The following is a 65,849-nucleotide window of genomic DNA, read 5'->3' as shown; positions in this document are numbered from 1 at the left end:
TGTAATACGCAATAAATTTGTGTTTAACAATCGCTAATAGATTCTGTTTTTGTGTGTATCTCTTGTTTTGAACAACTATGGCAACTGGGAATTCATGTGGTTAAGCGAATTCTGTTGTTGTAGGACTGCTTGGCATAGCCTAGGGGACATTAGCAGGGAGGAAGCCATGAAACAGTATGTAAAAGCTCCTCCAAGTTTCTCAATGGTTTCTGGCTTTAATTTGCTTAATTGCTTCCTGTGTGTTTTAAATTAAAGCTTACATAATTATATTATATACTCCGTATGTTTTATATATATATGCTTATTATAATAATATAATATAATTGCAATGGTCGATCAGGAAGCCTTTGGGGCAAGGTTTGGAATCGTGTTCAATGGGGGAGCTGAATGAAATTGACTGTCAGCTGGAGAAAAGCTTGAAAAATATCCGGACCAGATTATCTAACATCATATCATATCAATTTAATTTGAAAGAAAATAAAACCTTAATAATATCATTGATATGATGCTAAGCTTTACCTGGGGAATCCCTAGGCTCAAGTTTACAAGGAACAAATTGAAAGCCTGAAAGTCAATGTACGATAGATAAGAGAAAATTTTAATTTTGATCCACTGACTATTGGGTTGTGTTAATTGCAACACTTGATTTTCAAAAATGTTTATTTAGTACCTTGACTATGCAATTTCTATCAATTTTGGTCACGCCGGCCAAATTGCCGGTCAAATCTCACCGGAAAATTTTAATAGGTCAATTTATGAGTATTTTAGTAATTTTACTCCTCTTTTTTCTTCTCCGATGAGCTTCTCCATTTCCGGCGACTTTCTTCTCCATTTCCGGCGATGTTCTTCAGCAACTCGACGGTTTGCACTTTCTTCAAAACCCCGAAGTGATCACCGACTCCTCCGACCAAACCAAATCACCGGCGAGTGGTAATAAAAACAGGGTGATCGTCTATTTCACCAGCCTACGAGGAGTGAGGAGGACGTACGAGGATTGTTGCTACGTAAGAACAATTCTGCAGAGACTAGGAGTCAAAGTTGACGACAGGGACGTGTCAATGCATTCCGGCTTCAAGGACGAGCTGAAAGAGCTTTTAGGCGAAAGCTACGGCGGCGGCGGCTTGCCCAGAGTGTTCGTCGGAAAAAATTACATCGGCGGAGCGGACGAAATCTAGCAAATGCACGAGGACGGGCAGCTGGAGAAGCTAGTCGAATTCTGCGAAACGGTGGACGAAAGCGGCGGCGGCCATGGCGGCGGAAAGAGGCGATTGTGGGGCGTGTGGCGATATCAGGTTTGTGCCATGTGAGACATGTTCAGGAAGCTGTAAAATCTACTCGAGTTGCTGAAGAACATCGCCGGAAATGGAGAAGAAAGTCGCCGGAAATGGAGAAGCTCATCGGAGAAGAAAAAAGAGGAGTAAAATTACTAAAATACCCTCATAAATTGACCTATTAAAATTTTCCGGTGAGATTTGGCCGGCGTGACCAAAATTGATAAAAATTGCATAGTCAAGGTACTAAATAAAACATTTTGAAAGTCAAGTGTCGCAATTAACACAACCCCAATAGTCAATGGACCAAAATTGAAATTTTCTCGATAGATAATAATGAAACATCATTAATGCATTAAGGAAACTAGGTTTCGGTGTTTCAAGTAACTGACACCCTGCTATTTTCTATTTTTATTTTAGGGTTTAAAGCTCAGACATGACAGCCATGTCTAATGTATATATGACAGTATATTATGTTATCTATGAATAATCATATATCAACTTAAAGTTGGTGAGCTATTTGTTTGCTAAGAGCATGAATTATATCAATGAAGCTCCTGATGAAGGATTATTATTTTTTAAAGGCACAAACTTTGTTGTTTACTCAAACTTCTGCAAGAACCGAAACCCTCTCTTTGCTATGATTTTATAATGTTTTCCCTTCCAACTCGGCCTAATCTTCCTCCTAAAGTTCCACAATCCTATTCCTCATGTGAATCAGGTATGTGTATATAGTTAAATTATCATGTTTTTATGTTTTAATAAGCCTTAATCGAATTAAGACTAAAATTACCTCTCCTTTTTTTTTGATAAATATTTGGCAGGACTAGGGAAATGCAAACTGTGGACATCATCAAACTGTGGAATACTCAGGTCAGTTAAGATGCCTGATGGTTTTTGGGTTTTCGGGCCCAAGGAGGTCCAACACAACCTTAAGCTGGAGGATACACCTTTCACAAAAGGGTTTGAATCTTAGTAAAATATGATGCTTAATAGTATTTGTCTATTCCCTCTCCGGGTTCTGGAATCTGCCCTATACAATGGTGGAGGAGCCCCCTTTATAGTGGCTCCTCCTCTACTGTCTTAAAGGCTCATGATGGCCGACTTAAAGGGTACATTCAATGCGCCGAGCCGTTGGGCAACGTTACAGACTCTGCCAACGGCTCTCTTTGGCTAGTAACTGGCGGACCGAGCCCGGCCTTTAATGCCTCAACGGCTCCTTGTCTTAACTGTGTTGAAGGCTCCCTCAACGGCTCTCTGGACCGAGTCCTCTCCTAGGTCGGGCCTGGGCCGACTCCTCGTCCCCGTTTGGTATTGGGCCGTCCTTCTCTTGGACTTGGGCCGAGTCCTGGACTCGGCCCATGCATTCTTTCTGGGCCTCTTTTCTTGGGCCGGGGTTCTCACCCCATCAACTAGTCCCTCACTTTTCCATACCCGGTCCACCAACCTGGGTTGGAAAAGTAGTAACCCTCTCCAGCTCACCGAATCCGTGCCTTGAATGACTCAGGATTGGCCCAGATTATTCGCTATCTCCCGGATCTCGCGGGACCGTTCTGATCTCCTCGGCCTGGCCTGACACCTATAAATGACCTCGGCCGCTCTTTTCTTAACTTACTAATTCCTCATGGGTCGCTCACCACTGAAAGGGAAGCAGATTGATTTTGGGTCGCCCCGGCGCCTTTGCCTTTGAAACGGACTCGGCCTGAGAGGGAGCCTAAAAGGAAGGCTCCCCATCCGACTTCACAGAGATCACCTGCTGGCGCCGCCTCTATGGCTCTTCCTCCGCCGACTCCTGCTCGTCGTGAAGTCGCTCCGACTTCTCGCCCTTCTCCTCCTCCGGGGTCTGCTCGAGTAACTTCCCCAGGCGGGACCGTTGTTACCGTGCCTGTCCCAGAGCAGTTGACCTTTCGTATGACCTTTTCTATTCCTCTGGATGACCTGGACGGTCCGGTTACCGGGTTAATGAACGAGGAAGACTTCGCTCGTTATCAAGAGATGTACCCGGACGATGAAGAGCTGGTTGTGCCGCCACTCATGCCGCGTTCTGGGATTCGCTTTGCCCCCCCCTCTCCTGGCCATCGGAAGGGTTCTTTGGAAGCGGCTCCTCCTCGCCGAGTGAGTGATTGTGAACTGGGGGTCGGGGTTCTCTAGAGGGGTAGTTCTGTTAGGAGCACTTGCTTACTCCTGTAATAAGCTCCTTGTAACCTGCACCTTCTTTTTATAATAAAATATTTCCGGCCTTCAGTTTTTCTCTTTTTCAGTATATTTAGTGCACTCGTCCGCCTCAATTGTCGAGGAGTCGACTGCGATGTCGAGTCCTCCTTCCGCTTGACACCTGTAAATCTCGCTTCCCGGCGAGCCAGGCTTTTTCCAGTTTAGCGTGCGAATCTCACCCTTCCCGAGCTAATTGGATGGGATTAATCTCTGACAGAGATTCACGCTGCCCGTCTAATCCGGCTCAGTTATGTCAGTTATGATTCCCTCCGTGATTTGCGCCTCGGTCGCTGCTCTCTCGAGGCTCTATATAAGGGCTTTGGTAGCTCTGTGCTTTCTCACCATTTCATACCTCAAAAACCTCAAGCTATGAGCTTCAGGGACGGTGATCGTCGTTGGTCCCTCCGTAATAAGGAGCATGCCCGGCAGGAGGAGCTCCGGCGGAAGAGGGCGGCTAGCGGAGGTTACCTGGTAGGCGACTCCGCTTCTGATCCCATCGTGGTGCCTCCTGACATACTTGATCCGATGGTCGTGGACCCGGAGGAGGACGAGATGGTGCCCATGGTAGAGGATCCAGAGCCAGAGGGGGACCTAAACTGGGAGGCTCCTCCGCTTTTTGGCGTGGCCATGTCGCCGAGTGCTCTGGAGAAGCCTCTGCAGATGGTCGTAGATGGGAAGCCTGCCGTGTATCTGGATGAACTGCCGAGCCCGAGCCTGAGCCGAGTCCATTGCCTTTCCGCCCTCATCACTATTTGGAGGGTCCGGAGCCGGTGCGTCATGCGGAGGAGGAGGAAGTTAAGCCCTAGGCCTGTCTTTTCTGTGTAATGTCTATAGCGAGTCCTCGGCTTTGTACCCCTGTCTTTATGGAATAAAATCTCGTTTTTACTTTTCGGACCCTGGTTTTTGTGTGTTCCTTTGGCCGACTCCTGGTCGTTATGACCGACTCAAACTTTGTCCGACTAAGTCCCGTGGGTGGGGGACTCGGCAAATTTAGTCGGCCGATCTTGCAACCTGAAGCTTGTCCGGGCCTCTTTATTTGGCCGGACCGGCCGGGTCACTTCTAGAAACTTCTAGCGTGATCTGGATGGGCCCCCATACCTTTTGCCCTGATGGGCCTTTGGTCTGGCAGGCCGGGTCATCGTCACTCAGCCTTGGCCTAGGGTAGACGCGCCGCTTGCAGGCTAGCCCTAGGCCTGAACCGTCGTTCCGCCCATCGAGGCATTAAATGCGGCATCCCTTCGACGTCTTGTCGCCTCGATTCCTCCACTACGGAGGCGCCGCGTGGCAGCCTCTTGGACTTCTTTCTCCCTTTAAAAGGCTTTTTCCTTCCATTTTCCTTTTTAATTCTCCTACCAAGCTTCTGCTTCTTTCATCGCCTTCCCAGCCTCAGCTTCAATCTGTAAGTAATGTCTTCCTCTTCTCATTCTTCTTCTTCCTCCGCCGGCCGTCCTTTGACAACCCGGCGGGGACTTCTCCGTCGTCCTCTTCTTCTTCTTCCGTCGCCGCCGCCTGGAAATGCCGGCGGACTTCCAGGCGGTGTCTTCTTCTTCCCTCTTAGCCCCTTCTTCTTCTGGGGCGGCCACTCCGATGAGCCCAGCCCCGTTAACTACGGTGGCGGCTTTGCCGGGGCGTTATACGGCCGCGAGGCAAGTTTGACTCGGTTGTCCGGCCGTCCGGTCTTCCATCGTCGGCCACAGCGGCGGACCTAGATATGGCCCGCTTTCTGCTTGGCCCTTCGGCCATGGTCGTCGCGGCGGAGGGCCGGCCTATCCACGACCCGCCGGAGGGTTTTGTGGGTATCCATTTGCACTCGGTTGCATTCGGCTTCCGAGTGCCCCCACACCCATTTCTTTCGCTTCTCTTCCGGCATTATAACTTGGTCCCGGGCCAGTTAGTGCCTAACTCCCACCGACTCCTGACCAGCTTCATCAATCTCTGCCATTGGTGGAAGTGCGAGCCAGATTTGGACCTATTCCGGTACCTCTTTACCGTGAACAAGGTCGGCTCTCACTCGCCCGGCTTTATCCAAGTCGCCGCCCGTCCGGGACGTCAACTTTTTGAGGGGTTGTCCGACTCGATAAAGGAGTGGAAGCCCCTTTATTTCTTCGTTCGACCTCGCTCCTCTTCCTTCACCTTTCCGACCCTTTGGCCGGCGACTTTTTCAAGCCCTGCTCTCGGCGCGCCGTCTTTACGGAGGATGCTGTCATGGGCGGCGACTTCTTGAAAGGCTTCGGGCCGTACTCCGTTAAGTACTGGTCTCGAGTCCGGGCCATGGCCAAGCATGGCCTTCTGCCGGAGGCGCCGCCACCATAGGTAGCGTCTCTTTCCTTTCCTTCTCGTCTTGCTTTTGTTTTCCCCGGGAACACTCACAAGTGAGTGTATTTCTTTTACAGGTCCGTACGACTCCGATACCTCCAGCTCCGGCGAAGCAATCGAACCGACTCCTGAGATGGCAAACAGGGCGGAAAAGATGAGGCGTCGCCTGACGCAACGTTCCACGGGTCCGGCCGCTGCGTCCTCATCTCAGCCATCGCCGGCGGTCCGGCCGACTCCTGCATCTTCCCACAACGTGGTCGACCTCACACCTTCGCCCGTGGTGTCGCCCAGTCGGCAGCCGCCTCCTCCCTCTACTGAGAGCCGAGTTCTAAGCGGCCTGCTGAGCCTACGGAGGGGCCGGCTTCAAAGAGGATCAGGCTGTGCCACGAGGTGGACGAGGACGCCCAAATCTGGATGGGCAACACCTCCGTTCGCAAGTGGTGCAAGGATGTCCTTTTGCCAAAGGATGTGGAGTCGACCCGTGCTCTTGGCGACGGGTTCATCATCGAGGCTTTGCTCCGGCAGTCGTATCACTCATTCGGCCTTTCCCTCTGTTTACTCTCTTTTCTTTTCTTTTCTGTTCGACTGACGGCTGGGTGTGCAGGACCTCGCCCTCCAGATGGAACTGGGCAATCGGTTCCAGGGCTATAGGAACGATATGCGGGCATGACCGCCAAGCAGCGCCAGACAGAGGAATCTCTTCTGGAAGAGCAGGCGAAGCAACTCAAGATGGTGGAGGTGCACAACGCCGAGCTGCTGAGGGTCACCCGTCAATGGGAGGAGGAGAAGGGCAAAGTGGCCACGATCGCCGCGACTTCCGTCGCAGATTATAAGAAGTCGGCGGCCTTCGAGGCGGATGTGCAGGCGGCGGTGGCAGCTCGAAGGAGAGAGGTGGCCAAGGAGTGGCTGGCGACCCCGGAGGGCGATGACTTCCTCCTCGACCTGGGCGAGCGAGATTACCGCCTCGGCTTCCGCGAGGCGCAGATGGAGATTCACGCCACCTTGTTGGCCCGCGATCCTTCGTTCACTCCCGAGAGCTGGGGCCTCAAGCCGGTGCTGGACGCTGATGGGCGACTGCGCCTACTGACCCGGCGACTCTTCCTGCGGCGACGCCTCCAGAGCTTCCCGAGTCCCTTCCTCAGGCGGAGGATCCTTCCTCTGCTCCCCTTGCTGGACCATCGGCGGGGGCGCAAGTTGAAGGGGTCGCCGTCGATACCCCTCCACTGTAGTCTAGGGTCTTTTTAGAATAGACCTTCTTTTGTAAGGGCTGGCCTCCTTATCGGCCGTATTTTAATAAAGAAACAGTTTTTTCATCTCCTTTCGGGCTCTTTTAATATTTCTTTTAAGGCTTCGAACTATGCTTTTCCCTCGCCGAGCTCCTCAGTCAAGGCGGCTCTTTCGCGCTTCCTCCGAGAAACGGCTAAGGGCTTGGGCTCTTGTCTCCCAGCTCTTTCTCGCCGAGTCCCTTAGTCGAGGCGACTCCTTTCAACTTTTCTTTCGGAAACGACTAAGGGTCTGGCCCTTGTTTCCTATCTTTCTCTCGCCGAGTCCCTCAGTCCGACCTCAGTCGAGGCGACTCCTTTAGGCTTTTTCTGTTCTCAGAAACGGTTTAGGGTCAGTGCCCCGTCGTTTCTATATATACTTGCCGAGTCTCTCAGTCGAGGCGACTCCTTTTGGCTTTTTCACGGAAACGTCTAAGGGTCTGGGCCCTTGTTTCCTATCTTTCTCTCGGTATCACGGAAACGTCTAAGGGTCTGGGCCCTTGTTTCCTATCTTTCTCTCGCCGAGTCCCTCAGTCGAGGCGACTCCTTTAGGCTTTTTCTGTTCTCAGAAACGGTTTAGGGTCAGTGCCCCGTCGTTTCTATATATACTTGCCGAGTCTCTCAGTCGAGGCGACTCCTTTTGGCTTTTTCACGGAAACGTCTAAGGGTCTGGGCCCTTGTTTCCTATCTTCTCTCGCCGAGTCCCTCAGTCGAGGCGACTCCTTTAGGCTTTTTCTGTTCTCAGAAACGGTTTAGGGTCAGTGCCCCGTCGTTTCTATATATACGAGTCTCTCAGTCGAGGCGACTCCTTTGGCTTTTTCCTCGTCAGGCCGAGCTCAGTTCCTTTATCAGAAACGGTTTAGGGTCAGTGCCCCGTCGTTTCTATATATACTTGCCGAGTCTCTCAGTCGAGGCGACTCCTTTTGGCTTTTTCACGGAAACGTCTAAGGGTCTGGGCCCTTGTTTCCTATCTTTCTCTCGCCGAGTCCCTCAGTCGAGGCGACTCCTTTAGCTTTTTCTGTTCTCAGAAACGGTTTAGGGTCAGTGCCCCGTCGTTTCTATATATACGAGGTTCCTTTAGGCTTTTTCTGTTCTCAGAAACGGTTTAGGGTCAGTGCCCCGTCGTTTCTATATATACTTGCCGAGTCTCTGGGACGATTGACTGCAACCCACGCACTTTTATTCAGATTTCTTGAAGTCTTTGAGTTCATACATGGCCTATCATGGGCTACTGATAAAACCTCTTCAAATGTGCTGCATTCCATATACGGTCTATAAGCTTGCCTTCCATGGTCTCTAACTTGTAAGTTCCGGCCCGAACTACGGTCGCGATGCGGTACGGTCCTTCCCACTTGACCGCGAGCTTGCCTCCTTCGGTGGGCTGGCTGGCTTGTCGATCCCGCCAGCACTAGATCGCAACCTGGAAGGTTCGCCGGGCGAGTTCTGCGGTCGCGGTATCTTTTCACTGCCTGCTGGTACTCAACCATTCGCGCACTCGCGGCTTCCCTTCTTTCTTCTAGAAAATTTTTCTCAATCTGCAGGTTCTCCTCATTTGCTGCGTCCGAGTAGGTGCGAACCGATGGGTGGTTTCGACCACTTCGACGGGAATCTTGGCCTCAAAGCCGTATGCGAGCGAGAACGGACTCTCTCCCGTCGCTCGCCGCTGGGTAGTGCGATAGGCCCAAAGGACTCGATCAAGCTCGTCCGCCAGTTTCCTTCGGACGTTCTTCGGTTTCTTCCGGACCCCATCGACCAGGGTTCGGTTCACATTCTCCACCTGTCCATTTGCCTGGGGGGTAGGCCACCGATACCTTGGTATGCTTGATACCGTGTCGGCGGCAGAATTCGGCGAACGCCTGGCAATCAAACTGTCTGCCCGTTATCGCTGACGATGTGCTCGGGCAAACCGTAGCGACAGATCACCTTTTTCCACAGAAAACGTCGACACTGTACTCGGTGATGGTAGCCAGGGGTTCCGCCTCGACCCACTTGGTGAAGTAATCGATGGCCACGACACAAAACTTCAATCCTCCGGGGCGACGGGTAATGGTCCCAACAGGTCTATTCCCATTTGGCGAAGGGAATGGCCGTGGTGACCGGTGTATAGAAGGTGGCTGGCCGAGTGTCTTTCCTGGCGAATGCCTGACAAACGCCACATTTGGACATCCGTTCAACGCAATCTCGCATCATGGTCCGGCCAGTAATACCCTTGAAACGACCAATTTTCGGGCCGAGCGTGTGAGCACCCTGGTGCGCAGCGCAAATGCCTCTGTGGGTTTCATCCATTACCTTCTCGGCCTCAGGCTTAAGTAGGCATTTCAACAAGGGCCCTCCGAACGACTGTTTATATAGGTCTCCGTCTACGATCCGAAAAGAGGGAGCTTTCCGCCGAACCCTTGCGGCGACTGATGGGTCAGCTGGCAACTCGCCTGTTTTCCTTGAATCGCCGGATGTCATCTATCCAGAACATCTCCGGGTTTTTCTCTCGATTCCACCCTTCGATGCTTACTTGCTGGACATCTAGCGGCGCCTCTTCGACGCTCGGCCGACTTAGCTCCTCCTTCTGGCAAATCTTTATTAAGCGGTCCGGCACCCCTTCCAGGGCGATTTTTGACAAGATGTCGGCCTCTACGTTGTCCGCCCGGGATATGTATTCTATTTCATAAGCTTCGAATCCCTTCACATCTTGTTGGCACATTCTTTGTACAACGCCATCCTCGCGTTCTTAGCTTCGCACGTACCCGAGATTTGCCGACTACTAGCCGGGAGTCGGTTTTGACTCGTAGCCGTTCGATTCCTAGACCCTTGGCGAGTCGGAGGCCATTCAATACTGCTTCGTACTCGCCTCGTTATTTGATGCAGGGAACAGGTATCTTAGGGCGTAATACAGCCGAAATCCCTCCGGAGTGATGAGCACAACGCCGCCTCCGCAGTGCTGTCGACTTGATGCTCCGTCCGCATGCATCTCCCACCACTCGCCCGGGGTGCCCTCCGAGGCACGTTCCTTCTCCTCCTCGCTCGCCGTACACTCGACCAGGAAGTCGGCCAAAGCTTGGCCTTTTACGGAGGGCCTGGGTTGGTACTCGATCCCGTATTGAGTTAGCTCGACGGCCCACTTCACTAGCCGGCCGGAAGACAAGGGGTTCCGTAATACATTCCCGAGTGGTTGATCCGTCAGGACCCGGACGATATGGGCTTGGAAATAGGGCGCCAACTTGCGAACGGTGACCACCAGGGCATATACGATCTTTTCCAGGGCAGTGTACCGTGTCTCGGCAGCTTTCAGTGAGCGGCTTACATAGTAAACCGGGTGCTGGACTCGGTCCTCCTCTCGAACCAACACCGAACTTACCGCTTTGGCCGAGGCGGCGAGGTACAACAGTAAGGGCTCGCCCTCCTGGGGGGTAGACAGTACTGGGGGAGTCGACAGATATCGTTTTAATTCCTCGAACGACTGTTGGCATTCGGCGGTCCAAGCGAATCCCTCTTTCTTCTTCATGGCTTCGAAGAAAGGCACAGTCTTATCCGCCGATTTGCTCAGAAAACGGCTGAGGGCGGCCAGTCGTCCGGTCAAGCGTTGTAGGTCCTTGATAGTGGTAGGAGGCTGCATGTCGAGGATGGCTCGTACTTTCTCTGGGTTAGGCTCAATGCCTCGTTTGGTGACCATGTAGCCCAAGAATTTACCGCCTGGACGGCGAACGCACACTTCTTGGGGTTCAGTCGGAGGTTATATTTTATCATTACTTTAAAGCAGTCGGCTAAATCCTCCGCGTGCTTGTCCTCCTCTTGACTCTTGACGAGCATGTCGTCGACGTACGCGGCCATTGACTTTCCTAGCAGGTGGTGGAATAGCCGGGCGACCATTCGGGTGTACGTAGCCCCGGCATTTTTGAGTCCGAATGGCATGACCCGATAGCAATACACTCCGTCCGGAGTTAGGAAGGCGGTTTTCTCCTCGTCTGCCGGGTGCATGAATATCTGATGGTACCCTCTGAAGGCATCCATAAAACTGAGCAACGCTGACCCGGCCGTCTCGTCGACTAGCTGGTCGATTCGGGCAGAGGGAACGGATCCTTTGGGCACGCCTTGTTAAGATCTGTGTAGTCCACACACATTCGCCACGTCGGGGGCTTGGGCACAAGGACCACGTTAGCCAACCATTCCGGGTACTTGACCTCACGGACGTGTCCGGCTGCTAACAGCGTGCTGACTTCTTTCTTCACAAACTCCCGCCGATCGTTTGCCAAATATCGCTTCTTTTGCACGACCGGCCGGTGCTCCGGGTCTACGGCGAGTCGATGCGATATGACCGATCGATCTACGCCGGGCATATCTTCTGGGCCCCAGGCGAAGACCAGCCGGTGCTCTTGGAGTACTCTCGTGATTTCCCCCTTTAACTTCTCCGAAAGGCCGACTCCGATTCTCACTCGCCTGCTTGGCTGCGCTGGGTCCACTTCAACTTCCTCTAGCTCGACGGCCGGCTCCGGGCGTGGTATCACTGCTTTCTTAGGGGGCCTCTCGGTGATCTCATGGACCTGCATCCCACGCTTGCCTATACCTCTACACGCCTGCAGATAACAGTCGCGGGCGACCTTGCGGTCACAACGCGCCGTTCCTATTCCGTTCGGCGTGCGGAATTTCAGGCACAAATGTTCGATCGAGATCAGAGCCCAAGATCTTCCAAACCCGGGCGGCCGAGTATGGCGTTGTGTGAGCAGGCTAGATCGACCACGATGAACTTCATGCTCAACTGTTGCACGTTCGGATAACTGCCGATTTCCACAGGAAGAGTGATGGACCCTTCCGCCTCCACCGAGTCCCCGGTGAAACCGGCGAGAGGGGTATTCACGGGCCTGAGCTGTTCTCGGGTCAACCCCATCTTGGTAAAGGTCTCCAGGTACAGTACGTTGACGCTGCTCCCGGTGTCGACCAGGATTCGGCGGACGACCACACCGTTGATGTCCATGGCGATGACCAACGCGTCTCGATGCGGGGTTTCCCCGGCAGGCAGGTCTTTATCGGTGAACGTGATGGGCTCCCGACATGTCTTTTTGGAGCTCTCTTCTCGACCATAGACTGTTCCGACGTATAGCTGCCGAGCCCAGGCTTTTCGGGTGTTCGCGGAATCGCCGCCTTCCGGCCCGCCGACTATCATGTTAATGACCGGTTTCTGGCGCCATTGGGCTTCGTCTTCTTCGGAAGCCGGCTGCTTGCCTTGACTGTTTTCCGAGCTGGCGACGGGTCCTCACCCCCTCGACCGGTCGACCTTCGCTTCCATTGGTTAGGGGGCGGTGTCCCTTGCTGGATGATCCCCTCCATAATCTTCTTTAGATAGTAACATTCTTCTGTGCTGTGAGTATAAGATTTGTGATAGCGACAATATTTAGAAGTCTTACCCGTATCCTCGTCCGCTGCTCGGTCGTCCATCGGCGGAGGCGGAGGCGGGGCGACCGCCTGTACTTCGCGGACTGGTTGCTCTGGAACCGGCCGATAGGTGCGAACGACGGGTCGGTCATACGGTCGCCTGACCTCGGGTCGCCGAGCGGCATCCGAACGCCTTTCTCTCGTTTCCACCCGCGTCCTTTTTCCGTTGGCGGACCCACCGACCTCACGCTGCCGTTTATGCTTCATGGCCTGCTCTGTGTTGGCCCTCTTATTGGCCATCTGGACAGCCTCCGCGTATGTCGCCGGGCGATTGTCCCTTAGATCTCGATACAGCTGTCCGGATCGCAAAGATTCAATGAAGAAGGTGAGCGCCGTTTGGTCCTCCACCTCTTCTATCGACTGGATCTCCTTCTGCCAGCGAGCAAGATAGGCTTTCAAGGATTCGCCTTCATCCTGATGGATGTCGCCTAAGTGCGTCAGATCCTTCTGTGGCTTGATGTTAGCGGCATAGTGGCTCATGAAGCGGTCTGCCAGTTCTTCAAAGCTGTGGATCGACCCTGGGGGCTGACTTACAAGCCATCTTTGGGCGGGCCCCTTCAGCGTAGGTAAGAAGGCACGGCACATGACCGGATCTCGCACTCCTAGGACTTGCATCTTAGCTTGGTAACTTAATAGATGTTCTCGCGGGTCGCCTGATCCGTCGAATGTGGCTTGCTCCGGGAACTTAAAGTCGCCCGGTATCTTGAAGGCCATGACCTCGTCCGAGAAGGGCAGGGCGGTTAGCAACGTATGCCCCGGGGATTTGGCTTTTCCCTCCATCCGTTCTCTTAGATTTCGTACCTCTTGTACTAGGTTGGCCACTTCGGCCCTTTCCCGGGTGCGATTTCCCGTGGATTCCGTGCTTTCGCCGACTTCAGACTCAGCCGGTTGGGCAGGGTTGCGAGGGGGTTGCTCCACGCGGCGAGTCTCGGTCCTGGCCCTTTTTGTTCGGCTCTTATCTCGTGCAGCTTGTCGGTCGCGGACGACTAATGGGGCACGACTGGGCTCCCTCCAGCCTAATCGCTCTCTTGCCGACCGACGCCCGACGCTGGGTCCTAGCCGGGAATGAACGGATTGCACCGGCTGGCTTTCAGCCCGTCGGCTCAATTGCCGGTTGTCTGGCCTCTGAGGCGGTCGCAGCTCGCGTTGCTGCTGGCGGGTGATGGGCTGCTCTCTCACTCCTAGACTTGCTTCCGCACAGGCGCGCCCGATTGCGCGCAACTGCTCCGGGGTGAGCAGCACTTGAGGTGCTTGCGGGTTTCTCTGCGGCGTCGGCGGCGGTGTCGTCTCGTTTTCTTGGCTTCGGGCATTTCTTCTATTCAGCTGGTTTCTCAAGTCGGCCTCCCGTCCGTTATCTTGACGGCTCGACTGTTCCTCGCTTCCTGCCATATCTGGAGTTTGCCTGATTCAACTATTGTCCCTCGGACTCGCCTCACTCAAGAGGACACGTGACTCTTCGTTTCGATCCCCACGGACGGCGCCAGTGATGGTTTTTGGGTTTTCGGGCCCAAGGAGGTCCAACACAACCTATAGCTGGTGGATACACCTTTCATAAAAGGGTTTGAGTTTTTAGTAGTAAAATATGATGCTTAATAGTACTTTGTCTATTCCCTCTCCGGATTCTGGAATCTGTCCCATACAATGGTGGAGGAGCCCTTTTTATAGTGGCTCCTCCTCTACCGTCTTAAAGGCTCATGATGGCCGACTTAAAGGGTACATTCAATGCGCCGAGCCGTTGGGCGACATTACAGACTCTGCCAACGGCTCTCTTTGGCTAATAACTAGCGGACCGAGCCCGGCCTTTAATGCCTCAACGGCTCCTTGTCTTAACTGTGCTGAAGGCTCCCTCAACGGCTCTCCGGACCGAGTCCTCTCCTAGGTCGGGCCTGGGCCGACTCCTCGTCCCCGCCTGGTATTGGGCCGTCCTTCCGGTCTCTGAACTGGGCCTCCCTCTTTGGACCTGGGCCGAGTCCTGGACTCGGCCCATGCATTCTCTCTGGGCCTCTTTTCTTGGGCCGGGGTTCTCACCCCATCATATATATATATATATATATATATATATATATATATATATATATATATATATATATATATATATATATATTAAATACGGGGCCCCCAAAAATTAGGGACCCTGTGCGGTCGCACATGTTAGACATGCTCAGAACCGGCCCTGCTACACTACACCAAATCAGGCGTTTAGCGGCGGTTTTTTTTTTGAGTTTAGCGGCGGTTCCAAACCGCCACTAGTGTGTTTAGCGGCGGTTATTCAACCGTGTCTAAATAGAGTGTCGCGAAGCATTTAGCGGCGGTTTTCTACAACCGCGGGAATTCATGAAAAACTTATTTAGCGGCGGTTTACAACCGCCGCTAATATTTATTTAATATTTACGGTTTTAAATGCATTTAGCGGCGATTTTCAAACCGCCGCTAATTTTTCTTTAAAATTTACTTTAAATTTTAGCGGCGGTTTTTAAACCGCCGCAAATGTGTATTTAATATTTTTTGGTAAATGTTAGCGGCGGTTTTAAAACCGCCGCTAATGTTTATTTATTTATTTATTTATTTTTGTATTTTCTCATCTAATAGGGATTGCTACTAAAATTTATAATTGTCATTAAATTACTTTTTTTGTTGTAAACATCTACTTTCATATGTGCATTGCAAACACAAATAAATACACATTTAATTTAGATGAAAATCAAATGTAATTTGTATTGCCAAATGCTAATGTTTAACAATATTCAAAGAAGTTTACATATTAAAAGAAAATCAATTCAACATCCAAGCTCATTGGTGGCAATTTTATCATCAAAAGAGAGCTCATTCATCTCCACTGTAGTGATGGGTTCCTCATGTGGCTCTTCCTTGACACCTCTTTGCTCCAGCTCTTTCTTTATCCTTCTAATTTTCATATCCTTCTCTTCCAACTTCTCTTGCAACATAAAGACCTGCAACCATATTTAAACGAATTTGTAAATTTGTAAATTTCTTATGTAGCAATGCTTTAGAACTCAGCCACATTCTTGAAATATCAGGGAAAATGAATCAGAAGACAAATCCAATGTTTCATGTCAAGCTAGATAATGGCATGACTCAAGTTCTTTCACTAATTTGTGGATTGTAAAGAGAAAGGATTAGTTTATGATGTTGACTCACTGCCCTGTATAACAGTCTGATATACTCACCAAGTGATTACTAAGCTAAAGTCACCGCAAAAAATGGGCAAATTATATGATGATGTAGGCAGACACATACATACATCTTAATATGAATTTGATTGGATCGACCATAATGTCATGGCTGGTTCCAGGCTGAACTGAATAAACTGCTCAACCATGAAACAACACATTTCGTCGATCATATCTCCAAAAAAGATAGACGATGAATATATTACAAAAAAAAAAAAAAAAAAAAAAAAAAAAAAAAAAAAACTACCTTCACTATGTTGTCATTCTTGGCCGCAGCAAGCAACCTGAGCTCTTCTACTATATTTCCAGAGATAAATGCGAGAGTCCTCCCCAACAGATAATACATGTTTTCTAGTTGAGGTATAAATGCAGCTGACATCTGATTTCCAAATTTTGACAGACCTGTTCAATTCGAGGGAAAAAAGTTTGATGTTATTGAAAGCAGAACATTTATGTGCATTTGATGACGTAACAGATAGTTTCTTACCTCTGTATTTACAGACAACCTCGTGCCCATCGAGAATACGGATCTTAGAATCCCCAGATGTAATCATGACTCTGAGAATCATTCAACAAAAACTGCAAGGAAATGGTGGTCTGCTGTTATGACTATAGAATTTGCAGGTTATGAAATGAAGTTAGAAAGTGGAACAAGGCATTGGAGTAAAACCTGAATGCCAGTTATCATGTTGCTGTTTGATCTTTTTCTACCACCAATGTGTATCTCGGCATCTAAGGAAAGCTCGATTCCTGTATAAAGAACATAGAGGTTCAGAAACAAAACGTCAAAAAGGAACAGAAAACAAGACAACCTTGAATGAAAATTGCATATCCTGTTCATAAAATCTGCAAATACCAGATATAGAACCAACTATAAAACCCTGTATCATGAAGAAACACACATACATAATCAGTTTACAACCACCATGCACGGCTGCACTAGACTAATCGAAGTATGTAATTTGATGCATACCTTGCCATTTGGAAGAAAGTAGATTATTTGCATAATCGAGTGAGTTCTTCTACTCTAGCATACCTACACATCAAATAAAAAACAAATTTCAGTTATAGTGCCCCTTCCTTAGAATTTATGTAAAACTAGAAGTTAATGTTGGTTAGGAGGAGATAGGTTGGAGATTCATGTGCAGATTGACAGGGAGGGAAAGCATCACAGAGGGCAGGGTAATGCAGCAAATTGTCAAACCGCACTTTCTTTAAAGCAATAATCTTCCCTGTTATAGTGCCCCTTGCTTTATATACATTACTATACGTTCCTTGACCAATCTAAGAACACAAAAATATCAAGCATATTAATGATATACACACAAAAAAAGTAGAGAAACAATAAATTAGGCATATACACATTAGAAAGCCTAATCATAGTGTACCTTATCAATTTTCTCAAAAGTGTCAGCCCGTCTAGGAAGCCAATCCTCAATTGCTTACCCCTGAAACCTGAAACCTCTAAAGTCTCTGCGGACTCAACACTTGTATTTTTACTCATAGTTCTTCTACTGAGAATTTTTACATCACAATCAAATAGAAGCTTGATAAGATTACCATTTCTTAAATTTGTTATTCTTTTCCACTACTATACACTTTTGAGAAGACTAGTGTTAGGACATGTGCCCTAACAAAATTGTACTTCTCTATTACATCACCTTTCTGCATTACATGTTTCTGTTTCCAACTTGAAGATCTAATTAATTGAAAAGTCTATTGAATAAGTCTGAATAGTTTTAAAAATTGCATGGAGTACCAAATGATTTATCTCTTTTCAATAAAATAAAATAAAAGATCTTGTGGATAAATGACAAATCTTTTTTCAATTAAAATAAAATAAAATAAGCTATGGATAAATGACTTCAAAATGTTCAAATTTCATCACAATCTTAATGAGTTTATCACTTACTCAAAAAAGAAGCCAATAGTTCTGAGAAAAAACAGCAACAACATTAAATTTGTCCAAATAGTCAAAATAACATAAGATCACTTGAGAGCTAAATTTGTCCCTATCACCTTCCCTGGTGTTCTGGCATTACCAAAAAGATCAATTAAAGCATCTTTGTTTTCATTCCATTCTTCCACTATTACAGGTTTTATCTTCATCCAGTTTTCAAGTATCTCGTCAACTGTGAGTCCCTCTACAACCTTGCACATTTAACAACAAACATCAGCCCAAGCATTATCGAGAAAAAAACATAAAATATGACAGTGTCCAATTAGGATATCATTACTGAAAATCTACCAATACATTTTCATAGCCGATTTCTACCGCTCTAGAATAAGAAGTCCATGTAAATAGAAAATGTGCAATTGTTTGCCGTTTTATTAGTTATATAATTCCAGCCTTCACAGTCAACTGGACATCTCGGTCTTTTTCCATTTTTGTAAGTGATGACTATAGAGAGTGTATAAGCAGTTGCAGACAAGGTAAGTCACAATGAAGAGAGTTGCCTTAACAACAACCAATGACCAATCTGCAGTCCTACATTGCCCAGAAACTGCAGATCCTTAACAATGAACCCCAGGATAGATTAAGAATGTAAAGGATTTCCTAGCTTCAACATTAACTTGGTGCTACAAATTTAGATTCTTTAATCTTCCAAAGCAGAAAGTTCATATAGAAGATTGTATGAAACTACTTACAGTTGCATATCATGTAGAAGATTGTCCATTAACATGATGACTAGAGGATGAATTTTGCTTTCCACTCCCTTGTGAAGATTGTTGCTTGCTTCCATCATCGGGTACCTACATTTCATAGTATAAATTTCAATACTCGACTCTAAATAGTTAAATGAAATCAATGGTGTTTGCACAACAATATAGAAATGCATACAATTCGTTTTTCTTAATGTATAAATCAGTATTTGAAAAAAAAAAAAAAAGTATGCACTTACTGGTTGAGATGTTTGGTTAAGGAAGGTAGCAAATTCTTCAGGAACTTTGCCAAAAAGTTCTTTCCAAAATAGCAACAAGAGCCCCTCCCATGGCCTTTTGCATATCACTTTGAACTTGCAATTTATCACTTTGAACTTGCAATTGAGCTTTAGTTGCAGCTAACTCTTTCTCCAAAGTGGACACATAATCTTTGTCATTCATCCTTAAAGTATTGTTAAATACCTTAGATGGGCATGGTCCAAAACCTAACCCACGAACACGTCCGTTGTGCTCTTTTCCTAAAGTTTTGCCAAGAGGGTCATCTTGTGAAATACATTGTGATTGAGAAGATGAGCCTTTCTCCATTTCATTTCTGATTTTTTCCTGCATTAAACAAATATCAATCTGCAGTGTAACATCTAACCCTATTCAAAATAAATTAAAACATACTTACTGTGATAATTCTACATTCTTCATTAACAGATGACCCTCTTTTTACTTTGTGGGTATCAATCCATAGTTCTGAGTGATTAACATTATGCCCGAGCTCAATTTCCTTGTATGAAAATTAAATTGTTAGTAGTTAAGAAAAGAAATAAACATTCAACTTAGTTAATTGCAAAAAAAAAAAAAAAAAAAAAAACAAATTCAAATACCATCTCAGCCCTTCTCCTAGCAAAGCTCTTTGATCCACAAGTATGTGCAATTTTTTGTTGTTTTCTACTTTCAGCATTTTTTCTGCACATTTCCTAATAATATAGTACAATACTAAAACATTAGGCAAATATGACCAAAATAATAAGCAAACAGATATCAGAAACATTACCTTAGATTTTTCTGACAAACGATAGTTGACAAAACTTGACCACTGGTCTCTATGAATTCCAATTGGACACTTACTAATCATTTCATCCCGATTTAACGTATGATCATAGAATTCTATCCACAGCCTAGATTTGAAGTCCTTCCATTTCCTCCCAATATTTTGAAGTGTCCAATGTTTTGCAATCTCATCATTTTGGAAGTGAAATTTTAGCTTCAAATCATGGTAAATGTAATTGTTAGCATTATACATTTATTTTTTGAATATAGCAAATAATTGAATCTATTTTGTTACCTTGATTATTTTGGCAAAGGTATCTTCTTTATATTGCTTTGGCATCAATCTCCAATCAGTAAAATTGATTGGAAATGTGCTACTTTCCGGTGCCAACCTGCAAGTGTTCCAGTAAATAATCCAGTTGCGTCGGTGGATGGTGTATCAAAGTTGTCAAATGGGACTATGATTTTTTCACCCAATGGGAGTGTCCAAACTTCTTTAACCTTCAATTTTTTCTTCCTCACAAATCCTTCTTCATCTGTCAATAAATGAAACTAAATTAATATATTGATTTATTTAGACTTTTTGTACATGTCAATCAATAAATATAATAATGTAAACTTACTAATCACATCAACTTCCCACGCAGTCCTCGTTTTCTTTTTAGATGAAGATTCATTTTGGTCTTGTCGTGTCTCACTATCTTGAGCTTGCTCTTGAGGTGTTTCATTATCTTGGGTTTGTTCTTCAAGTGGTGCATCATTCAACAATTGCTCGTGTGTTGGTGAAGAAGATTGTTGATGAGACATTGACCGACTCATATCCGTGAACCTTTTTGATCTTGGCATATCTACACATTAAATGAAAAATTAAATATTATAATGCTAGTTCTATTGGAAATCTGAGCAGCCAAGCAGAACTAAAGAAGCTTAGGGAGTAGAAATTGTGCTTTCATTGTAGGGAAGGGAGCAATATTCCACAAACTAGTACAACTCCTAGCTGCAGAAAACAATTTCAATGAACTGTTATTTACTTTCTAAGTTCTTCATGAAGGCCATAAAATGTTTAACAGCTTTTCTCCATTCATGATTACCAGGCCATATAAAGAGAATACATTTTTTAAATCTTTGAGATGTGAATTGGTAAAGCAATATGCCTCTGCATTTAAATACAGCAATCGATATACTATCTACACCCACAGCTTAATCATAAATCATCTCAATGATACTAACTCCAAAAGCAATGCAATCAAAATAATAGTATGAGATCTAAATCATTTTGTCAAAGACTAGGTAGCAACTAACATTAGGAGAAAAGGTATAAAAATGATTTGAAATATAGTAATCTATTTCAAAGTAGACCATCCCAGTGATCATTTCAGATGATCATAATGATTGAACAACAAGATTTGTTTCTTCAGCTTCAATCTTATGTAGTAGGATCGAAAAAAATCAGCATTTTGTTCTTCCAACTTTCGCCACACTGTTTACTAGAGGAATATATTGTGAAAACTACAATTTGAAAGCCTTCAAAGAAAACTATTGAAAAAAAATGAAATATTTGATGAAAGATCCAAAATAAGCACATTGACCAAAAAAAAAAAAACCATAAATATATTCAGCACCTAGAATTGTAAATGCAGGATCTATCTTTGCACGATTCACAAGTGTTTAACTACTATATTGAAAAACAGTTTCATAGCCAACCTAGAAAGACAGCCACATCTGTCAGTCCATACCCTAGCTAGCTATCAAGAATTTGGAATATAGCAAATGTAAACTCATATAATTATACATTTTCATTTAGAAACTTTAGGTTTCTAATTACTTTCTGGTGGAAAAAAAAAATTCAAAAATTAATCTCATTTTGATTTTACTACAAAATTTCAAACACATATGGAGCTTTGCTTACAGAGAATTCAGATTTGGAGGTTGTAAAGAACATTGTATCATAAATAGTAACATATACGATTCTCTGTAATCACAAATAGGGAAGTATCACATTGTATCATAAAACACATAATATTCAAAAATTAATCCAGCAATCACAAATCCAGAAAGAGGGGAGTATCACCACTATTCTGCTTACGGAGATTTTAAAAGGAGTCTACAAACCTTACTGAGCGATTATCAATCCTTAATAATCCCCTTTTTCTGAGGTCAGTGGCGGTGGAGACGGAGGTCGTAGGAACTGCTGAACTCAGGGAGTACTGGAGACTGTTGCGATGGAGAACACACTTTGAGGGGCTGGTGGAGACAAGAGACTGGAGCGGTGGTCCGGTGGTGGTTGGAAGAGACGCCGACACGGAGGTCACCAGGATGGAGCAGGGAGGACTAGAGGAGACGAAGTTCCCCCGGGGATTTCAAATTTGATTTAGAGATTTTAGATTTTAGTTTTGTTTTAAGGGCGAGAGGAGACGGAAGACTAGAGGAGACGAAGGTCGTAGGTCGTAGGTCGTAGTTTTGTTTTAATTACAATTGATTTAGTTGAGTTTTAGCGGCGGTTTAAAGACCGCCGGTAAAATACACATTAAATTAAAAAGAAATTAATGTTTTGTAAGTTTCAGTATAAATTTAGTGGCAGTTTTTCTAACCGTCGCAAAATATTTATTTAGCGGCGGTTATATATAACCGCCGCTAAATATATGTCGCTAAAAATCTAATTTGTTGTAGTGCTAGCATTATGCAATTCTGTACCTTATGGATATGAATTATGTACCGAACTCCAATTATGGAAAGATTGAACATCCACCTTGTGTGTTTGACGATGATGAAGGTATACCTGATTTTTTGAATAGGACGACTATTGGTCAGAGCATGTTTCATGCATGGTTTGAAGCAAATAAGAAGTATGCAGAGGCACGAGTGTTAACGTATGTAGAAATGTGGAACAAGTTTGTTTAGAAGAAGAAATTGAGGGAATGGCATCCTAGAAAGAGGGGATTCGCTATTGGGCGAATGTTCTATGTACCACGTGGTAGTGGTGAGTTATATTATTTTTTATGTTTCTTGAATATAGTTTGCGGTGATACCTGCTATGGAGATATTAAAACAGTAAATAGCGTTGAATATGATACATTTCGAGATGTAACCCTCCTAGAAAGAGGGGATTCGCTATTGGGCGAATGTTCTATGTACCACGTGGTAGTGGTGAGTTATATTATTTTGGATGTTTCTTGAATATAGTTTGCGGTAATACCTGCTATGGAGATATTAAAACAGTAAATAGTGTTGAATATGATACATTTCGAGATGTAATTTGGCATCAACTTATTCCCTCAGGAATTCGTTTGTCACACAATTGACTTCAAATTGTTTAGGAAGGCCAGAATTTGCCTGGAACGCTGTTTCGCACCATTTATCAGATGATGCGCAATTCAAATTACGGCAACAACAATGTGATCAAGGTACTTTGTTTGTTTAAATTAAATGGAATAAGTTATAAGTACATATTATTAGTTTTGATTATTTTCTAATCGAGTTTTATATGTAAATAATATTAATTTATATTTTTCAGATATTGTACTAACAGATCAAAAGAAAGACTAGGCTTTGGTGGAAATTGAATATTTGTTAGGTGCGTGGAGCCAAAAATTGAAATGCTATCCATCAATGTCGATCAGTACCGGAATGTAAGAACTTGCATCAAGTTCAAAATAGGTTGTTGTATGAAGAGATGTTGTATGATCGAGTGGCGTTGGCAATAGAGCATGAGAAATTGGTTAAGCAACTTACTGATGAGCAAAGACATATTTATGATAATAATGTGATTGGTGATAATACTGCGAATAGCATGGATTATTCTTTGTGTATGGATATGGTGGAACAATTGTCTTCCGCTCTACAGTCAAGGGGTAAAGTTGTCCTTATTGTGGCATGTAGCGGGATATCTTCTCTACTTCCTCCCAAGGGAAAGACTGCCCACTCTAGATTTTCCATTCTAATTTCTTTAAATGAAGATTCAACATGTAATATAAAGTAGGGGAGTGAACTTGCTGAGTTGATTATGAAGTGGAAATTGATCATTTGGGATGAAGATCCAATGATACATAAGTATTTCTTTGAGGCGTTAGATCAAACCATGAGAGATCTATTGAGATTCATCAATCCTTTTAGCTCTGAGATGACATTTGGTGGAAAAAAATTGTTGTTTCAGCTGGTGAGTTTTAAAAAATCTTACACGTCATACCAAAAGGCACTTGACAAGATATCGTTGGAGCAAGTCTTCTTATCTTTAGAATAGTTGTGTAGTTCTAAAGTTGACAAAAGAATTGCGTTTGAAACAAGTAGAAGCCCGTGTTGATTTTTTGAATTTGGAAAACTTCTCCAAGTGGGTTGCTTCAGTTGGTGATGGTAATATTTGTTGTCCCAATGAAAGATATTCAAAAGTGATTGTTCAGTCTACTCGAAAATCTAATTCGTCCAGGGAATGACTCTATTGCAATGATTGTAGATAACACTTTCCCAGGTTCTCGATATAGGATGGTGGACTTCAGTTTGTTTGAAGGTCGAGCAATTTTCGCATCATTTCTTGACATTGTGATTGTGTAAATGAGTACATGGGTGGGTTTAATGTTTTAGAAGGAATGGCCTATTTGAGTTGTGATGATTCTAATGTTGATACATTGTCAACAGGGACGGAGCCAGAAAAATACTTGAGCGGGGGCGAAGTTTAAATGACAGTTAGCAATTTCAATTACGAAATATCAAACAATCATAATAAGGTTAAAATACAAAATATATTATAAATTACAATAGAAATTTTTTGATAGATTAAACGATAGTTAGAATCAGAGCAAAAAAGTATACTTGAGTGAGGTAAAAATGTAAAATAATTTGAATAAAATGAAGCATAATATAAACTTGTATACTACATTAATTAAAGGATTCATAAAAAGTAGACTAAAAGAGCATTTAATTTGTTAATTAAATGATTCATAAAAGTAGGCTAAAAAATATTTATCTTTAGAAGGAATGAAAGATATAAAATAAATAAGTGAAGATGGAAAAATGTTTTTAATGAGATTCGAACCTATAACCATACACTTTTTTAAAAATTAAATTTAAAGCTCAAACAACTAAACTACTCTAACTATTAATAAATCAAACATAAATATAAATTTTATATAACATTTAATGCTATATATGTCGATATATACATACATATATATAAAGGGGTGAGGTGGGGGAGTGGGGGCAGCTGCCCCCACTGCCCCCATACTGCCTCCGTCTATGATTGTCAAACTTGCATAGGGCAATATTTTTGAATGCACTAAAATGTTTTGGAGTGCCGAATCACTCATTGATTTAAAGGTTGGGTCCCTAGTTTTGTTATGTTGTAACATTGATCACTCCCTTGGTTTGTGTAATGATACCAGGTTAGATGTGATTCGATTAGCATATCATATTATTGAGGCAAAAACCATGTCTAGTACTCACATTTCCACAAAGATCTTAATACCTAGAATGTCCTTAACAGTTAACACCATCAAATCCAAGATTACCATTTAAGTTCCAGAGAAAATAGTTTTCCGTGATGCTCTCATATGCGATGAGCCGATCGATGACTATAAACAAAAGTTAAGGTCAAACTTTGTCACATGTTGGGCTTTTCTTAGAAAAATCGATGTTTAACTATGCATGGTAAGCTATATGTAGTATGTCTAGGGTTAGTAGTCCACAGAGACTTAAAATTTTAATTAGTATGTAGTGATTTTGAAGAAAATTGTAATTCTACTACATGTTATTTATCATGAAGTGTTTAACAATTTGTAGTTTATTTGGATTAATGTGAAATTCATCTAGAAATGTTTTTTTTTTTTTTTTTTTTTTTTTTTAATCTCTTAACTAATATTTCTCTAATAAAATTCATAAATTGTATAATTGCAACTTATTTTTTAAGCTTGAGAAATGATAATGTTATATAACTTTAGATCAGAGCATCACATTGATGGAATACTAGTTATTCTAAATAACACTCCTTTTTATAGAGTTGATTACAAAGGTTCCTAAATTAATAATAATTAATTATTTAGTAGTTTCTAAATGATTAAGCTACCAAAACTAATTCGAAGGTTGAAAGGTTTAAGTTGAATAACTATACATATATTCATCAATATAATTAGTAATTTTCTAATCTTGAAAGAGGTTAAAGATTGTTAAATCATTAACATCCCATGACTGTAAAATGTGGAGAAGATCGTGGAGTTTTCTATTCGTTTATCGAGAAGAAAATTCTATAGATTTATTGTTTAATGTGATCTTCATAAAATAGCAAGTAAAAATTGATCAAAATGTTTATTCTCACTTTCGCCATAGTGTAGTATTTTAAAAATAACTTCATCTACAAGGATGGATGGCAAAGTGTTTAAATTTGAGTTGGAGACAGACTAGTAAATCTATCAAATTTTCTTTTATGCCTCAATTTATAGTAGGGGTGGGAGTTTTGGTATTCAGTTCTGTATTTTTTTTTCAATGTCGGGTTGGTTTCGTTTTTATTCGGTTTTAAAAAATGAGATCATTCGGTTTAACATTTTAGTTCGGTTCAGTTTGAAAAAGTTCAATTTCAGTTCGGAATTGGTTCTGTTCGGTTTAGGAACCTCAATTCTCAACATTTTATAGTGTTCTAGCGCAATTAATTAATTACTCCGTAATTAACTATTTATTTTTACTAATAATTTAGGATTAAAAATCCATTTTGCATCCATTGAGTTCAATCAAGGTCATTTAATGAGTTTATAACTGTTGGAAATAATGAACCAAATCGATTTAATATCGTAAAATAATATTTATATATACACACGAATATATATAAAATATTATTGGATATATATCCGAAATATATATATATATATATACACACAAATATGTATAAAACGGACCCAAAGGTTATATATACATATATATCAACGAAAAAGATATACAAATATATATCAACCAAAAATTGGAACTTATAATCCTCCGATTATAATTCCAACCAACAACTATATATCTGAATATATAGAACAACGGTTTTGTGCTTAAAGCATAATCCCAACACACAAAAGAAGAGAAGGAAGAAATATGATAAGTACGAGTCAGGCGAAGTGCCCTTTTTCCTTAAAACCTTATTTGTCACCTCCCAAAAGTGTTAGGAGTGTTGTAACCTATACTTCCCAGGATAAAAGCGTACTACGGTTCGACGTTTGAGCACCCAAACTAACGAATCCGGCGAACTAGAGTACGGGCAGAAAACAGCTTCAAGAATGGAGTAGAGCAGAGTTTTTGAGAGAGTAAAACTATGTGTCTGTTGTGTTTCTTGTTCGTAGTTCTTCACTGCTTCTTTTTTTTTTTTTTATAAAATCTGCTGCCCTACAACACTCTTATATAGGAAGTGTAGGATCAATAGCATTTAATTTTGGCATTCAAACCTCGTTTGTAACTCTTGAAACAGAAGCCCCAGTAATAGAGAATTAAATTCAAAATTCAAAATTGGAATAAATGGACAATTAATTCCGTTAAGGAACTTTCGACCTCCCAAGGTCGAACTTTCGGCCTTGGACCATGGTCTCAGCCAAAACCAACTTTCGGCCTCAAGGACGAGCCATGGCAAAAAAATATCTATTCTAAGTTAGTTGACTAAGTAGCAGTTCTTTAGTGTCATGTTCCATGTTCTCAAACCTTTTTGGATGGTGTTCGGTCTGAGTCCCTTAGTCCGAGTAATTTTCCTTATATGACTCGCAAGCATGCCGCATGCTCGTGCGCGGGTGATTTCGACTCAAGAGAATAAGTGGGTGATTAGGGTTCGTCCTGAACTCCTATTTGTTTAGGATTCGCCCGGAACCCTTTTTTGCCATGATGTAACTGTTTGTAGTGATAAATGGATGAGTACGGTTCGCCCTGAACCCATTATTTGATATTGGTAGGTCGGCCCTCAACCTACACCCCTTGAGTTGCCGGGGTATGATCCCCTTGGGTTGCCGGGGATATAGGATTCGCCCTAAACCCTTTATTTGATATTGGTAGGTCGGCTCTTGACCTACATCCCTTGAGTTGCGGGGGTTTTGTGTTTGATTATTTCAAGTACCATTTGGGGCTGGTTAGACTGATTGTTTCAAGTACCATTTGGGGTTGATTAGACCGATTGTTTAATCCGTCATTATATCCTTCTTCACCCCTCAATGAACGAGAATGGTTGAACTATTACTGGTGTCTTAAAGGTTGGCCAGTACTGATAAGCATTCCGACATCCGAGTGTTCGTCTCGATCGACAAATATGTTTCTTCGAATATCAAAAGCTTCCCAGCATGACCGCCATGCTCTTTTCGTAGAGTAAATCAACTTCATATTTCCCTTGTTAAAGAATTTGGATGCCATATTGTTTCTCATGGAACTTCTACGTGTGCATGCCAAACATTACCAGATTTCAAGGCCTTTGATGTGAGCCCAATTGTACATATTTTTAGTATTGATTTAATTATATTTGTTAGGCTTAAGTTCATAATTTTGGTAATTTTATTACATAATCCTTTATTTTATTATTTAGTTATGGTTCACACTTGTTTTGAATGTTTTACGATGTTTGTTAGTGTTTTTGAACCATTGTAGGTCAAAGTTATGAGCAAGGGAAATCCTAGGATAAATTTGCGGTCAAAAGTGGACTGAAGGACACATATACAGCAAGTTCGACATGTCGAGCCCTCAGCTCGACGCGTCCAAATTTCCAGTAGACTTTCCGGTCGAGACCAGGAGATCCCCATCATTGGGATGCCAAACGATGGGTTAAGCTCCTAAGATCGATGAAAGCTTTTAGGGAGACCAAAACAAATCCGCGCGGCTGCGGCACAGCAACAAATTAAGGAAGGCGGCGGTAATTAATTCCAATTAAAAGGGTTCTAATTTCCTAATCATATGGGCTGCATGCATTATGGGCTGCATGCATTATTATCCAAATCCAAATAAGCCACTAATCATTAAGGCGCAATTTCCAAAATAATTAAAGAATTCCAATTTCTGTCCAGATACAATTTCAGTTTAATTTTGTACAGAATTCCTATTTGAATCAGGATTGGTTCTAGGCTTTTACTATAAAATCCCACCTTCTCCAATCCTAATATTCATTCAGAAATCCTTGGAGACAAGAAAAAGATAAATAAAGAGTTGCAAGTTGTGTTGGGAATCAAGAAGAAGACTAGGGGGATTTGAGAAAAATCAGAAAATTGCCTGGTTCATTCTTGTACTCTTTTGATAATTTGTAATTCTTTTAAATTAGTTGCTATGTATAATTTATCCATGCTTGGCTAAATACTTTAGATATTCTTGGGTAAAAGTGTTTATGAACCTATGTGCCTGAACTCTCAGATTCTTTAATATATTATTATTTGGGTTTAATACTTGTGTTGCAATTGTGATTTTATTGTTTGATGCTTGTAATTAGTGGCCATAGTTACTTGCTTCGTTTGCTTTCTTTGTGTCACAACGAGAGTTGGGCATAATTTTGGGCACACATAATTGCACCTAATTGTTGCACCTTGAGAAAAGGGTAATTTATTTAGGGAGTTTAATTCTTGATTATTGCCAGTTCAAGAGATAGTAGTAGTTAGGAATTTATGATGCTTGTTCTTGTTTTATTGGGTGATTATCGTACGAGAGTGGATATTCACCAGTGTTAGTGACTGCGAGAGTAGCTCTATACCACTTTGCATCCTCACACTCATATGAACCCAGAGTTAATATTACATTAGATTAGGCACTAGGGGATTAAACACTTGAATTCCAGGAATCTCAATCTCTATACTTTGCTTTCAAAACTCTGAATCATTGCTTTGTTTTATTTTATTTATTTTATGCAATCATCCAAGTCTATCATTTGGATTAGCTTTAATGAATAAACTAGTAACTAATGCTTAATACAACCACTTCCCTGTGGATCGATTATCCGATACTCCGGGTATTATTTGTTTGCAAATATACTACAATCAAATTGGCGCCGTTGCCGGGGAAGTGGCGTTTAGTATTAACATTAGTGAAAGTTTTATTCTAGGAGTCTAATCCATTTTTTATTTTTATTTTTATTAAGATTTTTTTTTAGTTTATGGATGGATATGAATTTCAAGGAACCATGCCACCGCTCTACCATCCTTCTCAGGGTTATGAGATGAGTTGGAATATGAATCAAGAATATGGAGGAATGGAACAACAATTCCCTTTCTGAAATTTTGGCAACTCAAGACAAAGATATTTTCATGAAAGTTCATATCAAACATTCACATCACAACCTCAATGATGCTCATTTTGTGGTGGGAATCACTTTGCAGAAAATTGTTACATGCTCAACCCCACCAACCATATTCCTCAACAACCTACTCAAGGATTTTGTGCCAATATGAGTTAAGCCACTTATCAAAGATGCATGATTGCTATAATCTGCAAGCGCACAGAGTCAATCACAGTATAAATTCCTGAAGTATTCCAGGGTCGATCCCACGAAGAACACTATTGACTGTTAACTTAAATAATCAATTTGTTGATAAGGAAATTCGCAAATAAATAGAATTAACGTGATTAAAAGAATATTTATGAATTTTAAGCAAAGGGAAAATCCAATTGAGAAAAGATTAGGGATTTGGGGTTCACCTTTTAGACAATTGACTAACTCTCCTAAGTATTGATTCCTATTATTATAGTGATGATTGCTTCAAATATATCCTAATACTCCGTCGAGCTACTAGGTTGTATCGAATTAACTGTGATCATCCGTCGATATCTCACCAACATTAATTGAACCCATTAAGCTACAATCAAATATCACCACAAATACCTAAAGCTATGTCTAGTTTAGGTCAATTGTGTTTATCTTACGAGTTCTAGGTTAATAATTCACCTGTCAGTTCTTCTTATGAACCCTAATATTAGAAATATGCAATGGCCAGTCACACAATCCACAATTAAAATACATAAAATAAATATAATCAAGTTCAATTATTAATTGAAATTATGAGAATCAACACATGAAAAACAGTCAATTAATCTAATCTAGGCTAATCCAAATCCCTAATTAAAGTTCTAGCCAATAATCATAATTATATGCATAAATTGTTCAATAAATAGTATTATGGAAATTTAAACAAGAATAAAAATAAAGACGAAGGAAAATAATTCAAGCCTAAGAAAAAGATAGCCGCGATTGAAGCTCCGTTGACGCTGCTATGTACGCCGCCCGTTGCTCTCTTCTTTCGTTCTATTATGTTTCGACTATCTCCTCTCTTCCCTTGCTTTTATTTTTGCTCTTTTTTTCTCTATGTTCTGCCTATTAGGACTCTATTATTATTAGTATTCGTTACCTATTGTTACTAGTATTAGTCTTGTATTAGGTTTGCTATTCGCTACTATATATATTCCTGTACAGACTTATTATTTGCATCATTCAGAAATATTATATCCTCATCTGGTATCAGCAGGTTTTTTTTCTCTCTCTATGGCGTACCTCGGTTCTGATGGCGGTTCTGTTGGAAGTTCTGAACGGACTGTTTCTAAGGCTGCGCTTGTGGCACCCCTGCAGTCCGGGGTGTCGTTTTCTTCGGCTCATCACTTCGTTTCCATCAAATTGACATCCCGTAATTTTTTGTTTTGGCGCACTCAGCTTCTTCCGTTCTTGGATGGCCAAGGATTGTTGGGTTTTGTCGATGGAACGTCTGTGTGTCCCCCGTTTACTGCGATTACGGTACCTTCTGCCGAGGAGGCTGCTGCTGCCGTGTCTTCGTCGGCCGTATCGTCCGCCGCTCGGAGTGCATGGCTTCGTCAAGATAAGGCCGTGCTCTCCTTGTTGATCTCTTCCTTGTCCGACGAGATGATGCATCTTGCTATCGGTAAAACCTCCTCTCGGCATTTGTGGGTGGCGATCGAATAGGTTCTTTGTTCGACGACTCGGGCCCGTGCTCTTCAGTTGGTGGGCGAACTGCAAGGATTGCGGCAGGGGGATGCTTCGATCCCGGATTATCTTGGGCGTGCTCAGGTGCTTATTGAGGATTTGGCACTTGCCGGCCGTCCGGTGACACTAGAAGATCAGAATATGTATATATTCCGGGGCTTGCGGTCCGAATATCGCCCTTTGGTGGCGTCGCTGACGAGGGGTGCTCCGGTGTCTTTACCCGAGTTATCCGATTTTCTTGTTTCGCAGGCCTTTGTATGTGCTGATGATGGTGGTGACGTTGCTGCTGCTCTGGTCGCCATGGCGGCTCAGCGAGGTGGAGGTCGCTCGGGCGGGCAGCAGCGTGGCGGCGGCAATCGAGGCCGAGGTCGTGGCAAGGGCTGAGGTCGTGGTTGAGGTGGCGCCGGGGCTGTCCAGTGCCAGATCTGCTCCGGCGAAGGCCACTCGGCCACTTCGTGCAATTGTCGTTATGATGGCGCTCCGGGGCCGCGGGCACATGTTGCATATTCTGTTGATGATTCGGCTTCGGTTAATCCTCAGCAGTGGTTTCCTGGCACTGGTGCGTCGAATCATGCCACTCCGGATCCATCTTTAATGTCCTCGGCGGTTCCTTATAATGGTCCGGATCATCTTCGTGTTGGTGACGGTAAGTGTTTACCTATTGTTAGTACTGGTTCATCTTCGTTAGCCGCGTCTAAAACACTGTTTCGATTGTCTGATGTTCTTCATGTTCCTGGGCTTTCTGCGTCTTTATTGTCTGTGCAACGGTTTGCTTGTGATAATAATGTCTTTTTTGAGTTTCACCCTGATTGTTTCTTTGTGAAGGATCGTTCAACCAGGGAAGTTCTATATAAAGGGCCGGCTTCGGGGGGTCTCTATTCTTGGCCTGTCTCTCGTTCAAGTCCCGCTGCATTTGTGGCCTCTCAAGTCTCCTCTGATGTGTGGCATAGCCAGTTGGGTCATCCTCACCCGCGTGTCTTGCGGCAGATTTTAAATTCATGTTCTATTCAGTCTAGTTTTAGTGATAGTTCAGAATTGTGTCGTGCTTGTATGCTTGGGAAATCCTCACGGTTTCCCTTGCCTCGTGTCAATACTACTACGTCTCATGTTTTAGAACTTATATATACTGATATTTGGGGCCCAGCGCCTTTTCTTTCCGTCAATGGCTTTCGTTATTTTGTTTTGTTTGTTGATGACTATACGCGCTATGTATGGTTTTATCCTATGCGTTTGAAAACTGATTTGTATGCTATCTTCGAGCAGTTTCGGTCACTAGTTGAGCGTTCATATGGTCGTAAGATTGTCTCTATTCAATCTGATTTAGGGGGAGAGTATAAACGGTTGCACCGTACTTTTGTCTCTTTGGGTATTAATCATAGGCAGTCTTGTGCCTATACCCATGAGTAGAATGGTAGAGTTGAGCGTCGGCATCGTCACGTTGTGGAAACGGGTTTGGCTCTCTTGGCCCAGGCTTCGGTTCCACAACGATATTGGGATTATGCCTTTGAGACTGCGGTCTATCTCATCAATAAGATGCCAACTTGGGTTTTGGATAATGATAGTCCTCATTCTCGGTTGCATCGTTCTAGTCCTTCTTACTCTTTCTTGCGTGTGTTTGGCTGTCTCTGTTATCCTCTGTTACGCCTGTATAATCGTAACAAGTTGCAGTATCGGTCTTCTCCGTGTGTGTTTCTTGGTTATCCGTCTTCGTTTCGTGGCTATCGTTGTTTTGATCCTGCTACTAACAAGGTATTCATTTGTCATCATGTGCGGTTTGATGAAACCATATTTCCGTTTGCTTCTTCTGTCCCCTCTCAGGTCTCTAGCTCTCGCCCGATTGAGCCGTGGGGTGTTGGCGCCGTTCAGGTTGGCGCGAGCTCCGGTGTTTGTTCTGCTGGGCCGGATCCTCGTCCGGAGATGGACACGGATTCCGGGGCTGCTGGTGCTGCTTCTGATTCCCGCAACGAGACTGCCGTGGCTCCAGATGTGGCAGTCTCGGGTGCTCCTAAGGCGCCCAAGCGAGGTCGGCGCGCGGTAAAACCGGCTCCACCTCGGTCTCATGTTATGGCGACTCGTTCTTTGGGGCCGACGCAGCATGTGGCTCTTATGACTGTTTCTGAGCCGACCTGTTATTCTCAGGCAGTTCGGTATCCGGAATGGCGTGAGGCCATGTATCTTGAGTTTAATGCCTTGTTCCAGAATCATACTTGGCGTCTGGTTAGTCGCACACCTGGTATGAATGTTGTAGGCTGCAAATGGGTGTTCAGGACGAAGCGCAAGGCTGATGGCACGATTGAGCGACACAAGGCTCGGTTGGTGGTTAAGGGGTTTAATCAAGTCGCAGGACAGGACTTTTTTGAGACCTTCAGTCCTGTTGTAAAACCCACAACCGTGCGGCTTCTTCTCTCCTTGGCTGTCTCTCGCGGTTGGGTAATTCGGCAGTTGGATGTTCACAACGCCGTTCTGAATGGTAATCTTGCAGAGACAGTCTACATGCGACAGCCGCCTGGCTATGAGGACTCGTCACGACCGGATGATGTCTGCTTATTACAGAGGTCACTCTATGGTCTTAAGCAGGCTCCTCGTGCATGGTTTAACAGGTTACATGTTTTCTTGGTGTCGGTTGGTTTTTCACCTTCAAAGACTGATGTCTCTTTATTCATATACACTCGTTACTCTGTATCTTTATATGTGCTTTTTTATGTGGATGATATCCTTGTTATGGGATCTGATGCTTCGCGTGTTACTCGGCTTCTGACTGACTTAGCCTCGGAGTTCAAGATTCGTGACATGGGTGCTCCGTCTTTTTTTTTTTTTCTGGGCATTGAGACGGTCTCTCGTGGTGATGGTTTGTTTCTTTCTTAGCAGCGATACATGCGAGATATCTTGAGCCGTGCAGGTATGGTGGACTGCAAGCCATTGGCTACTCCGGTGCCTTTGACTCGACTCGTTTCTGAATCTGTGGTTCCTTATGCCGATCCCACGCAGTATCGCAGTCTTGCTGGGGCTCTGCAGTATCTTACTGTCACTCGCCCGAATTTATCTTTTGCTGTGAATTGGGTCTGTCAGCATGACAGCATATGCACTCCCCGACTACTGAGCATTGGGCAATGCTCAAACGTGTTCTGCGGTACGTTAAAGGCACTTTGCATTTTGGTCTGTTTATTCGCCCATCCTCCTCTGTTGCAGTGCATGCTTTTTCGGATTCGGACTGGGCTGGGGACCCCGCTGACAGAAAGTCTACTAGTGGCTTTGCGATTTTTCTTGGTGATAATCTGATCTCTTGGTCTTGTCGGAAGCAACGTACGGTTGCTCGTTCGTCTACAGAGGCCGAGTACAAGGCACTAACTGACGTGTCTGCTGAGGTCACCTGGTTGGTTTCTCTATTGCATGAACTTCGGTTGCCGTTGGCAGCTCCTCCCACTCTCTGGTGTGATAATCTGGGTGCAACTTATCTCTGTTCCAACCCGCTGTTCCATGCTCGTACGAAACATGTGGAAATTGACTATCACTTTGTTCGTGACAAAGTGGCAAAGAAAGAGTTGCAGGTTAGCTTCATTTCTACTAAGGATCAGCTGGCTGACGTGTTCACTAAAGCTCTCCCTGGTCCGCGTTTCTCTACTCTGTGTGGCAAGCTCAATGTTGTAGCTAGTCCACCTTGTGCTTGAGGGGGAGTATTAGGACTCTATTATTATTAGTATTCGTTAACTATTGTTACTAGTATTAGTCTTGTATTAGGTTTGCTATTCGCTACTATATATATTCCTGTACAGACTTATTATTTGCATCATTCAGAAATATTATATCCTCATCCTGCCGAATCCCCAATATAAAACCAAAGCCAACCTTAATCGCTATCTTTTTTCAATGCTGCGCAAATCCCTAAAAGAAAATAAACAAAATTAAATTAAAGCAAAACAATTATTACCTAATCCCAACGTAATAAAACCTAATTATTACAACACTTACTTAAAATTGAATATATAAAACTAATAAATAAATATAATACTATAGTTAAAATAAAACTCCTATTTATATTAATAAAAATGCAAAATTAACCTAATACTTATTAAAATCAATCTAAAATAGTAACATTTAAATAATATAATATTTATTTTAAAACCAACTCTAAAACTTAATTTATTCATAAAAATCACTTACTAAAATTACCCAAATAATGCCTAGAAATTAAGCTTATCAATGCACACCACCTACTCCAAATCCTTTATGGTACATGATATATGGTGGACCTCATGAGGCAGAAAATTGCTTCATCTTGGATCCGAATTACAAGTATCGAGGGCGAGCTCAAGAGTCTCCATACCAAGAATTTCAACAAGAATGCCAACCACATGACAAAAAAATTGAGATGAAGTCCATAGAGACCAACAAGTTAATGCAATTGTGCTCGCAATTTATGGAGCGACAAGCTCAAATTGATCACATGATAGCTCAAATTGATCATAAGATGGCTCAATGGCAAGATTTGACAATTCTAGAGCCACTTCAAGATTCATTTAATGGAGATGTTATAGAAGAGTTGCTTTTGCCAAATGAAGGTCATGAGGTTGAGAGAAATAAGAAGGATGGTGAGGACCTTGTAAATGATGATGATGAGGATATGGAAGAATGCATTGAGATGGAGACACCAAGTTGGGAGAAAATTGTAGAGTTGCAAGGTAATGGTTGCAAGGAACACATGGAGAGTTTCCCATTAGATGAGAAAGTTTTTGATGGAGTACATGATTTGAACGAAGATGTCTCACCAATGTAGAACACTTCCCTTGGAGAGAGCTTTAGAGAAATTTTGAATTTGGGAGGCATTAGAGTTCTTAAAAATGATGGCACACATTTGCCTATTTATATATCCAATGACTCCCAATTCTTGCTGGTTCATGTGGATGATCCGAGACTCTCATTACTTGTTGAACAAGAGAGTGTTGAAAAAGAAGGAAAAGATAATGGAGGCATAATTCTTGATTTGGGAAAATGTGGTGCCTTACATGATAAATGGACATCACTTGAAGAAATACTTGGAAGAGAAAATTGATGGAAAGAAGGAGATTTTCAATTTCAGATCTTTTGATGGCTAGAGAGGTAACGTCGAGCTAACGACGTTAAACTTAGTTCTTCATGGGAGGCACCCCATGTTATCTTTTATTGTTTTCCTATTTATTGCTTTCTAGTTTTGTTTTATTGCTTTCTAGTTTCGTATTATTTTAATTTTATTGCTTTTTAGTTCGTCTTAGTTTTGCTTTTTCTTTTCTCTTGTTCTCCTCTCTTTTGTTTTGCATCAGGGACGATGCAAATTTTTAAGTGTGGGGGAGGAGTCAATAATTTGGGGATAATTTTAAAATTTAAAATTTTTGCTTTTGCTTGGTTGACTCATATGCTATTTTTGGTGAATAAGTTACTTGTCTCAGCATGCAATTGTAATTACTCTCTCTTGTTGGTTTGTGGTTTGTTTTAGTGGTGCTTGCTGCATCTCAATTTGTGATTGATGATTTGAGGTGTAACACATAATTGATCTATTCCCTTGCCAATAGCTTTGTTAACCGCTTAATAATTGGATTAATTCTTGATCTTGTGTGTTATGCATTGCTAGTGAAGGCTTATGTAAGATTCCGGTTATGGGTGTTTTGCTAGAACTTGCATCATTACTCCCTAAGTGAAGTCTAAATTTTTGCATGTTTTGAAGTGATTTAGGCCATTTTTGTTTATCCATAGCCTTTAAACTTGTCCTTACATATGTTTTATTCTCTGTGTCCTCATTGTGCCATTTTGTTTGTATAAGTGCTAAACACTTATCCCCTCATTGTGATTGTTTTTCTTTGATTTACCCCCGTTATTATAACCCTTAGCCCTTGGCCAAATATTTCCCTTCTACCCTTTGAGAGAATGAAACTTTTATCTTTATTATTTCTGTAGGAAGAGTTTTATGGAGTTGTGCCAAAAAGCAATTGATATTACAAATGTTCAAGTGTGGGAATCATGAATGATTGGATTAAAATTATCTTGCTGAACCCAAAAGTAATCCAAAGAAAAGAAGAGAAAAGAAAAGAAAGAATGAAAGATAGAAAGATTGGAAGTTTTTGAGTTTGAAGCACCACTTCACCAAAGAGTTGTTGTGTTCTTAAAAGAAATTTGGCTCCTTGAATTGTGATTGTCTCATCTCTTCCAAATTTTGAAAAGTTTAGATAAATTGTGACATTCTCTCTTTTTGTTAATTTTTCCATACCACTTCTTTGTTAGCCATCACCCGTAGCCCATTACAAGCTAAATAAAGTCCTATTTGATCTTAGCATGCATTCTTAGATTTAAGCTAGGGGAGTATGAAGGGGCAAGTGATAAACATTATTTTTGTTGTTATTTTTAATAATCTTGTTATAGTTAATTTGCAATAATTAATTAATTTTATATTTATTTTTTTTTGAATGCTACTAGCTCTATTACATTGTAGTATCTGTTCATATACTTTCTCAACCTATTGAAACACAAAGAGCTAATAACACCTCCACTGAGGCTCGAACTCACAACCTTCCAAGTGGAAGTCCAACCCGGATACCATTGGACCACATAGTCCTGGTATATTTATTTTTATTTATTATTGTTATTATTAGTAGCTTTGATAGTTACTCAATTTTAGGTTGTTTTAATTATTAAAGTTGTCTATTATTTGAGTTCTGTCAGTTTAATAATTCATTGATCCTAATTTAATTATAATATTAATATTAATAACTTTAGTAGTACATGTTCAGTAGGAGTTTTATTAACGTAGATTAGTTATATATGCTCTCTAATAAGTTTATTATATTATTATTATTATTATTATTATTATTATTATTATTATTATTATTATTATTATTATTATTATTATTATTATTATTATTATTATTATTATTGAGAAATAAAAGAGGCGGAGAGCTAATCGCGAACCTCTGGACGACATTCTTCAACAACTTAGTCCTGCGATCCGACTGAACAGCGGAAGAGGCGATCAAAGAGCATTCTCCAGTGACGAGAGATGTCTGAGCGGAAGTCATTGGGTCTGAGTATTATAAATAGAGGCCGATTCAATGAAGGTTTCATCATCAATTCACTCCGGACCAATTCCGGAGGCGGCAGATATTCCGGCAACAGTTCCTTTCCAGCAATCTTAATTTTGGTTCGGCACAAGCAGCTCTCGGCGGTGATAGTACGTTCGACAGTGGTGACTTGATTTATTTTGGTGCGACAGCAGGTTCTTAGCACTGCCAAGTTGGAAGCATCTCTAATTGGCATAAGAATTCATTTTTGTCTTTTTTTTTTTCATTCATTTTCTAATTGCTTTGTTGTTTCTACTTTATTTGTTTAGAAGTTTACATTCACATTTTCTAGTTATTAACTACAGTACGTAATGAATCCAATTTAATTACAGTTCCTTGATTTCCTTCTCAAATCAACATGTTTAGCTAAATTTTCCTAATTTCCAATTGGTTTTTATTTGTTATTCTGCTTTCTGATTTAATTTTATTGCTTAATTTCCTGAGTTTTATTGGTCTTTATTCTTTGACATTTTGATTTCTAATTAGCTTTGGACACTTTAAATTGTCAAGTTACATTTTGATTCAACTACTTTGCATTTAAGTTTATCCTAATCTTAATTATTGATATTATTTGTTTTTGGTACTTTAAATAAGTTTTAATCATTTTCAATTTATTAAATTGCATCATAACAATTCCCTGTGGGATCGACCCTTGCTTTGCACGCTTAAACTACAATTGACTCGTGCACTTGCGAGGACATTATAACTAAATTGTCCAACAATTTTTGGCGCCGTTGCCGGGGAATTGTTTATTTTGCAATTTAATTTTCTGCTATTTTTCGTTGATTGCTTGATATTTTTTTTCTATCCCGTCATTATTGTCTTCTCTCTCATTTTTAATCTTACATTTTATTTTATTCATTCGTTCATTTAAAAATTGCTTTATACTTGTTTTTACTTTCACTATTCTCTTTATTTTTCCCATTCCTTTTAACTGTTTGATTCTTTAATTCTATCACTTTATTATTATTGTCGTTTGATTATCCTTTTTAATATTGCTAGTTATTCAAGTCATTAGTCTAGTTAAAAACTGCTTACTATTTCTTTTTGCTTTCCCTATTCTCATTGTTTATTTTTTCCCTATCTTAATTTCTTTTCCCATACTTTTGTTTGCTATTTTTTTTTCTCTTCCAATTTAATTCTTTCGCTTCCTGAATTCCAAATAATTTGCATTTGAATTGATCCTACTCAAGTTTGTTTTTTTCCCCTCTTAATATTACCTTCAAAACAAAAGAAGTACTTAATAATTGTTTAACATTCTCCATTTCACTTTTTGTTGATTATCTTATATATTTATTTGTTTACTTGTTTGATTTTATTTACTTCTTTGTTTATTTATTTTTGTTATTTTGTTTATTTATTTGATGGAGGGTCTTCGTTCTTTATATCCTAAACTGTTGCCTTTAGACAATCATATTGATAGAAAAAAGAAAGAAATATTACTTTTTGAAAACCTAATTTTTGAACCGCAAGAAATATTACTTTTTGAAAATCCAATTTTTGAACCGCAAGAAACAACTACATCCATAAATGCACTTCCTCCACCCTATTGGGATAATAATAATCAAAGTGATTTTCAACCAATTGACCCACCCCAACCTGAAAACCCATCTTTGGAGGATACTTTACAGGAGTTCATGCAGGGTTACAATATCCAAGAAAATGAGGCTTGCTTTAAAAGAATCGAAGCACATTTAGAGAAAATTGCTAAATTTGTGCAAGAGCATGTGTCAGGTAAGTTACCTAGTCAACCTGAAGAGACTAAGGCTGGTGATATCAATGAAAACAAGTCAGAAGATAATATCATTTCTAAACAAGCTGAAATAATTGAAAAATTGCATAATAATGTTGATGATATTATTGTTGCAAAGGATGAGTCTCAATTGCATAAATCTGATAATCCTTATATGCCTCCAAAGTTTTATGTGCCCCCAATCCCTATTGATGTTCAAAACGATAAATTGACCAAAAATGTGCTTGATGAAACTGTTGAGTTTTCAATTTTTACACCTTTGAATTTGCCTAATAGCTCTAACCAAGTTTTTGCAGTTAAGGGGTTGAATTTTGTAGATGATGGTATGTTGGGTTTCAATAAACTCCAAAAGGAGAATCTTTTGAATAGCGTTGATCATAAATTATTTTATTGCTATTTAAAAATTGCAGGGCCAACTGAGAATTTCACAAAAGAAAAACTTAACAAAGGAGGACTCTCTTTATCTTGTTTTCTTTCATCTCACAACATTGGGGACAATGTTGAAAATAAGTGTGGGGAAGGGAGTTGGCCTAAAAATCTCAAAACATTAAAAAATTTCAAAATTTGTAATCTTCTTATGTTCATTTTCTTAAATCTTTTTATTTTAAAATCCTAGCATTAATTTGAGCTTTATCCATTAGTCTTTTAAATATTCGGTGATAAAATAATGCAGGTTTTTGTCAGCTCTTTGTGTGTATATTGCTTTTGACTAGTTGTTAATTTCTTTAATTTTATATCTTTGTCAAATCAAAAACCAAAAAAAAAAAAAAAATCAAAAAACAAAAAAATCAAAAAAAATAAATAGAATTTGAAAATCGCAAATACCCTTATATGTGTTATGCATTTTCTTTAGTAGTTTATATGCATCTTTCATTTTATATTACCTTTTTCAAATTCTTAAATAATTCTTGAGTGCTATAAATTGTGGTGTAGTGTGTTGGTTCAAGGATCATCTTTATGGCATAAGTGAAGTGAAAGAAAAAAAAAAGATTAAAGAAAAAAATATTTAAAAAGATAAATGAGAGTGTTTTATTTATTTTACTTGCAATAATTAAGAGATTCTACTCCGCTGAATTAGCCACCTATACACATGTATAATAAATAAATCAATAAGTGTTGTGGTATGGTTTATGAGTACACACAAAATTGAAAACTCAAACAAGTCTGGCGTAAAATGGCGAGGTTTTTGGGGAAGTTCTCTTTGGAAAAAGTCAAAATAGAAAAATAATGAGTGAACTTTGAAAGAGACGAGCATTTGTATTTTAATTTTAATAAATGTCTCGATCCTTGTTTCCTTCATGTTTTGCACCTGCACTGTGATAGAATGTTTTCGAATTTGGTTTAGGTTATATTTTGTGAAATTTTTGTATTTATTTTATTGAGTTTTTGTATAGTTCATATAAGGGGTGTCTGCACACGAGCACACGTTTTAAATTTATGTTAGTTGTTAAAGTTTTTAATTTCTGGTCAAATGTTTATACATTCTTTGAGTTGGCACTAACTTTGCATTGGTGGCAATAAATTTGAAAGTCTATTTGGGTAAAGCTCGATCTAATACTTGATTTCGTCTTTGATTTTATTTTCTTTTAATAATGCTTTTGCTTGAGGACAAGCAAATAAATAAGTGTGGGGAAATTTGATAAACATTATTTTTGTTGTTATTTTTAATAATCTTGTTATAGTTAATTTGCAATAATTAATTAATTTTATATTTATTTTTATTTATTATTGTTATTATTAGTAGCTTTGATAGTTACTCAATTTTAGGTTGTTTTAATTATTAAATTTGTCTATTATTTGAGTTCTGTCAGTTTAATAATTCATTGATCCTAATTTAATTATAATATTAATATTAATAACTTTAGTAGTACATGTTCAGTAGGAGTTTTATAAACATAGATTAGTTATATATGCTCTCTAATAAGTTTATTATATTATTATTATTATTATTATTATTATTATTATTATTATTATTATTATTATTATTATTATTATTATTATTATTATTGAGAAATAAAAGAGGCGGAGAGCTAATCGCGAACCTCTGGACGACATTCTTCAACAACTTAGTCCTGCGATCCGACTGAACAGCGGAAGAGGCGATCACAGAGCATTCTCCAGTGACGAGAGATGTCTGAGCGGAAGTCATTGGGTCTGAGTATTATAAATAGAGGCCGATTCAATGAAGGTTTCATCATCAATTCACTCCGGACCAATTCCGGAGGCGGCAGATATTCCGGCAACAGTTCCTTTCCAGCAATCTTAATTTTGGTTCGGCACAAGCAGCTCTCGGCGGTGATAGTACGTTCGACAGTGGTGACTTGATTTATTTTGGTGCGACAGCAGGTTCTTAGCACTGCCAAGTTGGAAGCATCTCTAATTGGCATAAGAATTCATTTTTGTCTTTTTTTTTCATTCATTTTCTAATTGCTTTGTTGTTTCTACTTTATTTGTTTAGAAGTTTACATTCACATTTTCTAGTTATTAACTACAGTACGTAATGAATCCAATTTAATTACAGTTCCTTGATTTCCTTCTCAAATCAACATGTTTAGCTAAATTTTCCTAATTTCCAATTGGTTTTTATTTGTTATTTTGCTTTCTGATTTAATTTTATTGCTTAATTTCCCGAGTTTTATTGGTCTTTATTCTTTGACATTTTGATTTCTAATTAGCTTTGGAAACTTTAAATTGTCAAGTTACATTTTGATTCAACTACTTTGCATTTAAGTTTATCCTAATCTTAATTATTGATATTATTTGTTTTTGGTACTTTAAATAAGTTTTAATCATTTTCAATTTATTAAATTGCATCATAACAATTCCCTGTGGGATCGACCCTTGCTTTGCACGCTTAAACTACAATTGACTCGTGCACTTACGAGGACATTATAACTAAATTGTCCAATAGCAAGCCTATGGGATCTCATTCATGAGCCGTGTTTTGCATAATATCAACTGAGTATTTGTGCGCACTTGATCCTCACACACATTAATAATTATTGGTGCTTGGTTATTGGCTTGAGAATGGGTCTTATGTGCCAAGCTAATTTGATTCTTGAAACTTGTTGTTTTGCAGCGAGTTGGTTGGTGGATTGAAAGGTTGTGCAAGAGAGAGCATGAGTAATTTGTATGTTTTGATTTATGATTTATTCCTTGGTTTTGCTTGAGGACAAGAAAAGGCTTAAGTGTGGGGGAGTTGATGTGAGCATAATTGTGCATATTTTTAGTATTGATTTAATTATATTTGTTAGGCTTAAGTTCATAATTTTGGTAATTTAATTACATAATCCTTTATTTTATTATTTAGTTATGGTTCACACTTGTTTTGAATGTTTTACGGTGTTTGTTAGTGTTTTTGAACCATTGTAGGTCAAAGTTATGAGCAAGGAAAGTCTTAGGACAAATTTGGGGTCAAAAGTGGACCATAGGACACATATTCAGCAATTTCCAATACACGTTCCGGTCGAGGCTAGGAGGTCTCGACGCGTCGAGCGGTCTGATTTCCAAAACAAATCCACGCGGTGCTGCAACAAATTAAGGAGGGCGGCGACAATTAATTCCAAGTAAAAGGGTGCTAATTTCTTAATCATATGGGCTGCATGCATTATTATCCAAATCCAAATAAGGCACTAATCATTAAGGCGCAATTTACAAAATAATTAAAGAATTCCAATTTCGGTCGAGATATAATTTCAGTCCAATTTTGCACAGGATTCCTATTTCAATCGGGATTGGTTCTAGGCTTCAACTATAAAATCTCACCTTCTCCAACCCTAATATTCATTCGGAGACCGCGATTTTGGAGACAAGAACAGAGCAAATTCAAGAGGAACAAGATTAAGATCTACAATCAGCCTTGGAGTGGAAAAATCGCTAGGAAGATTCGGGAGAATTCTTTCCCTATTTCAATCGTTGTTTTGTTTATTCTTGAATTTGATTTGAATGTTATTATGGCCATGAGTGGCTAAAACACCCTTGGGATTTTTGGGTGAGTGTGTTTATGAACCTATGTGCCAAGAGCTTAATTTCTTTAATATATTTATGACAGTTTTTATGACTTGTGTTGCAATCGCGTATCTGATTGTTGTTGCTAGTAATTAAAGGCCTAAATTGCTTGCTTCGTAGCCATATTCATGTCTGAACGGGAGTTAGGCATAAATTAGGGCACACTCGTTTGCACTTGACTGTTGCGCCTTGAGAAAGGGCAATTTTGTTATGGAATTGAATTAATAATTATTGCCAGTTCGAGAGATGGTAGTAATTAGGATTTAGCGAATGCCGTTTCTTGTTCTTATTGAGTGTTTGTCGCACGGGAGTGGATATTCACTAGGGATTGAGATTATGAGAGTAATTCAATTCCATATCTGCATTCGCACACAGGTTTTAAATCTGAATGAAATATTACATCTTTGATTGGCACTAGAGGATTAAACACTTAGATCCCAGGAATCCTATTTTGCTCTTCTGTGTTCATCAATCTGCTTAGAAAGTTATTTTCTCGCTTAGAATTGCCAAAATCATCTGTTTTGTTAGGACTAGCTTCACGTGAATAGTCAAGGGAGGATTAATTATGGCTAAGAGGTATATACACATATACCCTGAGATATTCACTAGGGATTGAGATTACGAGAGTAATTCAATTCCACATATGCATTCTCACACAGGTTTTAAATCTGAATGAAATATTACATCTTTGATTGGCACTAGGCGATTAAACACTTAGATCCCAGGAATCCTATTTTGCTCTTCTGTCATCATCAATCTGCTTAGAAAGTTATTTTCTCGCTTAGAATTGCCAAAATCATCTGTTTTGTTAGGACTAGCTTCACGTGAATAGTTAAGGGAGGATTAATTATGGCTAAGAGGTATATACACACATACCCTGAGATAACCCTAATTCTATATTTCCTCCTCGCATAATCCCCATGTTACCACTCCTATCTTCCTTAAATAATTAGAAACTTTAGCCTCATCATCAGGTCATCAATTGATTCAGGAATGAGCAATCAAGGGTCTTCAATTCTAAGTTATTTAGGTATTCTGGGCTTCTAGATGTAAGATTTATGCCTACCTAAAATTTATTTACCACCGAGATAAAACTGATTTTCCTAAATGCTTGTGTGATCCAATTCTGTCAAGATTTCTCAAAGATAAATCTTTTAGTATTTGTGAACCTAGGCTATTTTACTCGTAATTATTAAAGAATATTTGTATGGGAATTGCATGTTCAAATTATACGTGGAGATTTATATTTTCATATGTGTTGTGTGTCAAATCACGTAGCTTGAATGTTTGTGTTAAAATACATACTTACACGCATTCACGTATATATACAAAGCATGTTAGACAAAACTGTATGTTATAAGGCATCCCAATATGCATATATATAATATTATTAATTACAAGCAATCTGCATATAAGTGCCAATACTTGTTACGTGATTATCCACCATTATTCATGATATGCAAAATAAAGGTCCTAATTCTAATTTCTCCCCAAAATTTATTTACCCCATAAGAAGCAAGAACCTTCCTCTTAATTACTTACAATCTTTTCCTCAAAATCTGATTTTCGCTATTTGAATAATTGTTATATGATTTATGACCTTCCTGAATATATATGACAATTGTTTGGTTATGCCACGATGTTGAGTATGTGAATTTATTTGTTAATCATGCACTAGTTTAATATGTTGAATAATACGTATATGTGTTTAATGATTCCATAGGACTAGTTATTATTTAAGACTTGAAATATATTCACATGCCTTCATACTCTATGCCTATAGACTTAAGAAATTGCATAATTTAGCATAATTACGACTGTATACATATAGGCATGCCAACTAGCAGGTTCCGCATATAACATAATAATTAATTATCATACGTGTTAGGCTTGTTATTTTGTAACTGTGAGTATTTGGTATAGTCTGTTTAGCACAATGATTAGGTATAGATCCTATATATATGGCATTTTGGCTCACGACATGCTACACTACATATTAAATAATTGCATCCATTCGTAAATGTGGTTCGCCTATATTGATACACGTGTATATGTGCTTTATAATAATTATGTGGCTATCCGAATCTGCACCTGCGTGATATTTTCCTCTTATTTAGGTACATAAATAATTATATGTTCGGCGCAACTTGTGATCCTATATGTTTAATCATTATAAATTATTTAAACAAATGAACATGCCGCGGGTGAGACTTCTATGTTATGTTATTATTCATCCATAAAATTAACATAATGTAAGTTGCATATTCATAACCTTGTTATTTGGTGCATTTTGCTAGCACAATAGTTAGGCTTAAACCCAGTATATTTATATGTGCATATGTATATATTTCCCATATAATATTTTCCTTATGTACTACTATACTAATTCAAACTCTTTATCCCCAAAATGATTTCAAAGCTTCGGGGACGAAGCTCCTTGTAAGGGGGGAGGGTGTAACACCCCGTGTTACGGTCCTTAATCCTGGATTAATTAGTTAATTAATTCCGTTAATAATAATTAATAAGGATTTAATTGGGTTAGGATTCCCTTTAAACTAATTAATGTGGTCCACCATGGATCGTGGACCCTTGCCTAAACTAGAGTCTTAAGCCTATTAGGAATAAAGAGAGTGGACCGTCCACTATTTAGATTCTAATTAGGAATCCTAGACCTATTAGGGATAAAGGTAATAGGCCTTTACTACTCATATTTTAATTAGGGATCCTAGACCTATATACCTGTTAGGAATAGAATGTAGGTCTTTACTATTCAGACTCTGATTAAGATTCCTAACTCTATAAATAGGGGATTAGAAAGTAATTAGAACCCTTACCACCCATAGTTATATTACACGAAATTATTCCCAAAAGATTCCCCACCACCAAGCCTAGGGAGATCAATCGGATGGAAATCTTAGGGAAGAACCTTAATAACCAAGGGAGGATTAATTAAGGCTAAGAGGTAACCCATGTCTCAACAAAACCTATTTTCCTTGCTATATCTTATTCATTGGCTCCCTTGATATATGATCATGTGCTTGAGTCTTGGTAGAGCTTTGCCTAGGGTTTAAATTGTGTTTATGTGATATTCTTGATGTTTATGTGTTAATCTTGATGCTTATGTGATAATCTTTACGTTCTTGATACTATGATAAATTATATGGATAATCTTGTATTTTGATTATGTCTAGAGCCCTAGGGTTATAACGTGGATTTCGTATTATGTTATTCTTGGTATGTTTGTGTGGGATTTCGCATGATCGGGTGTTGAGACTAGCCTAGGACTTGTGTTTAGGACTTTGCATATAGATTTCTTGATGTTCTTGTGATTCCAGTTGTCCCTGGATCGGGATTTGATTTATGTTGAGTCTAGGCATGTTTAGGGATCGTGTTAGGATGTATTTGGTGTGATTCTTGGTTTAATTCTGTAACTTGAATATTTGGTATTATCGTTTTGTGTTTTAATGTGTTTGGACATGGTTTCGGGTTCCACGAGAAATCCCGAAACCCAAAAGTGCCGGTGTACTAGTGGGGGGTAAGTGGGGGGAGGGGTGACCACCCGCCACCTACCCGCTGCCCGGAGCTACTATTCCAGTGGGCAGCCGGCGGACGTTGGTCTGCCCACCGGCCACCCGCTGGAATAAAAAGCGGCCGCCGGCGGGTAGTCCTCCACCCGCCACCCACCCGCTGGAATATGGATGTACATCCTGATGTTTTCCCCCGTTTGATGTTTCCACGTGTCTCGTTGTGTCCCGTTGTACCCCGTTTTTCGTGTATGAGTCCCGTTTGGTGTTTTAGGCATCGTTCTAGGATTTTATGTGTAATACGTGCCGTTGTTGTTGTGTCTTGCTTGTTATGTGATTAGGTGTTGATTGATTGATGATGATGAGTATCGTGGTCATTGCGCAATGGCCAGTGTGACTGATAATGATGATGATGTGATAATGAGATTGTGATTGGTGGAAAATAAACTGTTGGCGGTTGGCACCACTTGTGCCTGGTCATTGTACTAAAGGTACAGGCCATAGCGGTGACTGTGCTAAAGGCACATACCCACCTTCAACTAGCTTGCCGTTGAGCATAGGTCAGGTTATAAGTGCTGCGGTGTCATGTTAGAGCTATATGCGCTAACCCCTTGATATTGGCACTAGAGGTGCGTATCATTGAATGGCATTGCGGCACCATCTTGATATGTTGGTGGTTGAAAGGTGGGTTCGTCGGTGGGGGCATGTAGTTGCTCGGAGGCATAAGGGGTGGGGATATAAGGGTGGCCTGGTGGTATAGGTTGGAACTGATATAAGGATGGAGGGGAGTTATACAGTTAGAACTTGGTATAGGGTTGGAGGATGAATTGTGTGCTTTGTTGACTACTTGCTAATTTATTATGTTGAATGCCTTAGTTGCCTCTACTTGTTATTTGCATGATTATCTGCCTGTTATGTCTTGCATTGCATGTTTAGGACGCATATTAGTTCTTATGATTATTCTATGATATTGAGTCTGTTAATATGCCTTGAGTCTTGATCTTGAATTTAAACTAGAGTCTCATAAGTATATATGTATTCCAATTTCAAAATGAGTTTCTTATATCTACCTATATTGTACTTAACGCGTTGGAGTGGGTTACCAGCATTATTCGCTGAAGGTTGTCACACCGTTAGTTTAGATTGTTCTAGCCTGGATGAGATGGCCTGCGTGCCTTGATTTGTATTTGGGTATTAGTTATGGTTTATGCTTTGTTAGTTAGTTTAGCCTGTGCATCTGAGTTCTCCAGCTCAGATGTGGCATAGCACTCCGACTACTATGTCTAGTTTATGCTCTGTTTGGGAATTAATAAGAGATTAACATTTATTTTATAGGTTTTAAATACCTTGAAATTTAGGGGTGTTACGGTTTTTATATCGAATATTTTTCAGGTGATGAGCTTTAGCTTTGGAGCGCGCTAGTCAGAGCCTTGGGCTTAGTTTAGTTAGTCGTAGCTTAGTAGTGGGCCTGCGTGCCTTGGGATTGTATTGATTACTGATTCGAGGATTCCTTATGTTTAATTAGTTTAGCATTTGCACCTAGGTTCTCAAAGTTTAAATATCTTAAAATTTATGGGTGTTACAGTCTAGTGGCTAGTGCTTAGTACCTCACTTCCCTGTGGATAGACTATGTGACACCCCGTAAATCTAAATACTAACTAAGGATTAATTGAAAAATTAATCCAAGTTTCCTTGCTAATCCATTTCTAAAAATCATGAAATTTGATAGTCAAGGGACTAGATTTTGACTAGTCACTTCAATCAAAAGGTTGTACCTTGTGCTTCTTGAGTTGTGCCCTTGTTCCCTTGTCTTTCCAACATTAGTAAGGGTAGAAATGTCTTTTCACCTAAGAATTGTGATTCAAGCTAACCTAGCAAGACTTTCTCATTTCATTCATCCTTTCAACCTAAAACTCAAACACTCTAGCCTCTCTCTAAAATAATTTAGCTTCTTCTCCAAGCAAGAAATTGGACCTCCAACCCTTGCAAGATTTTCCACCAAGATTCCTACTTTCTCCTTCTTGAGCATAGGAAAGGGTAAGATCCTTAGCTTTTTGGTGTTCTTAACCTTCTTTTAGGTGTCTATATCTAAAGTTAGGATCGTTATTGTGTTTTGGTTTGTGTAAGAAGTTGGTGTGGAAGAAGAGCTTTTGGAAAAAGGCTATTAAAGGTGGAAAGAGGAAGTTGTTAGGCTACAAAGGTAACCCATGCTATACAAACCTATTTTCTTACATATATGATGATTCTTGGCTTCTACGTGTTATTCTTGTGTTCATTTGTGAGATTTGATGCATGATCTTTTGGTGATGCATGTTTAGAGCTTGTTCTTTGGGTTCTTGAATGCCATTGCTTCCATTTTTGCCATTGCAACACTCAGTTGTAGTCATTTTCAATAGACTCACGAAGCAGTTGATCTGGAGATGGAGGAATGGGTGCAACAACTGGTGGTCTTGTTGTGGCTTTGGGAACATGTGTCGATGTCTTCGGAATGGCAGGAGTGTCAACTGGTACAATGACTGTCTAATCTGCCAACGCAGGTTCTTGTGTCAGAATTTTTGTTACCTGCTCTGCATTGGTAGGTTCTTGTGGAAGAGACGGAACTTCAGTCAATTCAGCAGCCACTTCTTTCGTCTTTGCTGGCAAGCCAGGTTCTTGTGGAAGACTTAATGACCGGCCTCCGTGTCCATAGCAGCAGGTTCTTGTGTCGAACTTTGAATATTTCGCTCTGCTGAAATGGGTTCTTGTGGGTGAAGGACTTGAGGAGAACTGTGGCCAAGGTTTGGCACTTGTTGTTCAGACGATTTTTCTGGAGAAGTTTCTTTCGGCTGACCTTCCCCCTGAGAGAGTGCTTCTCTCGTGTCTTCTTCCCCCTGAGAGAGTGCTTCTCTTGGTGTGTCGTCTTCCTTCGGGGAGAGAGTTGAGCCATGTTTCGTTTTGATAGGAGAGCGAAAACGTCCCGTTTTTCCGAGGTTCGACAGAGCCAAATTGTCTTCATCAGATGAGTCTTCGACAACAATTGTGTCTGGAGGAGGAATAGGTGAGGTAGGAGTTTTCTTTTCTGTGGGAGATTTTAGAGGTGTGGGAGTGGGTGTACTGACAACTTCCTCTTTTGACTTAACTCGAGAAGAGCGCTTTTCCTTCTTTTGTCTTTTCGGCTTTGGTTGGTCATCTTCTGATTCTTTCGGTGTCCTTGATTTTCGTTTGGATTTTACCATTTCCAAAGGAATTCCCAGCTCCAAGGCTTTCTGTTTGTCATAACCGGAGGGCTTCTGCTTCATGTGGCAGGCTTTTGGTCCTGGCCGAATTCCTGGTCTCATAAGGACATCTTTTGTGACAAGTAGATGACTAACTAAGAATCCATAGCCCAGTTTCTTTGTGATGTCAACAGGACTTTTTCTGTTGAAGATAATGGTATGAACAAGGTTGTTGAAGATAACTTTCGACCAGTCGACTTCGTGTTTGTGAAGAAATGCATGCAGCATTTTGAGCTTCTCCTTTGTGACATCATCTGTTCCAGACGTTTTATGATCTACGATCTTATTGAAGATGTCCACAGTGAATTCATAGTTCAGACGAAACCACTTCTTCTTCAAAGGCCATGTAATCTCCATTTTTTAGGGTGCATGGTTTTTCTTGATGGTATCATAAAACTCACTGGGGTCATAGTGGTAGAAAGAGAGGTTGGCCTTGTATGTCTCATCTCTCTGAGGAAAGCCATATGCTGCTCGTATGTCCTCTGATGTTATAACCACTTGATGATTGTGAACTCTTGACGTGATGGTTAGAGAATCGGAGGAGACAGTTGCATTCATATAAAATTGAGCAACATCAGTAGGGTACCATAAATTATAGAGATGAGTGATAAACCTGTATAGCCCAGTTTCTGTAAGCAGATTAGTATGTTTTCTCCAAACTTGCGATCAAGAACATATTCGAGGAACCCATGAGCATCCCACATGCTTCCTCCGACGATAAGCGGAGCCCTGGACTCGATAAATTTTATATCTTCCGCAGGTAAAGAAGGAATTTCCAAGGTGGTTGGGGTTTCTTGTTCTGTATCAGAGGGGGTAACTTGAGATATCGTCGCTATTTTGAAGTGTTGAGAGAATACAAGTATTGCAGAATGGTTTTGAGACGGAGGATGAATGAAAGAGGTGAAGTATGGAGGGGAGAGGGTTTATGTAGGGTTTCACTTTTTTCTGGGTATTCAAATACGGGTAACCCATTTTTGGGATGGATGGTTTGAATTTCAAAATTTCAACCGGTTCCACTTCTTCAAAAGGTAACTGATCTGATTATATACAGTGATAAGATCATGCTCAGATCAGTTTTGATCATTCCATATTAAATGTGGAAAGAGAATTCCACTCAAGTACTTGTACGAGCATTAAATGCCCATCAATTCATCTGTCAGACATCGTGGGGTAGTGGACCATTTTCCTTGGCCACACGATCCCCATGATGAAACTTGTAAACGGTTCAGATGAGAAAAGTAATAGGAAGCGTCTTGAATACGATTGTGAACCGAAGGAAGATAAACTTCACATAACAAAAGATTTGTAGGACAAATAAAGTCAAACAAATCTTATACATGACATACAACGAAAGTACATAGCCCGAGAGATGTTTTATTACACGAAACAGGAACAGTGACGACTGTTACTACATCTCTCGTGATCCACGAACTATGAGACTTTACTCCATGGCAGCCCTCTTCTTTCAAGCATTTTCAAAGTATTCCTTCTTTCGCACCTCATGAGCAAACACTTCGGCTATGATTGTTTCATGATCCGTTCCCATTGCATCCCTTGAGAGACCTCGTTTCTCCATTTCATCCAGTTCAGCCATAACCTTAGCTTTAGCACCGGCATAAAGAGTCAGGTATTTTTCTTCATTTTTCAATTGTGGCGCAAGTTGCACAAGAGAGTAGAATTCAGAAACACTTGGTGCTTTGGTAGATACACCAGATGATGATCCCTTCACTAGTGAGCTATCGGGTTTATGACGAGAGTCATTTTTTAACCCAGACAGACTTCCAGTTGTAAGAGCTATTTCTTTCCCTTTATCCATATCGCTATAAGTTGAGAGGAGTGAATCCTTTATATAGAGTGTTAGATGCATCAAAAGATGTGACCCGAATGACTAGTCATAGATACGGAGAGCACGCTTGAGGGAATATATTCATTTCCAAGAAAAGTATGCTTAGTCCGAGATATACTCTGATAGGTGTGAACAAAACAAGTAAAGTTTCGTTCATCACTTTAACAGATTCAAAAAATTGAAACCAAGACTTTATTATTCATTAAAACGAGAGAAACAGATACAGACGATGAGATACATAATCCGAAGGATTAGTTTTTCTTTCTCTCGTTTGCCTTGCCCTCAGATGGCTCAGCCTTCGGCTTTTTCAGATCAGCCCACATGCGTTTGTACCATTTTCCGGTACACAGATAGTTTGAGCCCGAAGACGACTCTGGTTCTTCTTCATCAGCCTTTGGCTCACATTTGAACTCTTCTTTCAGAAAATCCATGTAGTCTTGATCATAGTACTTACTAGGATCAGCAGGGGTTGTTTTAATTGGAGGGACAACTTCTTTTGGAGGGTTTTCTTCTTCCTGAGGTCCTTCCTCTAGTTCCTCAACTATGTATGCACCCATTTCATCATATTGGTGAGAAGAGTCGCTATCAGAAAAAACTTCGAGTGGAGCTTGTAGGCTATTACCAGGGTAAAGATCACCCTGTTCTTCTCGGATTTGCCTGGCAATGTCTCTCAACTTTTGAGAATCACCTCTGGTAAAAGGCTTTTTGGGATACATGATGAGGAAAGTGATGGTGAAATGGTGAGGAATTCATGCCCTTTTTATAGCCGTGATGTGAAGATATTTATGTGACTATTACACATAACATTCAATGCGGCAATTAATACCCATATATTTCTTCAATAAGTAATCAATTTCAAGTAAGACTTTGACTGATTGAATTCAAGAGATTCATGATTTCAATAACAGTAGCGTAACTCCAATACGCACAAATATGTGCCAGAAGATATTTATTGATAATTCTTACGAGAGGTACAGGAATGCCAGATAAAAGATAGTTTAAAACAAAGATGATTACTTCTTTGCCTTTCCCTTCCCTTTTGAGGTAGACTCGCCCTTAGAGCCTTTGGAGTCTTTCTTTGATTTAGGGGTTTTTGGACGAGATGGTCCACCGTCTGGATGCTTTTCTTCATCAGATTCTCCATCAATGTACCCCACAAGTTTAGATTTGCAATCATATCTTCGGTAGAATTCCCTAAGATCTCTGTCCATAGTGACATCATTCCAAGCTTCCATTGTCAAGAAGCCCTTTCTAACAATTAGAGGGGGTTCCTCATTGGGATCAAAAGATCTGGCATCTTCATTAGCATATCTTTTGATGAACTCATCAAAATCCTCACTTTCTGAGTCAGATGAAATGTTCAGAGGATTAATAGGATTATTACCGGGATAGTGATTGCCTTGTTCACCCTCTTCTGGATGAGCTCGGGTTCTTCTTGATACTTTCTTGGTGATTGAAACTTTAGGAGCCATTTGAGAAGAGAGGGATGCATTTGAGTAAAACTAATGTCCTCCTTTTATAGCAATTCTAGATGAGAATAAATGTTTTATCCAACAGTTAACCATTAGGAAGGCCTATGGTTCCTATAGAGCCAATTAGCATTTAGATTTATGCATTCATTGTCATTTTTGAGACAATTAAGAGATAATGCTTTATGACATAATTCCATCTTTGACCCGAAAGTGTTAATCTGACATTAAAGATTCAAGGTCAAAAGAGTAATTAATAACAGCAATGAAAGCAGATAATTTCATTGAAAGGAATTGTGCAGAGGTACTCCAAGCCATACGAATAAAAACAAACATAATTCAAAGAAAACGATAAGGCACGTGAAACTCCAGACGAGTCAACTCATCAGTCACGTCAGACACATTTGTCTTGTTTGCATACTCGTCCAATTCCTCTGGAGAGAGAGTGGGCGTAGTTGGATTAGTTGATGACTGAGAGTGAACTAGATTGAAGTCTTCATAAAACTTTTCACTCTTTGGTGGAGCCTCAGTTACCGGATACCAACGTAAGGTATTTGGGTGAGAAGAGTGCTTGTTAGCGTTGTTCAAAGTCATCTTCCTTTCGTTAGCCAGCTGTTTTGCCTGTGCCAGACATTTGTCTTTTGTGGACAGAGATTCGTTGACAACTTTGTCCTGAATTTTCCTTTCTTTCGGGGTGGCCGAGTTTGGCGTGGTGAACGTTACGTGGACCCTATCACCATCTTCCACTATCTTCGTTATTGTGGCACTTGTCAGTTTGCCTGCTTCTCGAAGATGATGAATGGCTCGAGCCTCGGCCTCGTCCATCTTTCATTTACCCTTATCCATACCTGCAAAACTTACTTACTAAAAGATTGATTGTGTGAGAAAAGTTCATGGATGGAGATCTCAATTTATAGATGCAGAGGTTGCGTGTAAGAATGAATCAAATCTTTATGAAGAATATCGAGGAGATTTTTGAGAATCTTTGCAGATTTGATTCCCCAGTTTTATGTCATCTCAATCATTCCTATTTCATGCCTTAGAGTAGAGAACCTTGCCTCACTTAAGGGTTTCGTGAGTATGTCTGCAAGTTGATCATCAGTATTGGCATACTCAAGAGATATGTCATTTCTTTCTACATGATCACGAATGAAATGATATTTAACGTCGATATGCTTAGTACGTGAATGTAGAACAAGATTATGTGTGATAGCCATTGCGCTCGTGTTATCGCACTTAATGCTCACTTCTCGTGCATTTATGCCATAATCCTTCAATTGATGTGTCATCCATAGAATTTGAGCACAACAACTTCCAGCTGCTATGTATTCGGCTTCAGCCGTACTGGTAGCAATAGAGTGTTGTTTCTTGCTAAACCATGACACAAGTCATCCCCCTAGGAACTGACAAGTTGCTGAGGTACTTTTTCTATCAATTCAGCATCTTGCAAAGTTGGCATCCAAATAGCCAACAAGATCAAAAGATCCTTCTTTCGGGTACCAAAGTCCAAAACTTTGCGTCCCTTTAAGATATCTTAAGATCTTTTTAGTTGCACTCAAGTGACTTTCTTTCGGTTTAGCTTGAAATCTTGCACATAGACCAACAGCAAACGAAGTGTCAGGTCTGCTTGCTGTTAGGTATAGAAGAGATCCAATTATACCACAAAAGTTTTTCTGGTCCATATCTTTTCCTTCGTTATCAATGTCCATTCTAAGGGATGTGCTCATAGGAATTTTGACAGATGTTTTTCCATCAATCCCAAATTTTCAGATTAAATCCTTGGTATATTTGGCTTGACTAATGAAAATTCCATCTGACATTGCTTTACTTGCAATCCCAGAAAATAGTTTAGTTCTCCCATCATGCTGATTTCAAATTTACCTTGCATAAGGTTTGAGAACTTCTCAAATAAGATAGGGTTCGTGCTCCCGAAGAGGATGTCGTCAACATAGATTTGTACTAGAAGAATATGGTCATCATCTTTTATACGAAAGAGTGTCTTGTCTACAGCTCCTTTTGTGAAACCACAATTAATAAGAAAGTGTGAGAGTGTATCATACCAAGCTCGTGGAGCTTGTTTTAATCCATAAAGAGCCTTTTTGAGATGATAGACTTTTTCATGTTCATTGTTAACCGCGAAACCAGGCGGTTGCTCAACATATACTTTTTCTTCAAGAATCCCATTTAAGAATGCACTTTTGACATCCATTTGATAGACTTTGAAGTTTTTGTAAGCTGTAAAGGCTAGGAATATTCGTATGGCTTCAAGTCTAGCTACGGGGGTGAAGGTTTCATCAAAATCGATTCCTTCTTCTTGACGATACCCCTTAGCTACAAGACGAGCTTTGTTCCTAACAATGAGCCGATCTTCACTCATTTTGTTTCTAAAAACCCATTTAGTTCCAATAACATTCTGATGTGTTGGTCTCGACACAAGTTCCCATACATCATTTCGTTCAAACTGATGAAGATCTTCTTGCATGGCTATTACCCAGTCAGGATCACTTAAGGCTTCTTCTATGGACTTGGGTTCCATTTGTGATAAGAATCATGCCATCATGTTTTCGTGCAAAGAGGCTCTTATTCGTACACCTTCTTGAACATTTCCAATCACTTGATCCGGAGGGTGATCTCTTAACCATCTAAGATCAGGTTTAAGAATATTTTGCTGATTTTGTGCATCCATTTCAGGAATATAAGGAAGCTGAACGTAGATCATAGGTTCGGATGGTGCTTGAACATCAGGAGTGACTTGTTGTACGTTGCCATTTTCTTGTGTTGTAGTTTCGGGCTCAGAGATCTTCAACTGATATTTCGTGTAGGAAGTTAATATATCTTCTTCATCATCTGAAACCTCTTCTTCATTTGATTGAGGGTTTTGACGTCGATTACTTGATGATTCAGTACCAATTGGATTTTTCTCGGATAGTTCATTGAATTTGACATGAATAGATTCATCAATTACCATCGTTCGTTTATTTAGGACTCTAAAGGCCTTGCTTACTGAGGAATAACCCATGAACAATCCTTCATCTGCTCTTTTGTCAAAGGCTCTCAGATGATTCTTTCCATTGTTGTGAATAAAGCACCTGCAACCAAAGACATGAAAATAGCCAATACTTGGTACTTTACCTTTCCATAGTTCATATGGAGTTTTGTTGTAGGATTTGTTGATTAAGGATCTGTTTTGTGTATAGCATGCTATGTTTATGGCTTCGGCCCAAAATCACTTTGGTAAGCCTGCATGTGAGATCATAGTTCGTGCTGCTTCCTTTAGGGTTTTGTTTCTCCTTTCGGCTACTCCGTTTTGTTGAGGAGTTCGTGCTGCCGAGAGTTGATGAAAGATTCTATTCTGTTCACAGAATTCTTTTATGCTCTTGTTTACAAATTCAGTTCCTTGATCTGATCTTATCCGAATGATTTTGACTTCATTTTCTGTCTGAAGTTGCCTCAAGAGATTTGGGAGAATGACTTCTGCTTCGTTCTTTTTCTTCAAGAAAAGCACCCAAGTATATCTCGTGTGATCATCTACTATGACGAGAGTATACTTTCTTCCACTTAGACTTGCGGGATCAACTGGTCCGAAGAGATCCATGTGTAGAAGATTTAATGAACGAGAGTTTGCATCCACATTTTTGGACTTGAAGGATGATTTGATTTGTTTTCCCTTTTGACACGCTTCACAAATTTTGTCTTTTATGTAGGATGCTTCAGGTAGTCCTCTCACAAGATTTTTCTTCGCAAGTTTGTTGATTGTTTTTAGATTTAGATGACTCAACTTGTTGTTCCATTCTTGACTGAGATCTGCATTGCTTTTAGCCACAAAACAAACGTTAGCATTAGAAGAATTCCACGAGATTACGTACATGTTTTTCTTTCGTTGACCAGTTAATGCGGTTTTGCCGTCCTTCGTGTTCACGATTTTGCACTTGTTTTTGGAGAATTCGACTTTGTATCCTTTGTCGCAAAATTGGCTTGTGCTTAGGAGATTGAACTTTAGTCCATCAACATATGATACATCTTGTATGGTTATTCCCTGTTTGATGATGTCTCCTTTTCCACGAGTCTTGCCACTGTTTTCTCCTCCAAATATGACTTTAGGTCCATCTACTTCTTTGAAGTTTCTCAACATTGTTTTGTCACCAGTCATATGTCTTGAGCATCCACTATCGACATACCATATGACTTGTTTGTCCTGCAACAAAGATTATATGTTTTTAGGTACCCCTTGAGCTTCGGGTCCTTGAGGGTTAGATGTTAACTTTGGAACCCACATCAACCTAGAGCATCCACGACTCATCCTTAGTCCTCTATATCCATTAGATGTGCGGTAATCATAGTGGATTTTGGCAAAGGTTCTAGCATTATATCTCTCGCAAAAATATTCTTGAGGAGGATTTTCATAATACTTGAGATGATTGGTTTGTTTACGCAGATAAATTTTCTGAAGTTCAGCTTTAGAAAGAGGTTCTGGATAATCAAACCAATCTTCCTCTGATGGCCCAGTCCATCCATTGCCATAAACAGATCTTTTGAAGGATCTTTCAGTTTGCTTGACTCGTCCATTGCTCGGGGTTCCTTGGTTAGGATTCTTTCGTGTTGATTTAGGACGATATTGCCTCTGGTCAACATTCGGCCTATTCCTTGATTGAATATTCTTATAAGGCTGACCTTTCTTATGGTTTAGATTTTGTCTATTGCCATTTGGTCCATTCCTTTTGACATATTGTTTTCTAGGATTGCCTTTGTAAGATTTTTCATTTCGAGGATCCACAATTCGTTATACTGCCTTTCCTTTCGGTAGGCTTGTTGATTGTGGTGTGGCATCACTGTTAACTTTCGTCATTGGCTCAAATACCTGGGTTGGACCTTGAACAAATGCAGCTTGAAAGCTTTCGTGAGAATAAACATTCGTGGATTTGTTCAAACTGACTTGTGAAGAGGAGCTGGGGTCAAAACCAATTCTCGTTCTTTCCCCGGGCAGTCAAGATTCATTCATCATTCGGTCCATTAAATTGGACGAATTATTGAATTTATCCAAGACTTCAAGCAGTTCTTGCTCTCTCTTTTCTCTTGCTGTGCACTGCTTCTTTAGAGCGAGAACATTTTTCTCAAGTTGCTCTTTAGCAATGGTAAGCATTATGTTCTCAACTCGAACTTGCATTAGAACATTGTAGCTAATCATGAGCCGAGAGTTCTCCTCCTTAATCTTGGAGTATTTTCTTTTGATCACTTTGAATGTAACACCCCAGATTTTCAGGATATTTAAAACTTATAAAATAAAGGTGAAATCTCATTAAATCCCAAAACATAATACAAGAGTACGGGGTGCTATGCCACACCTGAGCTAGAGAACTCAGGTGCACAGGCTAACTAACTAACATCCTCAAAAATGTAACGCATACATATGGCACGCAGGACGAAAGGGAAGCTAACTACTTCTACGCTCCAAATTCTAGCGCGCTCCAGTGACCTATTCTTCTGTGCCTGAAAGACAAATATATCTGTTCAGCGAGAGATGCTGGTAACCCACTCCAACGCGTTGAAATACCATACATATAGATATATATATATAGATATACGAAAACCATTTTGAACATGAAGATATATCCTAAGAACTCTAGCTTTTAAAACAGGGATAGACTCAACAGATAGGGCTAAGCACATACAGCAGTTATACCAAGCATATACAGTTTACAACAGGCAAGACAGATAAGATAAGCACAATTAATAATCATAACCCCACATATACGATCCCCGGTACAAATCCCATAGTCTCATCCCCAAGATACTCATAACCACAACTCATCCATACTTCATCACATAGCACACTTTGTTGGCGCCACAGGACCAATCACATGCCCATACATGAGGGTCAGCGCATATAGCTCTGACACGGTCCCGCAGCACCCTGCCCCGTCTCACAGCACGGAGGGGTCGATCGCAACCGACCGATGAGCCGCAGCTCTATATAATATTTATATACCTGACCGGTCTCTACCAGCCTGGTTAACAGTTGGGATGGTTCTCAACCCATTCAACTGCCCGTATAGTGGATCTCTGTCCTATATAATATTTATATACCTGACTGGTCTCTACCAGCCTGGTTAACAGTTGGGATGGTTCTCAACCCATTCAACTGCCCGTATAGTGGATCTTAGTCCTATATAATATTTATATACCTGACCGGTCTCTACCAGTCTGGTTAACAGCCGGTATGGTTCTCAGCCCACCCGACTGCCCGTATAGCCCGATTGATCTCAACCAAGTCGGGGTAACATGCACACATAACACATAGCAAGCACATGCAACCCACATTAACACATTGGGAAGGGGGAGAAAACGTATAACAAAACCTATGCGTGATCCTTCACATACTAAGAATAGTCCTAAGGGGTTCATACTTCTTTCACCTAGGTCAATGGGATACCAATTCAACTAGCATGCAATATATAAGACTCATACGACCTACGAACGGTACCCGAAAATCAAACTAGACATAGGCACGATAGACGGAGTCCGTTGGGACACCACGGGGGTCGGGGGAACATCAAACGGGGAAGCCAAAATCCCAAATTGGGGTCCAAACCAGCGGGTAGCCGGTGGGTGAGGGATCACCCGCCGGCGGTAGCAAATTCGGGCAGCGGGTGCCCGGCGGGCAGCTGCCCGCTGCCGGCATTGCCCAAGAAGGCCCCGGGTAGGTGGCGGGTCCCCTACCCCCACCTACCCCCCACTGACTCTTTCATCACAAAAACGCCTCGGGAACCTTTGTGGAACCCGAAACCATGCTTAAACACTTTCAAACGCAATTGATAACACACGTAGACAATTAACGGATCAAAATCAAGAAACAAACGGCACATAACCTATCATGCTCTTCTAGACATAATAAACACCCAATCATGCGAAATCCCACCCAATATACCAAGAATAATTCCATATGATACAACCTAGGGTTCTAATCATTTTTAATTCCACAAGGACACAATTCATCTTCTAATATCAAGATTCGGTAAGAATATCACATAAACATCAAGAGTATCCTACAATCATCAAGAACATCATATAATCATCAAGAACGTTATATAATCATCAAGAACACCATAATTATCAAGAACCTTTCATCATCATGATCACCCATGGAAATCATCCCACCAATCATCAATAATAATATCACAAATCATCAATACACAATAATATGGGGAAATCCTAAGAGGAGAATCATAACTAAGAAAATAGGTTTTGTTGAGACATGGGTTACCTCTTAGCCTTAATTAATTCCTTGGCTATGAAGGGTCTTTCTTTAAGCCTTCTTCTTTCTTGATTTCTCCTAAGCCCTTAGTCCTATTCCTTATAGGACTAAGGGCTTATTTTAGGGATAAGGGTCCATGGTCCATAGTGGACCATATTAATTAATTAAAGGGAATCCTAATCGTAGTCTGAATAGTAAAAGGGCCTACTTCCTTTATTCCTAATAGATAACTAGGTCTAGGATTCCTAATTAGAATCTGAATAGTAAAGGGTTTACTTTCTTTATTCCTAATAGGCTTAGGACTCTAATTTAGGCAAGGGTCCACGGTTCATGGTGGACCTTATTAATTAATTAAAGGAAACCTAACCGAATTAAATCATATTTAATTATTATTAACAGGATTAATTAAATAATTAATCCGGGATTGAAGGCCGTAACACGGGGTGTTACACTCTCCCCCCCCCCCCCCCCCCTTATGAGAAGCTTCGTCCCCGAAGCTTGGAAATCATTGCGGGGGTAACGAGTCCAAAGTAGTACGGTGGTCCTATAGCGAAAGCATTCTATGGGGAAACTGTATAATTGTATGTTTATGTGTGCTGGGTTTTTGGGAACAATTAGGTTTAAAGGGCTAAGAGAGTGGGTTTCAAACCTGAGGACAAAGTGAATTTAGGAATTAGGATCAAAGTTTTCAAGGTTGCAACTTAGGGTGCGAAGTTTCCACCTTGTATGGAATCGTTAAAATAGGGGATCAAGAGTGTGGTTGAAGGGTAGAAAGGGTTTTGAAATAAGGAAGGGGCCGATTTTCCGAGGGAGGGAAGGGAATTCGGCTAGGATTTGTTAAGGGTTCTCGATCTTCAAGTGACTATTCTGGTTTGATGCTTTGATCACGACGTATTGACGAACTGATGATCCTTCTTCCTTGGTGTTGGCACTTGCTTGACTTTAAGATCCTTGTTAGACCTTGCTTCCCAGGCTAAGGTTTCATCATTCTCCCCTGTCTTGAGGGAATCTCCCGTGATGATTTTACTTCTTTAATGCGTCCAAGGTCTTGACCAAGTTTGGTCAACCAAGCCAATCTCTTAGGGCGTAATTCCCAAATTCTTCCCAATGTTTCTTGGGAGTCGGTAAACTTTGGGTTGATTTTCCCTTCTTATTGAATTTCATCTCCTCTTTAGTGAATGAAATTCTTAGTAAGACTTCATGTCTTCCCCGAGGTTCGACTAGTTGTGCCTTTTTGTGTTACTTTTAATGGTGAGGGTGTCCTTGCATGCTCTTTTCCTTTTGAAGCGCAGTTGGTTACCTAACCTCGTTGTGTAATGACTCGGTGACTTTACGAGTCATCTCATTTCCTTGTGGGTCCTTAATGACCCTTGAGATCTTGGCACAAAAGTGCTTTTTACCTTTTGGCTAGCACCACGGACTACGTAGTTCTTGATTCCATACAACTTGTAAGGAGTCCTCTGATTGCTTGAACGATATCCATGGTTTGAAGGAGTCCCGGTCCATCCTTAGCATTTTCACTCTTAAGGTCTTTGTGAGTCCTTGGCACGAGTTCCCAACTCGCCTCCTTGGTTTGCACAATCCTTTATGCCAATCATCCCTAGTCGGTTGCATCGGAGAGTCCAACTTCAACCCCACGTGTAATGCGATTGGTTGTGCTTTTCCGATGGTGTCTTGCGTGTCAAGGTCTTTTACCGATGACACCATGTTTGGGCGACCCATGGTTCTTTACCCAAGACTCGCGTTCATCAATCGAGGCACACAAGTGCGCCATGAATCAATAAAGTGAGGAGTTAAGAAATCAGCACATTGTACCAGTGGGCGCGAGGTGGGCGGTCGTCCGCCTGCCAAGCTCCTGTTGGGGACCCGTCAAGGTCCCGTCCAGGACCCGTTAGGGTCCCATCAAGGTCCCGTTGGGGACCCGCGGGAAGGTGACTAGGAAGAGTGAATTTCTTTGGGAAAAATCCCAAGAATGCACCGATTCAAGTCCCGACAAGCCCCATGCCCATGTGCACAATAAAAAGGTACTTGAATACATAGGATGACCCATCGTATAGTTTTATTGATCCTTAAGTACGAGTTATAGATGAGTCAAGACTCTCGCATGTTCTTTCCGTTCAGTAGTCGGGTCCGGTTTCCAATTAGCAACCTCGTCACCTTCACCGGGAAGTTGGTTATAAGCAAACTTTGTCTTTTCCTTGATTGATTGATGACAAGCCTTCTTGGTTTTTCTTGGAGTTCGGCTTGTCGCTCGTTCCTTGTTCAATCCTTTGGTGATCAAGTGCTTGGTGATGCGTTTCTCTTCCTTGGAATGCATTTGATTGACTGCCCTTTGACGTCGCATGGTGTTTTGGCGATTTTGTGTGATACATGTACTTCTTACGGTGCCTTAAAACCGTCAAGGTCCTTGTTCCAAGGTAAGACCCTTATTGCCGGGAGGCTCTAGTTGTATGATACTTTCTATGCGTCTGTGTAAATCTTGCATTGCACTCCGTATAGGTAATGCCTCCAAATTTTCAGTGCGAATACGATAGCGGCTAGCTCGAGGTCGTGGGTGGGGTATTTTCTTCGTGGGTTTTGAGTTGCCTAGATGCGTATGCTATTACCTTGCCTTTTTGCATTGGCACGCACCCCAACCCCTTTTTGGACGCGTCACCGAAGACCTCGAACCCTTCCACCCCGGAGGGGATGGCTAGTACGGGTGCCGTGGTTAACTTATCCTTCAATTCCTGAAAGGCTGCGACGCAGTTGTCGTCCCATCGGAAAGGGGTCTCCTTTTTCATGAGTTTAATGAGAGGTTGGGCTATATTGGTAAAGTCGGGTACAAATCTCCTGTAGTAGCCAGCCAAGCCCAGGAAGCTTCGGTCCTCTGAAAGTGAGTTCGGTGTGGACCATTCCTTAACGGCCTGGGCTTTGGTGGGGTCCACCTTAATTCCTTCTTTGGTTATTACGTGGCCCAGGAAGGTCAGGCTATCTTTCCAGACTTCGCATTTGGAGAACTTGGCGTATAGCTGGTGCTCTCTTAGAGTTTGTAAGGTTATGCGGAGGTGCCTTTCATGTCCTTCCTTGTTTCGGGAGTAGCCTAGGATGTCGTCACTGAATACAATGACGAAGTCATCCAGGTGGGGTCGGAATACTCGGTTCATGAGGTCCATGAGTATGGCGGGATCGGGGTGGAGTCGTCCTTGTAGCCGTGCCCCTAGGTACCCTTAGTTGAACCCCCGCTTGTTGCCCATAAGTTCTTTGTGGACCTATATAAGATCAACCTCGTGTGGCGTTCCTCTGGGCATTCTCCTAACCCGAGGATTTTGTTGAAGGTTCGGATTCATTCTTCGAGGAGTGTGGGATCCTTGACTGTCTTCTTATTGGCGCCATGCTGCTGGTTTTCAAGGTCAATATTTATTGTAATGATGAGTCAGTGTGCTGCACCCTTACCTTGGTGTGGCAAGCGTAGGGGGAGTTCTTTTAGAGAGGGATAAAGTGAAGGGAGGTTATGTGTAGGTTTCACAATCTCACCGCGCGTCCTAAGATTCCTGAATCCTATGTTCCTTAATACCTAGAGTTCAAGCCTAATGTCCTAAAGTTCGGTCTTAAGAGTCTTATCCTAGGGTCAAACTTAGGCTCTGATACCAACTGTAACACCCCAGATTTTCAGGATATTTAAAACTTATAAAATAAAGGGGAAATCTCATTAAATCCCAAAACATAATACAAGAGTACGGGGTGCTATGCCACACCTGAGCTAGAGAACTCAGGTGCACAGGCTAACTAACTAACATCCTCAAAAATGTAACGCATACATATGGCACGCAGGCCGAAAGGGAAGCTAACTACTTCTATGCTCCAAATTCTAGCGCGCTGCAGTGACCTACTCTTCTGTGCCTGAAAGCCAAATATATATGTTCAGCGAGCGATGCTGGTAACCCACTCCAACGCGTTGAAATACCATACATATAGATATATATATATATAGATATACGAAAACCATTTTGAACATGAAGATATATCCTACGAACTCTAGCTTTTAAAACAGGGATAGACTCAACAGATAGGGCTAAGCACAGACAGCAGTTATACCAAGCATATACAGTTTACAACAGGCAAGACAGATAAGATAAGCACAATTAATAATCATAACCCCACATATACGATCCCCGGTACAAATCCCATAGTCTCATCCCCAAGATACTCATAACCACAACTCATCCATACTTCATCACATAGCACACTTTGTTGGCGCCACAGGACCAATCGCACGCCCATACATGAGGGTCAGCGCATATAGCTCTGACACGGCCCCGCAGCACCCTGCCCCGTCTCACAGCACGGAGGGGTCGATCGCAACCGACCGATGAGCCGCAGCTCTATAT

At 41.0% G+C, this 65,849-nt stretch overlaps 2 protein-coding genes and 1 pseudogene across 2 annotated transcripts; 1 reads left to right on the top strand and 2 right to left on the bottom strand.

Moving 5' to 3' along the window:
* Nucleotides 1-755: 755 nt before the first annotated feature.
* LOC109147641 lies at nucleotides 756-1,387 on the top strand (annotated as a pseudogene).
* A 13,825-nt stretch (nucleotides 1,388-15,212) lies between these two features.
* LOC109147638 lies at nucleotides 15,213-16,629 on the bottom strand. Its single transcript, XM_019295243.1, has 4 exons — nucleotides 16,349-16,629; nucleotides 16,166-16,257; nucleotides 15,926-16,080; nucleotides 15,213-15,438 (listed from the first exon to the last, which is right to left on the bottom strand). Exons 2-4 carry the CDS (start codon nucleotides 16,245-16,247, stop codon nucleotides 15,265-15,267), a joined length of 411 nt encoding a protein of 136 aa, XP_019150788.1. The 5' UTR covers nucleotides 16,248-16,257; nucleotides 16,349-16,629; the 3' UTR covers nucleotides 15,213-15,264.
* A 1,755-nt stretch (nucleotides 16,630-18,384) lies between these two features.
* LOC109147637 lies at nucleotides 18,385-21,727 on the bottom strand. Its single transcript, XM_019295242.1, has 6 exons — nucleotides 21,496-21,727; nucleotides 20,007-20,231; nucleotides 19,795-19,919; nucleotides 19,016-19,117; nucleotides 18,582-18,945; nucleotides 18,385-18,432 (listed from the first exon to the last, which is right to left on the bottom strand). Exons 2-5 carry the CDS (start codon nucleotides 20,227-20,229, stop codon nucleotides 18,619-18,621), a joined length of 777 nt encoding a protein of 258 aa, XP_019150787.1. The 5' UTR covers nucleotides 20,230-20,231; nucleotides 21,496-21,727; the 3' UTR covers nucleotides 18,385-18,432; nucleotides 18,582-18,618.
* Nucleotides 21,728-65,849: the final 44,122 nt, after the last annotated feature.

This window comes from Ipomoea nil, unplaced genomic scaffold (assembly GCF_001879475.1).
Source record: "Ipomoea nil cultivar Tokyo-kokei standard unplaced genomic scaffold, Asagao_1.1 scaffold2030, whole genome shotgun sequence".
Lineage (NCBI taxonomy): Eukaryota > Viridiplantae > Streptophyta > Magnoliopsida > Solanales > Convolvulaceae > Ipomoea > Ipomoea nil.
Note: the sequence above shows the minus strand (reverse complement) of the source record. Positions and strands in the feature narration are given on the sequence as shown.

Bases quoted from the DNA above. Each gene is read 5' to 3' on its own strand.
- LOC109147637 (XM_019295242.1), bottom strand. From the start codon at position 20,229: ATGCCAAGATCAAAAAGGTTCACGGATATGAGTCGGTCAATGTCTCAT. The intron at 19,920-20,006 runs GTAAGTTTACAT...ATTTATTGACAG, and splicing joins GTGGGAAGTTGATGTGATTA to ATGAAGAAGGATTTGTGAGG. The intron at 18,946-19,015 runs GTAAGTATGTTT...TGTTTAATGCAG, and splicing joins AAGAATGTAGAATTATCACA to GAAAAAATCAGAAATGAAAT.
- LOC109147638 (XM_019295243.1), bottom strand. From the start codon at position 16,247: ATGATTCTCAGAGTCATGATTACATCTGGGGATTCTAAGATCCGTATT. The intron at 16,081-16,165 runs GTAAGAAACTAT...CGAATTGAACAG, and splicing joins GGTTGTCTGTAAATACAGAG to GTCTGTCAAAATTTGGAAAT. The intron at 15,439-15,925 runs GTAGTTTTTTTT...ATATGGTTGCAG, and splicing joins AGAATGACAACATAGTGAAG to GTCTTTATGTTGCAAGAGAA.